Source organism: Diaphorina citri, unplaced genomic scaffold (assembly GCF_000475195.1).
Source record: "Diaphorina citri unplaced genomic scaffold, Diaci psyllid genome assembly version 1.1 scaffold716, whole genome shotgun sequence".
NCBI classification, from domain to species: domain Eukaryota; kingdom Metazoa; phylum Arthropoda; class Insecta; order Hemiptera; family Psyllidae; genus Diaphorina; species Diaphorina citri.
This window is the reverse complement of record NW_007378149.1, coordinates 55,595-114,699: the sequence shown is the minus strand read 5'-3', so window position 1 is coordinate 114,699 and position 59,105 is coordinate 55,595. Positions and strand designations below refer to the sequence as shown.

General features: G+C 40.3%; 2 protein-coding genes and 2 long non-coding RNA genes across 5 annotated transcripts; 2 read left to right on the top strand and 2 right to left on the bottom strand.

Moving 5' to 3' along the window:
* Window positions 1-9,301: 9,301 nt before the first annotated feature.
* LOC103511455 (cold shock domain-containing protein E1-like) lies at window positions 9,302-24,197 on the bottom strand. The gene is made up of 13 exons (XM_026825205.1): window positions 23,838-24,197; window positions 23,260-23,354; window positions 22,886-23,135; window positions 21,881-22,151; window positions 21,542-21,645; window positions 21,206-21,215; window positions 20,892-21,029; window positions 20,196-20,333; window positions 19,604-19,785; window positions 18,577-18,801; window positions 12,250-12,500; window positions 9,916-10,084; window positions 9,302-9,565 (listed from the first exon to the last, which is right to left on the bottom strand). The coding sequence occupies exons 1-13, from the start codon at window positions 24,152-24,154 to the stop codon at window positions 9,403-9,405; spliced, it is 2,313 nt and encodes a 770-aa protein (XP_026681006.1). The 5' UTR covers window positions 24,155-24,197; the 3' UTR covers window positions 9,302-9,402.
* On the bottom strand, window positions 10,120-11,190 carry LOC113468371. The gene is made up of 2 exons (XR_003392142.1): window positions 10,445-11,190; window positions 10,120-10,279 (listed from the first exon to the last, which is right to left on the bottom strand). It is a non-coding gene; the product is annotated as an uncharacterized LOC113468371 (long non-coding RNA).
* Window positions 24,198-30,170: 5,973 nt separating the features above from the next.
* Window positions 30,171-31,264, top strand: LOC103511453 (ataxin-3-like). 2 transcript variants are annotated; one of them, XM_026825209.1, is made up of 3 exons: window positions 30,171-30,286; window positions 30,536-30,637; window positions 30,944-31,264. In XM_026825209.1, the coding sequence occupies exons 2-3, from the start codon at window positions 30,614-30,616 to the stop codon at window positions 31,247-31,249; spliced, it is 330 nt and encodes a 109-aa protein (XP_026681010.1). In that variant the 5' UTR covers window positions 30,171-30,286; window positions 30,536-30,613; the 3' UTR covers window positions 31,250-31,264. The 2 variants fall into 2 exon arrangements, with proteins under 2 accessions (XP_026681010.1, XP_008474397.1); XM_008476175.3 differs by lacking the exon at window positions 30,536-30,637 and having other exon boundaries at window positions 30,171-30,388.
* An 861-nt stretch (window positions 31,265-32,125) lies between these two features.
* On the top strand, window positions 32,126-33,240 carry LOC113468369. Its single transcript, XR_003392141.1, has 2 exons — window positions 32,126-32,183; window positions 32,492-33,240. It is a non-coding gene; the product is annotated as an uncharacterized LOC113468369 (long non-coding RNA).
* Window positions 33,241-59,105: the final 25,865 nt, after the last annotated feature.

Below are 59,105 nucleotides of genomic sequence, written 5' to 3'. Positions count from 1 at the left end.
AATATCTAATATAAATGAAAAGTATAATATAAACGTGCAAACTAAAGATAAAAAGTAAAAAATGAATTCAGATTGTACCTACAAGTTGCGGAAAAAAATCAAAATTTCGAATTTCCCGCCAACTTTACACGCTTAAAGGCCGACAATGGCCTAGCTCAGCCCAGTACATAAACACACCCTTAAGATATTTTACCAGGATCTTGCCTATTTCTAGACCTTGCTCCCCAATGTCCCTATGAAAAGAATTTATTTCAATCTATCTGCAGCAGAGATAGCAGAATACCTAACTTTAGTAGGTACCACCCCGTATTAGAAAGATAAGTGAGAGTACTTTTCGGAGACCACGCGATGAAATGGGTTTTAATAACAGGCGTAAATAGATAGGTAACTAACTGGTTCTTACTTTTTCTTCTTATTATTACATACCTAGATAATTACCTGTGTATTAGAAAATTCTAATGGAGCAGTTGTAAATGGGTAAAAATAATAAATAAATGGTCGATTCCTATGTAAAAAGTTGGGAAAAATCCAAATCTGAGGTCAAAAACTCCGAAAAAATAACTGTAAAAGGTCAAAAATTCAATTTTTATTTTCCGTTCTAATGAAAGAGTTCAAATATGTGTGACGTCAGACTTTACGCAGTTGTTTTTTCGTCCGTTAGGTAGCGCCACTATGCAAGCGCGCTGGCGGAGGAGCAGAAAGAATTGCGCAGAAATATATGCGCACAAACACATTGTTACGCAGTTGTTTTTTCGTCCGTTAGGTAGCGCCACTATGCAAGCGCGCTGGCGGAGGAGCAGAAAGAATTGCGCAGAAATATATGCTCACAAACACATTAAATATGTGTGACGTCAGACTTTACGCAGTTGTTTTTTCGTCCGTTAGGTAGCGCCACTATGCAAGCGCGCTAGCGGAGGAGCAGAAAGAATTGCGCAGAAATATATGCGCACAAACACATTAATGCGTTGCCTGCGAGGGAGCTTTGCTCGGGACATTTGATAAGACGTTATCGCCTACGGGAGCGTATGCCGTGACGTCAAAGTTCACGATTTACCGGCATTTTCTTAATCGATTTATCTTGGGATCTAGAAGTCGTAGAAGAAAAAGAAAAATTCCAATGGTCCTCAATTTTCCTGCTCTATGACTTTGAAACATCACCCAAGTAAGTGCAACTGATCTATTGGACCATGGTGTTGTCCTGAGTTCATAACGTGCTTGTCAAATAATAATAAAAAGTGGCCATGGCCAGCCTAGTTAGCTTGGTTCTTAGAGCGTCTGCCTGGGTGCCTTGTAAGCACTAGGCTGCGGGTTTGATTCCCGCCCATTGTTTATTTCAAGTTTGTTTCGGTGGGTCTACAAAGAACAAAATTCTGATTCGAAGCCACAGAAACTCTGTTTAAATAAACGGTACAGTATCCTTTTTCTAAGGAGGATTTTAAAAATGCTTTCGCTTTTTAGCTGGTTAACACTCTTCTTGTTATGCTCATTTTAAAAAGGGTTTATTCTTTTAACGGTGTTTTAGCAAAATAAGATCGATTTCTGAAAGTTCGATAAAATGGCGCAGTCGAAAATTTACCTTAATTAATTATCGCATCACCCTTGATATAGGCTTAAAATATCTACATTATAAAGTATCCACATAATTTTAATTCCATTTTCTACTCTACATTATTTTTTATTTTAATTCATTAAATATGTACCGAAAAAACTTAATACTAGGATTTTTTCCTTATTTTTCAATTAAAATGTAAAGTTTCTTAAATTGTTAAAAATATCGTTTTGAGGAGAAAAAAAATCATATTTGAATAATATTGTATATTCTAAATAAGATATAATTATAAATCGTCTAAAATCTACTTAGTTTCTATCAATTTACAATTGTGTTTCTTGTAATAAGGCTACTTTAGTACTCAGCGTAATGGTCCTTCGAGAAGCAAAGAGGCCCAACTCCTTTGTCGTCGTTTTAAAGAGTAAAACCACCTATCCAATTTCAAAAAACCTTCCAAATTTTAACTTTCCCCCTAAAAGGAGCGGCGTTTATCAAAACTTTCATAAAGTGGAGTAGACTTGAAGAAAAAAAAAAAAATAATAATAAATAATACAATTGTGTCACGGTTTTGAAATTATGGTTGATAGGCGATTTGCTTTTTAAAGCGGCGATATGCTCATAGGATTTGGGACTTTTTGCTTTGCAAAGGACGCGTTTAACCCCTTTTTTGCTTGGCCATATCATTTTTTTTTTTTTTTTTTTCTGAGCTATTGAGTTACGTTATCCCAAGAATATGCTGGGATGCAATTGAAAATTTTGTCATATTTTCACAAGTCTATTATGAAAATAAATTGTGTATCTGTAATGGTGCAGATTTTTCACAAGGTGATAACTAAAACATTATAGTAAAACGATAACAATTGAAACATTACAAAAGAGAGGCCATTTAGCATCTTAAATGTTGGCAAGCTAAGCACAAAAGGATTAACAGAAGGAGAAGAGAAGAAGAGATGATTGGATAGTTGAAAGACAGAATTAAATGTTGGCAAGCTAAGCACAAAAGGATTAACAGAAGGAGAAGAGAAGAAGAGATGATTGGATAGTTGAAAGACAGAATTAAATGTTGGCAAGCTAAGCACAAAAGGATTAACAGAAGGAGAAGAGAAGAAGAGATGATTGGATAGTTGAAAGACAGAATTAAAAAAAAGGTTTCTTTATAAGCGTTCAAAATTTATACAAAAAAGCTAAATAATTATCATTAATATTTATTTTACGAAAATTTTTACATGAGCTTCATTTCATGTAGGTATTTAGAGGAATATACAAAAAAGCTAAATAATTATCATTAATATTTATTTTACGAAAATTTTTACATGAGCTTCATTTCATGTAGGTATTTAGAGGAAATCGAAATTGGTATTGTAGGATTCAACTGTTTGAATAGCTTGATTCCAAATTACACAGTCATTTTTTAATCATTTTAAGAATTTGTGTCAGAATTTGTTGGATATTAATGTAACAAATAAGATATTACTCTTCTCTTTTTAGGAAAAGTTATCAATTCTGAATTACAGAATTTGTGTCAGAATTTGTTGGATATTAATGTAACAAATAAGATATTACTCTTCTCTTTTTAGGAAAAGTTATCAATTCTGAATTAGAGTAATTTTGGAATCAAGCTCTTCATTTTGACTTCAAAGATTTCGAAAGAGAGAAAACGGTATATAAATTCAGACGAAATTTTGGTGCAGTTATTTCAGAAGTCTAAACGGGTAAAGAATATCATTTGACATATATTACGAAAGCTTAGTTTAATTTACAACTTTTTATAAATACAAAACTACAAGCTGGCCAAAATTTGGTCCAAAGACGACTTTCGTTAAAATTCCATTTCATTGGCTTCTAACTTTTTCTGGCCAGTGTTTGGGTCCAAAATAACGCCACACCGTCTAAAAAATGTACTTAAAAACAACTTACAACATATTTTTCATGCATATAGCTTATCATTTGTGCGTTAATAGAAATGAAATTAATTTATTGGAGTCTTGTATAAAATTTTAGTTTTTCCGATGTTCAAAGTACACATGTTACGTTCAAATTATTTACTTTGGAAAGCAAGCTCGAAGAAAAGTACAACTCAAACCCTAGAAGTTTGACAAAAAATGGCAAGTTTATCAAAGATCTGGTATTCTTAGAGGAGTCAAAATTCTGAAGAGAAACTTCAAGGTGGCTTTTACTGGAGATACTAAAAATTCATCCGAGCTTCAAACCATTGGAAATTTCCATACAAAAGATATTTGCATAATATTAAAACAATTGATTTTTTCAGTTAACAACATCTTCACTCTTTTTCTATAGTAGGAACTGAACAAACTGAACACAATCCTTGTTTTTCCAACTCTATCAAAAAAGGGCAGAGTTTTTGGCAGTAGGCAAACTAGGACCGAATGAACCTTTTCAGAATCACCAATAAAAAAATCCAAACCATACAAAAGATATTTGCATAATATTAAAACAATTGATTTTTTCAGTTAACAACATCTTCACTCTTTTTCTATAGTAGGAACTGAACTAACCTGAACACAATCCTTGTTTTTCCAACTCTATCAAAAAAGGGCAGAGTTTTTGGCAGTAGGCAAACTAGGGCCGAATGAATCTTTTCAGAATCACCAATAAAAAATCCAAATTGAAAGTTTGTAGAAATGAAATGTCTTTAAAAATGTCAATCGATATCTATGCCTTAGACATCGATATTTGCATCGATATGCTTTTCACTATCGACTATCAAACGAAGCAAAAAATGTAAAAGAAAGCTAAATATTTTGTTTTGTAACACAAGAGTTTTTCCCATGACTAGATATCTTTTTCCATCAAACACAACCTTAAATTTCCAAAAACAGCAAAATAAAAAAAAAAAAATCTCCTTTATCAAATGTTCACAGGTGTCAAAACGACTTGATTTTCGTCAAATGAAAGCGCCAAGATGAAGAGAAAATAACCTTTTAGCTAAATCCCCTTTTTTGTGCATTTTCCAATTTTATTTTTACTAGAAAATTCTTGGTCAAAGGTGGCCAGTCGGAAAGGTTTTGTCAAAAAAGAAAAGGCGTGAAGGGAAAATTACCTCCGTTTCGGGAAATTCCCTACAATTTTTGTCCCGTCAAATTGGAAGACATTTGTCCCAATGTCATCAAAAGTGGAGTGAAAAAATTCGGTTATAAGGTGAGTTTAAATACGCTCAAGCCATTCGCACAAACTGGCTTGCGCATGCCGGTTTGCACAAAACTGTGGGAGAAACCTACTAAGGTTTTTTTTTTTTTGGGTTTGTGCAAACTTCCCTGCGTTTACACGTTACGATTCTACACGTTACGATTCACTTGTGCAAAACCGGACATCGATGAAAATTTGCACTCGTATTTCGATTGCAAATATTTTCAACGAGTTACTTACTGGTGTTCTCGTGCTGACCAAACACCTAAATGGAAAGTATTGTGCCTCTTCTCACCCATCTAATGTGGGACATAGTACGGGATGGATATGCTACGACACAGACCACACTAGTCTGCAGACCACACTAGTCTGAAGTAGCAGTCTCTTATTGCCCATGAGAAACACTACGGGATAATCTTTTTTTTAGGGGGGGGGGGACACAAAAAAAATCAAGGTAAACATTAAGGGTGGATTTCACCAACCTTCTTTCTGCAGGCCTTCTAGAGGCTGTGTTTATGTACTGGGCTGAGCTAGGCCATTGTTGGCCTTTTTGCGTGTAAAGTTGGCGGGAAATTCGAAATTTTGATTTCTTTTCCGCAACTTGTACAATCTGAATTCATTTTTTACTTTTTATCTTTAGTTTGCACGTTTATATTATACTTTTCATTTATATTGGCTAATTAAAAACAAGCAAATTACAAAGCAAACAAAAATAAATATAAAATGAATTTTAAAAATTGCCGCCGGGACAGCTATCTCACGTCGTCCGAGCTCATCCTAGCCCGGTACATAAACACACCGAGAAGGTCGAAAAACATTGGTGAAATGCACAGTAAAGGGGATACAAAAAAAATCGAGGGGAAAAATGTAGGGAAGTAAACCAAAAACAATCGCCAAATCGAATGGTGAAACTTTTAGAACTGTCTGACTTACAGTTGAGAAGTTGCGGGTTCGATACTCCCCTGTGTCAACAAATTTCTCTTTTATTACATTTTTTTTTTTTTTTCTATTTCTTTTCAAATATCTACGTATACTGCAAATGTAATAGAAAGTCGTGTGATGTTCACACCAGATTTTTTTTTCAAGGCTTCATGGCAGGATTCACACGCAGAGCTCTTCCACCAAAAAAAGTTCCGTAATTCTGTATTCTTATGCTATGCTAAAAACAGAGTGGAACGTAGAGCATAGCACATAGAGCATCGAGCAGGTGGTGGGAAGCGACGAATTCAAAGTCAAACCGCATCCGCATAGACAGAGTAAAAAGCTCTATGCTCTTTTCCCTCCGCTCCACTCTGTTATTACAACGATAACAACACCAGCCTAACAACATTTAGTTACTGATTTCTCCATCAAGATGTTAACAACATTTACCTTTGATAGCGTTGACTGTAGACTTGAACTTCTGTCGTACGGCCACTAGGTTGGCAGCCCTATTGTTAGAGTCCACTTGGAATTGTACAGGGTCACCTATTTGGAGCAGATCTCGCTTGTGAACCAAACTCAGGATACCGAACTCGTATTCTTTGCCTTCATCATCTGAGGAGAGGATGAGGAAATAGGTTAGTTTGGGGGCTTCAATCTTCACTCTGTCTTAAGGTGAGTTTAAATACGCTCAAGCCATTCGCACAAACTGGCTTGCGCATGCCGGTTTGCACAAAACTGTGGGAGAAACCTACTAAGATTTTTTTGGTTTGTGCAAACTTCCCTGCGTTTACACGTTACGATTCACTTGTGCAAACCGGACATCGACGAAAATTTGCACTCGTAGGTATTTCGATTGCAAATATTTTCAACGAGTTACTTACTGGTGTTCTCGTGCTGACCAAACACCTAAATGGGAAGTATTGTGCCTCTTCTCGCCCATCTAATGTGGGACATAGTACGGGATGGGTATGCTACGACACAGACCACACTAGTCTGAAGTAGCAGTCTTTTATTGCTCATGAGAAACACTACGGGATAATCTTTTTTAGGGGGGGGGGGCACAAAAAAAAATCAAGGCAAACACTAAGGGTGGATTTCACCAACCTTCTTTCTGCAGGCCTTCTAGAAGGTCGAAAAACATTGGTGAAATGCACAGTAAAAGGGGACACAAAAAAATCGAGGGAAAAATGTAGGGAAGAAAACCGAAAACAAACCATACCTGGTGTGCCCTCCTTAACGAGTCCTGAATACTGGGCCTGATCCGGGTTCACGGAGCGCAGGGGCCTCATCACAATGCCCTCGAAATGTTGTTCTCGCTTGTTCTTTTGAAAAAAGGCCTTTGCTTTTGAGGCCCTTTTTTTAGACCCTCGGCTTATTTTTTCAAAGAGACACTTCTTGGATATTATTTCTGAATTTTAACCTCAAGATACCATTCTTTACTAGTATCTAATAGGCTAAAATTGAGAAATCTGTTAATATCAGGTACCATATGCACTGTACCCTACATACAGACCTTTCTTCTTGTAAATGTTCGATGAGTTTGCGTCAATACTACGGGATGGGCATGCTACGACACAGGCCACAAGCGTCTAATGTAGCAGTTGTTCCATTGCTACGAAATAAAAACGGCGGTGGATCACTCATTTACCTTTGATAGCGTTGACTGTAGACTTGAACTTTTGTCGTACGGCCACTAGGTTGGCAGCCCTATTGTTAGAGTCCACTTGGAATTGTACAGGGTCGCCTATTTGGAGCAGATCTCGCTTGTGAACCAAACTCAGGATACCGAACTCGTATTCTTTGCCTTCATCATCTGAGGAGAGGATGAGGAATCGGAAAGGTTTTGTCAAAAAAGAAAAGGCGTGAAGGGAAAATTACCTCCGTTTCGGGAAATTCCCTACAATTTTTGTCCCGTCAAATCGGAAGACATTTGTCCCAATGTCATCAAAAGTGGAGTGAAAAAATTCGGTTAAATTTTGCGATGAGATTCGGAAAAAAAATCAGGTAAAATAAATGGGTTTGGTAGGTAAAAACGTGAGTGCTCCTCGAGTAAATATAAAAAGAGCTGTATCTTTTTAGTAGGCAGGAGAAATTTTCCATTCCAGAGGTATATTTTCAATAAAATGGATGGTCTTCTAAAGTTGAGTGGAAGAGCTCTTCTAGGGGACCCCTGTCACTCCAAAGAAAGTGAATTATTGTTTTACTTTATAAATTATTTTATTTTTACTATATTTGTTTATTATTATTATCCCCCTAAACTTTCCTTTCAGGTTGTTTCACCAAAAGTCACGTATAAAAAAAAGTTCAAGTTTCGGGAAATTCCCTACAATTTTTGTCCCGTCAAATCGGAAGACATTTGTCCCAATGTCATCAAAAGTGGAGTGAAAAAATTCGGTTCAATTTTGCGATGAGATTCGGAAATAAAAATCAGGTAAAATAAATGGGTTTGGTAGGTAAAAACGTGAGTGCTCCTCGAGTAAATATAAAAAGAGCTGTATCTTTTTAGTAGGCAGGAGAAGTTTTCCATTCCAGAGGTATATTTTAAATAAAATGGCCTTCTAAAGTTGAGTGGAAGAGCTCTTCTAGGGGACCCCTGTCACTCCAAAGAAAGTGAATTATTGTTTTACTTTATTTTATTTTTACTATATTTGTTTATTATTATCATTATTATCCCCCTAAACTTTCAGGTTGTTTCACCAAAAGTCACGTATAAAAAAAAGTTCAACTCCCAGGATAGGAAAATTTACTTGAAATTTGTTTGTCAGTCTATAAGATTTCAGTGAGTATCGGTCGTACAACTTGGGATGGGCTGGTCCCAAATTTAAGCACAGGGTAAAAATCCCTGCTCCATATTCTGGAGGTGCTAGTCCCCAATAAGGGAAAGATCCTTGTTCAGGATTCACAAAATTAGTTCAAATTAAGGACTAAGTTGTCCAAACTTCCAAAGTAGGTTTATAGCAGGAAAGGTCATATTGGCGTAAGTGGCACATATTGGTCAGTAAGGGTTTGTGCTCTAGTTGACGTAGCATAAACGGGATGGAAAAAAATAATAAAAAAATTTCAGTGAGTATCGGTCGTACAACTTGGGATGGGATGGTCCCAAATTTAAGCACAGGGTAAAAATCCCTGCTCCATATTCTGGAGGGGCTAGTCCCCAATAAGGGAAAGATCCTTGTTCAGGATTCACAAAATTAGTTCAAATTAAGGACTAAGTTGTCCAAAGTAGGTTTATAGCAGGAAAGGTCATATTGGCGTAACTGGCACATATTGGTCAGTAAGGGTTTGTGCTCTAGTTGACGTAGCATAAACGGGATTAAAAAAAAAATAATAAAAAAAAGCTCATAAATAGGTAGAAAACGGACGTTCAGTTGAGAACAAAAAAAAGTTTTTTACTTCATGATTTTTCAGTTTGTACTCCTTTATAGCAGGAAAGGTCATATTGGCGTAACTGGCACATATTGGTCAGTAAGGGTTTGTGCTCTAGTTGACGTAGCATAAACGGGATTGAAAAAAATAATAATAAAAAAAAGCTCATAAATATGTAGAAAACGGACGTTCAGTTGAGGAAAAAAAAAAGTTTTTACTTCATGATTTTTCAGTTTGTACTCTATCCCGTATCCCGTTACCTTATTGATCTTGAGTTAGGTTCAGAAGGAAGAGTCGGTCCAAAGTAGGGAAGATGTGGTTGTAGGGTCCGTTTACAAAGCTTCTGGCGAGGCTCTAACACGAGCTGTGAATACATTGTCCGTTTACAGATCTTCTGATGTGATTGCAGGGTCCGTTTAAACTACGCCCGGGGTGTGCTTAGCGCGGAGGGCCATGCCAAAGCCCCGACTGCCATCAGGGCCGCGGGGCTGTCGGGTGACCGTCATCTTGGGGCCGTTGTCTTCGAGTGACGTGGTGCGCAGGCGCGAAATCAGGCGCTCTGGTCGCACCTGATTCTCACTGGGGGGAAAGAGAGGAAGAATAGAATTAGTCTTTGTGTAGATTCGTAGAAGCTTAAACCCTCCTTTAGGCATTTTGTGTATAACAATAGTCTTTGTATAACTTTTAAGGTCTTTAATGACGGGGGTTTTACCCTCCATCTGGCGTTAATGTGAGTACTATGAGTAGACTACCCACCTACTCACATTAACCTCCACCCAGCCTGAGTGGGGCCTTGAATAGCCAATCAAACTGATAGGCTAATTTCATGGCTGATAGGGCCGACCCTAAATAAGATTAGGAAAAGGTGCAGTACTGAAAAGAAGAAGATTTAATTTCATACTTCAGTAGTGGCAATAATTTAAACTTACTTGATTTTGACGACATTGCAGGCAGAACTCTTTCCAGTCCTGTGATTGGTTACCAGTACAAACTCGACCTGATCTCCGGGACCCAATGAGGCACCATCTTTCACTTCCGATGTGTGGAAGAACAACTTCTTCCCCTCTTCCAGTTCGTAGTTGAGGAATCCGAATAATCCTGAGGGACACGGGAGAGAGTTGAAATTTCGCCCCTTTTTTTTTTTTTTTTTTTTTTTTTTTTTTTTTTTTTAGTTCAAGCATTATAATAAACACTTTTTTTCTCAAACGAACGATTGTTAAATGGTATCACCATTTTAAACCATACCAATTCTTCTTTTATAAGTGTTTTCTTCCCTTCATTTGAAAATCAAACCTTAAAAGCAATCGTTCCGTACATGTCTTTTCTATTACGAATTGCTTTGCAACATATTGTCTATGATATGCCTCCAATTTGTTTTTAAAATGCACACGGTTGAACTGTTTAATTAATTACTAAAATTAATTCTCTTTTCATAACATAGGAGAAAACAAATCAAACCTTAAAAGCAATCGTTCCCTACATGTCTTTTCTATTACGAATTGCTTTTGCAACATATTGTCTATGATATGCCTCCAATTTGTTTTTAAAATGCACACGGTTGAACTGATTAATTAATTACTAAAATTAATTCTCGTTTCATAACATAGGAGAAAAACAAAGGAAACTTAAAGAATAAAATGTACTTTTTAAAAGCAAAACGGATTTTAACGATTTCAGAAGAGGGATTTTAACCCCTCGTTTTGTCTTTAGAGAAAGAAAAATTAATGAGCCTTATGTTATAGCATTAAATACTAATTCAGGGCTGTTGGACTATGCTGGGTTAAAAAGGTACAGGTACCTTTAATAGAGGGAAATTTATTAGAGGGAAAATTATCTTTAGTGGCAACCTCATTGGTGGCTATTACCATTAATATCTTTTTTTATATTTATAATTTTCTCCATCCTTTTCAATGTTAAACCTATGTATGTACTTATGTAAATAAATGAGGCCTGTTTAAACTGTTGGCATAATGGGACTTTTTAGTCTTAGCCGACAGTATAAATAAGGTATATTAAATTAAATGGCAATATTTCTAGCAAACTGCCTCCGTTTCAAGCTTCGAAGGATGATAAAAATGTCGGCAAAAGTTGGAGAGGGATTTTTTTAATATATATATATTTTCAAAGTTAATCTTCTAACATGGCATAGTTCAACAGGCTATTGACGTAACTGTGTTTTACCCTAAACCTAAATGTAGAAAAAAAGAGAATTTTTTAATCATTTTAAGAATTTGTGTCAGAATTTGTTGGATATTAATGTAACAAATAAGATATTACTCTTCTCTTTTTAGGAAAAGTCATCAATTCTGAATTAGAGTAATTTTGGAATCAAGCTCTTCATTTTGACTTCAAAGATGACGAAAGAGAGAAAACGGTATATAAATTCAGACGAAATTTTGGTGCAGTTATTTCAGAAGTCTAAACGGGTAAAGAATATCATTTGACATATGTTACGAAAGCTTAGTTTAATTTACAACTTTTTATAAATACAAAAATACAAGCTGGCCAAAATCTGGGCCAAAGACGACTTTCGTTAAAATTCCATTTTATTGGCTTCTAACTTTTTTTGGCCAGTGTTTGGGTCGAAAATAACGCCACACCGTCTAAAAAATGTACTTAAAAACAACTTACAACATATCTTTCATGCATATAGCTTGTCATTTGTGCGTTGTCTAAAATCATTAATAGAAATGAAATTATTGGATTATTGGAGTCTTGTATAAAATTTTAGTTTTTCCGATGTTCAAAGTAATTATTTACTTTAGAAAGCAAGCTCGAAGAAAAGTACAACTCAAACCCTAGAAGTTTGTGATTTTTTTGGTTTGTGCAAACTTCCCTGCGTTTACACGTTACGATTCACTTGTGCAAACCGGACATCGACGAAAATTTGCACTCGTATTTCGATTGCAAATATTTTCAACGAGTTACTTACTGGTGTTCTCGTGCTGACCAAACACCTAAATGGGAAGTATTGTGCCTCTTCTCGCCCATCTATTGTGGGACATAGTACGGGATGGGTATGCTACGACACAGACCACACTAGTCTGAAGTAGCGGTCTCTTATTGCCCATGAGAAACACAACGGGATAATCTTTTTTTTTAGGGGGGGGACACAATCAAGGCAAAAACTAAGGGTGGATTTCACCAACCTTCTTTCTGCAGGCCTTCTAGAAGGTCGAAAAACATTGGTGAAATGCACAGTAAGGGGGACACAAAAAAATCGAGGGAAAAATGTAGGGAAGTAAACCGAAAACAAACCATACCTGGTGTGCCCTCCTTAACGAGGCCCGAATACTGGGCCTGATCCGGGTTCACGGAGCGCAGGGGCCTCATCACAATGCCCTCATACACAGGGGCGTCACTAGACACCGAGGCCTGGTGGGGAATCGTGCCCTTCGGGAGAGGTCGGACGTTTTCGGCGGACAGGCACGAGCCCCCGGTCGAATTACGAGAGCCCAGTGTGTACTCGACCTCGAGACCAAGCTCCAGCGAGTTGACGTCGCCGTCAAAATTGCTGTCAAAAGAAATTCAAAATTAGCTGATGTTGTTTTTTATTTTATTTTATTTTATAAGTTTCCATTTATTGGTTTTTCAGAACAACTCCCTCATCAAACAAATTGTTAACAAATGGTATACCCATCCGTAAAAGCCGGAGCTTGTGCCACGTTACCTACTGTATAACTTCTAACGCCAGCCACTCACTAACAGGAGCCCAGTGTGTACTCGACCTCGAGACCAAGCTCCAGCGAGTTGACGTCGCCGTCAAAATTGCTGTCAAAAGAAAGAAATTCAAAATTGGCTGATGTTACCTACTGTATAACTTCTAACGCCAGCCACTCACTAACAGGTACACCTAATCAGGTCTGCCTGTCAGGTCTACCTGATAGTGTCACTGAGGAAAAAAATTGTGACAGGGTGCCACACGTTTAGGGTGGAAGAACTCTATTATTGGGTTACTTCCCCGATTTAGGCTGTTGGAATGCTATATTATAGTGTCGAGCTTCCCGATATAGAGTTCAATATTAGAGTGCCGGAACCCTGTCACCCAATTAGGCTGCCGGAACCCTAGTTTTTTTCTCCGCGTGTGTGCCCATCACTTATCAGGTAGACCTGACAGGCGGACCTGATCAGGTGTACCTTTCAGGTCTACCTGATGGTGAGTGGCTGGCCCAAGGTTTTTAGTGATAGGTATTTTAGTCTCCATTCAACCTCAAGTTACCGGCCTCTTTTCCCCCACCTTGAGTGGGGTCGGTAAAAGCCAGTAACACGTAATTGCCCAGATACTACCCATTCGTATAGGTACCGACCACAGCTAAACACAGGTGACGCTAAAACCGGTCTTAAAATAACGATTGAAGTGTTATCTAAAACTTTCTCGCTCTACTTACTTGAATATAAAAAAAAATCTCAAAGTTTCAAATTCTCGTTTTGTTATTCCATAAAACCCATAGGTAAAAATAATATACCGAAAGGTTGGGTAAGGTAGGGGGGGGGCGTGAAAAAATGAGAATATGCCCAATGGGGGCGCCATGCAAAAAAAGTTTGAGAACCACTGGGCTAGGAAGAAGAAGAAGAATAAATATCATGTGAACCAAAATCGAGAAGAGGCCTCAACTTCAGCCGAACTAATTCATTATGTGATTTAGATACAATTTTCCTTTTATTATTAGGTTTGATAGAGAGAACCGTAACAGGGGAGGTCTCATCATCGCGAAATCAAAGAGAGAAGGAAGACAGGATCGGTATTGGTATAAGTAGGGCCATCGGCTATAATAAACGCCCTATGTCATTGCAAAGACAGGACAGGAGGCTGCCAGACATTCCGAGAACAAACCTTATCTGTTTAGATTGTTTAGAATAACCGCCCTGGGCTGGAATCGAAAATGCGACCTAGCGCCTACAAAGGAGACACACTACCCTTCAAGCTAACTAGGCTAGACTATCAAGCAAACAAAAAAATATATCGATATATATCGATATATCGACGAAAAATATATCGATATATATCGGTTTTCGATATATCGCAACATCCCTAGGTGGGAGGGAATAAAAGGGTGTCTTAATAAATAAATAAATATCATGACGCCGACCCTAGGAAGAAGAAGAACAAATTTCATGTGAACCAAAATCGAGAAGAGGCCTCAACTTCAGCCCAACTAATTCATTGTGTGATTTAGATACAATTTTCCTTTTATTATTAGGTTTGATAGAGAGAACCGTAAGAGGGGAGGTCTTATCATCGCGAAATCAAAGAGAGAAGGAAGACAGGATCGGTATAAGTAGGGCCATTGGCTATAATAAACGCCCTAGGTCACTGCAAAGACAGGACAGGAGGCTGCCAGACATTCCGAGAACAAACCTTATCTGTTTAGATTGTTTAGATTTAGAATAACCGCCCTGGGCTGGAATCGAAAATGCGACCTAGCGCCTACAAAGCAGACACACTACCCTTCAAGCTAACTAGACCAGACTATCAAGCAAATCAACTTACGTTTCTCGTCTGAATGTTGAACTCAACTTACGTTTCTCGTCTGAATGTTAAACTCAACTTACGTTTCTCGTCTGAATGTCAAACTCAACTTACGTTTCTCGTCTGAATGTCGAACTCAACTTACGTTTCTCGTCTGAATGTTGAACTCAACTTAGGTTTCTCGTCTGAATGTCAAACTCAACTTACGTTTCTCGTCTGAATGTCAAACTCAACTTACGTTTCTCGTCTGAATGTTGAACTCAACTTGGGTTTCTCATCTCAATGTTGAACTCAACTTACGTTTCTCGTCTGAATGTAAAACTCAACTTACGTTTCTCGTCTGAATGTATAACCGCCCTGGGCTGGAATCGAAAATGCGACCTAGCGCCTACAAAGGAGACACACTACCCTCCAAGCTAACTAGACCAGACTATCAATATCAAGCAAAACCGACTTTCGTTTCTCGTCTGAATATTAAACTCAACTTACGTTCCTCGTCTGAATGTTAAACTCAACTTACGTTTCTCGTCTGAATGTTGAACTAACCGCCCTGGGCTGGAATCGAAAATGCGACCTAGCGCCTACAAAGGAGACACACTACCCTCCAAGCTAACTAGACCAGACTATCAAGCAAATCAACTTACGTTTCTCGTCTGAATGTTGAACTCAACATCGTCGCCCAGTTGCAGCTGCTCCTCGGTACTCGGCTTCGATTCCGAGAAGTGGAAGAAAATTTCCTTCACCACATCGGCACTCAACTTACGTTTCTCGTCTGAATGTTAAACTCAACTTACGTTTCTCGTCTGAATGTCAAACTCAACTTACGTTTCTCGTCTGAATATTGAACTCAACTTACGTTTCTCGTCTGAATGTTAAACTCAACTTACGTTCCTCGGCTGAATGTTAAACTCAACTTACGTTTCTCGTCTGAATGTTGAACTCAACTTGCGTTTCTCGTCTGAATGTTTTCATGTTACCACCCCCGCCGCCAAGACCTCCAGCCGAGGGATTGCTTGCCGAGAAAGTCCCGATGGGAGGGAACCTGGATAGAGAGACAGAGAGGTGTTGAAACATTGCTGGTTTTATTGTTGAGGGGAAAAAAGTGTGAATTGGATCCCTCATTCCTTAGATTTTTCTAAAGCTAAAGGCTAAACCAATGTAAACCACAGCCAGAGTGGTTTGATAAAACTTAAACAGAGCTCAGGGGCAAGTAAGTGCTTAATGGTCTTCATGATAACAAGTGAACAATTGGCACCACCTTCCAAAGGCCAGCACTTGAAGAAAAAAAAATCTCGACTTATAGTACTCCTTCCCACTGATATGTCTTTTATCCAGGGACAGAAAAATGTAAATTTATGTCTGACTAAACGTGCACCATTGCCGGGCTTTGAACCCACGCCCTCCCGTACGTTCAGGAGAACTCAGTGCAAATGAGAGAGAGGTACAAGCCGCACGCTTCTGGGATCGACAGATATAAATGGTGACATTGTACCGGACCCAGAAAGTAGGTAAGGGGATTCTTACCTTGCATTGGACGAGTTATTGTTGTTATGGTTACTCCCAAACATATTATAGTTCATCGGAGGAGGAACCGAAGCCGAGGATGAATTATAACCAGACGAGGAGAACAACGAGTTTCCTCCGGCTCCATGGAGATCATTTTTCGCCGCAAACAGAGACACGTTGAGATGATTATACCCCGCGTGGGACGAATTCCCGAATGGGCCACTGCCCCCTGATGAGCCTAGGAGACCGCCACTCGAACCCCCGCCTCCCACGTTATTCGCCCCTGCTCCCGTGATGCTCCGGAAGTTGTTAAGCCCCGCCCCTTGCAGTGACATGGACTTGAAGTCGAAGATAGAAGACGCCTCGGAGTTGAGAAGAGCAGAGGGAGACTGGAAGGACTTCCACTGGTTGTTTGCCATGGCTGCTTCCTGGTCCAACTGCTTCTTAATTTGGAAAGGGTTAATTTGGATTGTTTAAATTTCCGACTGCTTCCGAACGGGTTAAATTGATTTGTTTAACGTTTCGACCACTTTTGAATGGATTACTTTGAATTGTTTGTTTTAACTTTCCGACTGCTTCCGAATGGGTTATTTTGAATTGTTTATTTTAACTTTCCAATTGCTCTCCCAAATGGGATGATTTATATTGTTTGTTTTGAATATGACTACTCTCTCTCACTCTCTGTTTCTCTCCCTTGAAGGGATCTCTCCTTGGGTTTTACACCCAAACAGAAGACACACAATGTTTATGTGCCTTTCTCCTCAATCAGTAAAGTTCACTAATGAATTAACTTATACACAATTTTATTTTAGAAAAAGAAAAGTTGACTTGTCTTTGAAAATAATTTATACACATAAAAAAAAGGAAAAGAAATTTAAACACACTTAAAAAATATTTATACTTGCTTGGTTATATATAATATAAAAAAATAATAACATCGATTATCACAGAAATGATCTTTGTATACAAATTTTTAAATAAGAAGAAGAGAAAAAACTTAATCTTTTTTAAATGAATCAAGTTCTATTTTAACTAAGTCCTTAATAATTACGTTCAAATAAATAGGAAAAAGGTAAGGGCGGGGCAAAGTAAAAAAAAAACGTGATGTTTCTTCACAGTTTCGTAAATTTAAATTGAAATAGTAAAATTAATATAACAATAATAGGAGTTTTAATTTTAAATAAGTTTTTCTATTAGTAGGTAGGTATTTATTATTAAATGTTCGTTTGAATTTTTTTTCTAATGAAATTGTTCTTCTTTAATTTTAAAAATGTCTTCAATGCTTTGAACTACAAACTTAATTCAGTTTAATTTTTTACACACTTGCAAATGTTTATTTTTTCAACAAAAAAGGAGAGCAAACTTATCACCTTATGATTAAAAAGTCAATTTCTTTTATAATTAATTTAAATTGAGAGAGAGAAAAGGGAAAAAATTGAAACAACAAATTTCACATAAACAAATTTTGATTCCAATGGGTATTGTCATTGAAGTATTTGAAGTTGAGAAACGTCCAGCGTGGATAAAACTGGGACGGGTGACCGATATATCGCCGGATAATTGTCGATATATCGACGATATATCGCCAAAAAAATATATCGATATATATCGATATATCGACGAAAAATATATCGATATATATCGGTTTTCGATATATCGCAACATCCCTAGGTGGGAGGGAATAAAAGGGTGTCTTAATAAATAAATAAATATCATGACGCCGACCCTAGGAAGAAGAAGAACAAATTTCATGTGAACCAAAATCGAGAAGAGGCCTCAACTTCAGCCCAACTAATTCATTGTGTGATTTAGATACAATTTTCCTTTTATTATTAGGTTTGATAGAAAGTCTGGCTGAGGGACTATAAACAGAGTGTAGATCAGCGTCTAGCTAGGGGACTACAGGGAGAAGACTAGCCCAAATTTCCTCACGCTATATCAATAGCGAAGGTTGAGTGCGAAGGGCATCCCACTCGAAAAATTTTGTTTTGCCAAAACCAGTTGGCCTCAAAGCGATCACTCTAAAGCTGATTGAGAGGCCGACGACAAACGCCGAACCCATCTGAACATGGGAAAAGGCGAAGAAGAAAGAAGAAGATTAGGTTTGATAGAGAGAACCGTAACAAGGGAGGTCTTATCATCGCGAAATCAAAGAGAGAAGGAAGACAGGATTGGTATAAGTAGGGCCATTGGCTATAATAAACACCCTATGGGTTTGCACCACCACTTTCGTGTTCCTGGTAAAAAGACCTTTACTTAATTTGATATATAGGTCGACTAGGTTTGGATAAGTCCTTCTATGGATCTATGGGGTCAGACAGACCGACAGAAGGACGACACCGAAGCGAATACAATAGCCCGTCCCTTATACCTTTTTTTAGGGCTAAAAATTGATAAAAAGAAATGAGAATAAAAAATAAAAAAAACTCACCTAAAATGAAAGAACACCTCGCGGTCATGTTTGTCAGTCTCAATAAAGCCGAAGACGACACCGAAGCGAATACAATAGCCCGTCCCTTATACCTTTTTTTATTACTATCGTAATAATAAAGGAAGGACGGGCTAAAAATGGATAAAAAGAAATGAGAAAAAAAAAACTAAAAAACAAACTCACCTAAAATGAAAGAACACCTCGCGGTCATGTTTGTCAGTCTCAATAAAGCCAAACCCATCTTTCAGGGCCGCAATGAATCCCTGGGCCAGCGTCCCAAACCCTTGACCCGTACCGTTTGAGCCGCTAGTAGCCACATTGCCGCCATTGGCAGTCAGGTAGGCGCTGTTGCCGTTACTGGGCGATAACCCATTGCCCATGTTGTCAGATGCGAGTTTTAGTTTGTCTCTGTGAAGAAATGGAGATGAAAAGATTAGTATGGTATAAAATGTCAATACCTACTGCTAGAATGATGCTTGAAAAAAATGTTTGACAGAGGAAACTGTAACATCGGAGGTGTCATCATCCCGAAGCCGAAGAAAGATAGATGAGGAGAAAGCCACCCGTTCTTAGAACGAATCTGTTTCTCGCATTCAAAGGCTTTAGAAAATGATAGAGGGCGATAACCCATTGCCCATGTTGTCAGATGCGAGTTTTAGTTTGTCTCTGTGAAGAAATGGAGATGAAAAGATTAGTATGGTATAAGTGATGAGAGGCATACTACGGGATGGGCATGCTACGACACAGGCCAGATGCGTCTAATGTAGCAGTTGTTTCATTGCTACGAAATAAAAACGGCGGTGGAACACTCATCCTAAAAAAAAAAAAGCAGACGCACTACTCTTCCAAGCTAACTAGACTGGCTAATGGCTGCGTATTATGGTAATTTCTAAATCTAAAGTAAAGATTGAAATAAGTAATCACTAATTTGTAATTTGTATTTTATTCCATTATTTGTATTTTATTCCATTATACCTAAGTAAGTAGTTGTAATTTAAAGTTTAATTTTGAAAAGTTGAATTGACTTTGTAAGATACCTTTTGGTTTTATTTACAATAAAAACTATTCTATTCTATACTAATCAATATTGATTTAAAATAATGCCACGTAAGTATTACGGTAATTTCTAAATCTAAACTAAAGATTAAAATAAAATAAGTAATCACTAATCAATATTGATTTAAAATAATGAAAGAAAATTTCAACTCACGTGTTGCCATAGAATTTATAGGAAGGCGCTGAAGCGGAACTGACTTGCGGCATCATGTTGTTGGTGTTGTACTGTTGTTGTTGGTTTTGTTGTTGACTTGCGGCAGGGACCAGGTCTAGCTTGCGAATCTCGACGGCTACCAGCTGCTTGTTGCTCTTCACTTGACACACGTTGAATTCAACCTACACCAAACAGAAATAATTGTATTTTTTATACCAGGTACCCTTAGAGCCCATTTCTGTCTGGCTGGAGAGCGCTTAACAGGGAGTAGACCAGCTCAGTCTGGCTGCGGGACTCTTAATCAGGGAGGATACCAGCCTGAAATTTCCCTTGTTAAAGAAATAGCAAAGGTTGAGTATGAAGGGCATCTACTCGTAAATTTTTTGTAGCCAAAACCAACTGTCAGCCCAAAGCGATCACCCTAGGGTAGGGCTGATTGAGAGGCTGACGAAAAACACGGACCCCGTCTGAACGGCTTACTTTCTGGGGGTTCCGTGTTGACCCAGCACCTACAGAAATGGGCTTATCCCCGAGGGAAAATTTTCAAGTGGGGATTTAAATTTGAAGGGAAAATTAAAGGAAAGTTAATTACCTTGTCTCCTAGGCTAGGTATGGACTTGGGATCACAGCAATCCTTGGTGAAGTATATGATGGATTTGGTAAACGCTCCATCCACATTGTTGTACGCTATAACTCCGCTCTCCTGAGATTTATCCTGGCCCGATGGTGACTGGAATAGGGGATAGAGCAACAAAATTACAATTAGACATGTTTTATCTCACACACGCATTAGTAATTTATTTATCCATGTTAAACAGCATAAATATAAGCAAGGCCCTTTTTTACTTTCCTTATCCTATAGGAAGGAAAGTAATGTAATCGGGTCAAATTTTCGATGGTCTTTTTGAAAATATTGTATTTTGTCAAAATGTTGCATACCTATTTGATGAGTTATATTGCATATTTGGTGAGTATTTGTCAGCGGGACTTTAAACAGGGAGGCTACCAGCCTGGAATTTCCCTTGTTAAAGAAATAGCAAAGGTTGAGTGTGAAGGGCATCTACTCGTAAATTTTTTGTAGCCAAAACCAAATGTCAGCCCAAAGCGATCACCCTAGGGTAGGGCTGATTGAGAGGCTGACGAAAAACACGGACCCCGTCTGAACGGCTTACTTTCTGGGGGTTCCGTGTTGACCCAGCACCTACAGAAATGGGCTTATCCCCGAGGGAAAATTTTCAAGTAGGGATTTAAAGAAATTCGAAGGGAAAATTAAAGAAAAGTTAATTACCTTGTCTCCTAGGCTAGGTATGGACTTGGGATCACAGCAATCCTTGGTGAAGTATATGATGGATTTGGTAAACGCTCCATCCACATTGTTGTACGCTATAACTCCGCTCTCCTGAGATTTATCCTGGCCCGATGGTGACTGGAATAGGGGATAGAGCAACAAAATTACAATTAGACATGTTTTATCTCACACACGCATTAGTAATTTATTTATCCATGTTAAACAGCATAAATATAATATAAGCAAGGCTCTTTTTTATGATTGTAATTTTATTAAAAAAAAAAAAAAAAAAATGCACCAAATACATGTAAAACCTTGTTTAGACTGCGGGAGTAAAGGGACTTTTCAGTCTCATTTTGGCAGTATAAGCAGGATGTATTCTATTCTAAAATAAGGCAATTCACACAAGGTAAAACAAAAGGAAGGTACGGAGAATTGCAACCTTAGCCCACGGTTAAAAAAAAGGGGCAATCTTCAAATGAATGGTCTCAAATGATAGGGGGAACTGTAACTGCTAAGATCTTATCGTCCGAAATCCAAGAGAGAAGAAAGAAAGGATAGGAGAAAGCCAGCCGTTCCGAGAACAAACCTCGTCTGTTTAAAATAAACTTTGCCCCGGGCAGGAATCGAAAGCACGACCTAACACTTACAAGTTACAAAGCTCAAACTGGACCGTGCCTGGACTAAGTCGAATCATACGTATAGCTGAGTATTGGGTCTGACCACGGGCACCGCCCGCTGACAATGTAGTGTCCTGGAACAGATGATAATAGATTCTTTATTTAGTAATACTGTATGAGGATGATGTAAATAACCGAGACAGGTAGAAGCTATCACTTTCAGCTCCCTCTCGCTTCGATCCAGCACCTCGCCCAGTTTGAACGGAGAAAGCCAGCCGTTCCAAGAACGAACCTTATTATCCGTTCATAATAAAATCTACCCCGGGCGGGAATCGAACCCGCGGCCTAGCGCTTACAAGGCTTACTCACCTGTACCGTGGTAAACTCCACCTCGTCATTGACCTTCAGCTCCCTCTCGCTTCGATCCAGCACCTCGCCCAGTTTGAAGGCCAGGCGCGGCTCTCGCTCCGCACTACGAACCCAGCCATACCCCTCACTGGGGGATAGCGACGTGACCACGCCTTGTTCACGTCTCTCCCCGGAGACGAGAAAGGACTCGTGGAGGAGGGAGATGCGTGTGGCGCGACGTAGAGAATCACGTCGGTCCGTCGCCACCTGGAATTGAACCCAGTCTCCGTGTCTGTGGAACAGAATAGAATAGAAATAGAAAATAGAGTAGAATAGACGTGACCACGCCTTGTTCACGTCTCTCCCCGGAGACGAGAAAGGACTCGTGGAGGAGGGAGATGCGTGTGGCGCGACGTAGAGAATCCCGCCGGTCCGTCGCCACCTGGAATTGCACCCAGTCTCCGTGTCTGTGGAATAGAATAGAATATAATGGAAATAGAGTAGAATACGAAAGTATCTCTCTCTCCCTCTCTCTCCCTTCCTCTTTCTCTCTCCCTTCCTCTTTCTCTTAGAATAGAAATAGAGTAGAATAGTCTCTCTCTCTCTCTGTCTCTCTCCCTCTCTCTCTCTCCCCCTCTCTCTTTTTTTTTTCTTTACAAATTTGTTTGAACTTTATGCCGTGTGAATTTCAGGCTAGTCAATGGAGCAGTTGCAATTGGGAAAACATTATTTAATAAATGGTCAATTCCTACGTAAAAAGTTGTGAAAAATCCAAATCTGAGGTTAAAACTCCGAAAAAGTAACTGTAAAAGTTCAAAAATTCAATTTTTAATTGCCGTTCTAATGAAAAAGTTCAAAGAGTTGTAACGTCAGATTTCACATCAAAATGTGCAGAAACGCTTGCGCACAAACAAACGAAGCGGGAGTCATTATTTAATCACCCAAGTAAGCGCAACTGATCTATTATAAGAGGAAAACTTTTTTTATTGCTAACAAAAGTGCGCTAACACAACAGAGAAAACTTACTTGAGTGTGAAATCCCCGCGCTGGTCCTTCTCGCCGAACGGGATCTCCACTTCGGAATGGTCGGGGGCCCGGTACCGAATGCGGCCGGGCAGAGGGTCAGTGTTCGGGTGCCGGGGTAGACCACGCTCCAGGGGCTTGAGCACTTGGCCCTTGACTATGTCTTCCGTGATGTCCTCGAATACCACGGACCCGCGCGGGAGGAGAGACAGGTTGACGGCCACTTCTTTGCCCTGGGAGGGTGGGAGGGAATAAAAGGGTGTCTTAAGAAATAAACATCATGACGCCGACCCTATATAAGAAAAGGCTAGGACAGAGGTTCTCAAACTGGGGGGCGCGGAGACAAATCAGAGGGGGCGCGAGCTTTTCCTATAAACCTCCAGTTCTGAAATTCCTATTCATGTTACCACCCCCGCCGCCAAGACCTCCAGCCGAGGGATTGCTTGCCGAGAAAGTCCCGATGGGAGGGAACCTGGATAGAGAGAGAGAGAGGTGTTGAGACATTGCTAGTTTTATTGGTGATGGAAAAAAGTGTTAATTGGATCCCTCATTCCTTAGATTTTTCTAAAGCTAAAGGCTAAACCAATGTAAACCACAGTCAGAGTGGTTTGATAAAACTTAAACAGAGCTCAGGGGCAAGTAAGTGCTTAATGGTCTTCATGATAACAAGTGAACAATTGGCACCACCTTCCAAAGGCCAGCACTTGAAGAAAAAAAAAAATCTCGACTTATAGTACTCCTTCCCACCGATATGTCTTTTATCCAGGGACAGAAAAATGTAAATTTATGTCTGACTAAATGTGCACCCTTGCCGGGCTTTGAACCCACGCCCTCCCGTACGTTCAGGAGAACTCAGTGCAAATGAGAGAGAAGTACAAGCCGCACGCTTCTGGGATCGACAGATATAAATGGTGACATTGTACCGGACCCAGAAAGTAGGTAAGGGGATTCTTACCTTGCATTGGACGAGTTATTGTTGTTATGGTTACTCCCAAACATATTATAGTTCATCGGAGGAGGAACCGAAGCCGAGGATGAATTATAACCAGACGAGGAGAACAACGAGTTTCCTCCGGCTCCATGGAGATCATTTTTCGCCGCAAACAGAGACACGTTGAGATGATTATACCCCGCGTGGGACGAATTCCCGAATGGGCCACTGCCCCCTGATGAGCCTAGGAGACCGCCACTCGAACCCCCGCCTCCCACGTTATTCGCCCCTGCTCCCGTGATGCTCCGGAAGTTGTTAAGCCCCGCCCCTTGCAGTGACATGGACTTGAAGTCGAAGATAGAAGACGCCTCGGAGTTGAGAAGAGCAGAGGGATCCGGAAGTTGTTAAGCCCCGCCCCTTGCAGTGACATGGACTTGAAGTCGAAGATAGAAGACGCCTCGGAGTTGAGAAGAGCAGAGGGTTAAGCCCCGCCCCTTGCAGTGACATGGACTTGAAGTCGAAGATAGAAGACGCCTCGGAGTTGAGAAGAGCAGAGGGAGACTGGAAGGACTTCCACTGGTTGTTTGCCATGGCTGCTTCCTGGTCCAACTGCTTCTTAATTTGGAAAGGGTTGCCCTGGTATAATTTGTGATATCAAAACAAGCCATTGGTGTATTTCCTGTAAACAGGAATGTAGGTACCTAATTATCTGCTCATCTAGGGTCTTACTGTATGTCTTTAACCAAGCCCCTAGATACTAAACATGTAGAATGATACCTCTCTTTCTTTTCCTTCCAGCAAGAAGGATGCCTGTGTGCCCAACATTGCTTGAATGCACTTCTGCAAGGTTCCTACTTCACTCCTGTTGACTTAGCATCTCTCGGTCAGAGAATGGATGATGAAGAACGGATGAGGATGGCAGAGTGTGGCGAGGAATCGGACGAGTATCAGAAATTCATCAACAGAGGGAGACTGGAAGGATTTCCACTGGTTGTTTGCCATGGCTGCTTCCTGGTCCAACTGCTTCTTAATTTGGAAAGGGTTAATTTGAATTGTTTAAATTTCCGACTGCTTCCGAACGGGTTAAATTGATTTGTTTAACGTTTCGACCACTTTTGAATGGATTACTCTGAATTGTTTGTTTTAACTTTCCGACTGCTTCCTGGAAAGGGTTAATTTGGATTGTTTAAATTTCCGACTGCTTCCGAACGGGTTAAATTGATTTGTTTAACGTTTCGACCACTTTTGAATTGATTACTCACAATAACGTGAATTGTTTATTTTAACTTTTCAATTGCTCTCCCAAATGGGATGATTTATATTGTTTGTTTTGAATATGACTACTCTCTCTCACTCTCTGTTTCTCTCCCTTGAAGGGATCTCTCCTTGGGTTTTACACCCAAACAGAAGACACACAATGTTTATGTGCCTTTCTCCTCAATCAGTAAAGTTCACTAATGAATTAACTTATACACAATTTTATTTTAGAAAAAGAAAAGTTGACTTGTCTTTGAAAATAATTTATACACATAATGCTCTCCCAAATGGGATGATTTATATTGTTTGTTTTGAATATGACTACTCTCTCTCACTCTCTGTTTCTCTCCCTTGAAGGGATCTCCCCTTGGGTTTTACACCCAAACAGAAGACACACAATGTTTATGTGCCTTTCTCCTCAATCAGTAAAGTTCACTTATGAATTAACATATACACAATTTTATTTTAGAAAAAGAAAAGTTGACTTGTCTTTGAAAATAATTTATACACATAAAAAAAAGGAAAAGAAATTTAAACACACTTAAAAAATATTTATACTTGCTTGGTTATATATAATATAAAAAAATAAAAGTCCTGAGTGAGTATAACCTAGGCATCAACACTACTTGGGATTTTATAATATTTACTTACATTATAATGGTTTTGTTGGCCTTCTTTCAATTCAACTAAGAGAGTTGTGAAATCCTGAAGTAAAGAAAATCACAACGCCTGGATTCGTGCAGAAAGTCAAGGGAATTCATCAAGCAACCCTCGGGAAACATGGATGACAGTGGCTTCTTCTCCGTTCAAGTCATCAGCAGTGCTTTGGAAGTTTGGGGATTAGAATTGGTGCCATATTCTAGCAGTGACCCCAAGGCTATTCAAGCAAGGGAAAGTCCTGAGTGAGTATAACCTAGGCATCAACACTACTTGGGATTTTATAATATTTACTTACATTATAATGGTTTTGGCGGCCTTCTTTCAATTCAACTAAGAGACTTGTGAAATCCTGAAGTAAAGAAAATCACAACGCCTGGATTCGTGCAGAAAGTCAAGGGAAGAAATGGCAGGTGCTTGTTGAAAACCCAGACATCATTCCTAATTTACCTAGGAAGGCATCTGTCGCTCATTTCCAACTTCTAACGGGGCACAACTATCTATACCAACATCTCCATAGAATAGGTATCAAAAACTCTCCTAACTGTCCTTTATGTTCCCTTAACCCTCCCATGAACCAAGCACACCTAAATTCCTGTCCAGCCTTGGAAGCCAGCAGTTCCATTGTAGAAAAATATTGGGACATGCATAGGAAAATGGCCTAATGGTCAATGTACCAACATTTGTAAACAACAACAACATAATAGTTTTGTTTCCTCTAGGAAAATGCAAGCGTACATCTGCAACTTCAAACAACACTGGCTCACGGTCAGAAAGTTGGGCAACCAATGGTTCAATCTGCTTTATGTTCCCTTAACCCTCCCATGAACCAAGCACACCTAAATTCCTGTCCAGCCTTGGAAGCCAGCAGTTCCATTGTAGAAAAATACTGGGACATGCGTAGGAAAATGGCCTAATGGTCAATGTACCGACATTTGTAAACAACAACATAATGGTTTTGTTTCCTCTAGGAAAATGCAAGCGTACATCTGTAACCTTACCAAAATTAGACAACCTAGTTTTAGGTTTTAGATATGTAAGTAGGTACTTAAATATTTTATGTAAATAAAAAAATCACTTCTTTTTCTTTAGATAGGTACACTATTGTACACAAAGAAAGGTAGGTAAGTCCAAAGAAAAAAAAATATTGCAAGCTTAAATAAGTCTCCTCCCTGGAACCTTTTTAACCTCTGAGGGTACTCAGAAACTGTTCAGGCATAGTGTTCAAGCATGCTCCTAGGTCAAAGAACATTTTAAAACTTATGAACCTGTTAGCAAACTTAGGGGTGGGTAAGTTTTTTAGTGAGTTGTAAGTAGGAATTTTCATCAATTTGGAAGATAAACAGACTACATAATTTAAAAAATCAAGTTAATTCTTACCTACTTACTCAATCAAGCATGCTCCTAGGTCAAAGAACATTTTAAAACTTATGAACCTGTTAGCAAACTTAGGGGTGGGTAAGTTTTTTAGTGAGTTGTAGGAATTTTCATCAACTTGGAAGATAAACAGACTACATAATTTAAAAAATCAAGTTAAATCTTACCTACTCAAATTGGGGGAAAAAATTATAGTCCAGTTAAATTAATGATTGTTTATTTTACACAAACTCTCAATAAAACACATTGAAGGAAACTTCATAGTTGACCTAGATTGAGAGGGAGGCTTGCAATCTAGAATTCTTTGTTCTACTTTAACTACCTAACTGCTAGTCTGTTTTTGATGATGTTTGTCTAACATATCGCCAAAGGATCATTTTCACATTAGATTGTGGACTCAATCAATGAGGGATTCAGTGATGTCTACGGTTCACTGAACAGTGGAGTGAACCAATTGTGATGCAACTGGCTTGAGACTGTGCTCATAACCTTTTGCTCGCTGAAACCCCCCAAGACTTTTCTGTAACGGAGATTTATACCTTACCATCACAGTAATTATGCAAAAGTCACGTCCGTGGAAAAGAAAGCTCTTTTTTGTATTTAACCTAACCCTATAATAATACTAATCACTGCTTGTTTATGCCAGTTCCTTTGGTAGTAATATTCCATGGACGTGACTTCTGCACAAGTACCAAACTTGGTATAGACCTGAAGGTACCTAAACTTTGTAGTAAAACAAAATGCATTGGATTTTAAAAAGTTCTGATCTTATAAGAAAAACAAAAGTTGTGTGAGATCAATCATGAATGTGTTTTGAAATACATACTTGTGCACAAGTCACGTCCGTGGAATATTGCTAGATTGCTACCACAGGAACTGGCACAAACAAGCAGTGACCAGTTTTATTATAGGGTTAGGTTAAATGCAAGAAGGAGTTTTCACAATTAAAGCAGTGATTAGTGTTATTATAGGGTTAGGTTAAATACAAAAAGGAGCTTTTCTCTTCCACGGACATGACTTCTGCATAGTTACCTTTGAAGTATTTGAAAAGAGTAATAAGAACTTCCTGGTCTGAAGTTTTCTTTTACTATCTGTAAGTACCTACATATCCTTTTTGGCTGAGTGATGATTTATTATTTCCAATAATTATGGATATAACCAGCTCTCTTCAAGCACAAAGTACCTGGCATGCAAATGAATATCTTACTACAGGACCTACAAAAGAAGAGGCACACATAAAAATAAGAAGTCATGCAAGTGATTTGAAAAATAATTCATAAAAAAACTGCAGACATCCTGCATACAAATGCTAATCAAAAAGGTATTAATATTATTCATAAGTACATAGAATAAACTGAAAAATGAAGGCAGATATAAAAAAAAGATTGACATCCTTTTTTTTGCCCTTTTTCCTGTGTAGGTATTGTGATGAAGGTAGAGAGAGGTATTGATTAAATTTTACCAGACAACCCATAAATTGGAAAGAAGAGCACTCACCTCTTTGAATTCAATTTGATCTTATTAGATAGAGGATTCACTTCCCAGGAATAAAAAACTGAGTAATTACTTAAATGCAATTCAAATGTACGTTTGATTTTTAATTAAAATAAAAAATTTGGATGTAGGTACTCCATCATAGAGCAGTTTTGTATGACATTGTAAAAGGTTTGCTTGTATGACTAGAACTTAACGAGGTCTTCCTTTTACTAAAAACTCTTAAATAAAAACTAAAAAAGTAAGTTGATTGCAGTCAAAATGTAAACGATTATTGAAATTTAAGGCATTAAATGATTAAATTTTAATAACTAAAACTTTAAATTAACATAAAAAGAGTGTGAAAACGTATGATATTTACAGACTCACCGCGATTCTGCACAGCACTGATGATCTGCCGCCATGTTGTTTTCATGGATTTCTCCCCTCCGTTGTTGTTTTTCTTTCATTTCTGAGCGACCAATCAAAACGCTCGATACGAAGACGTATTCTGAATGGTACTGTTATTAGGGTTGCCATGGAATTTAATGGTTCCTCCATTGACGTCTTTATCCACGTGGGCTGGATTGTGGGTATGGGTTGGATTGTGGGTGTCGCTAACGTAGTTTTGACTGTAGACGAACTTTGCCTCGTTGTGATTCTTGGTTTGAATCGGGGCTGTATTCCCAGTGTCACTTGCATTCCTCAATCCAGCCTCCACCGTATTACCCACACCGGTGTAACTAGCGTTATCAACAGACCTTCCGTTGATGTTGTAATCTCGCTCCCAACCTCTGTATTCCTTATCCCAGCCGTGATGTTTGTGTAGGGTTGGAATCTCATAAGCCTGAACGCCTTTCACAATGTACGTTCTGCCTTGGAAGGGAGGTTTGTGTTGTTTTCATGGATTTCTCCCCTCCGTTGTTGTTTTTCTTTCATTTCTGAGCGACCAATCAAAACGCTCGATACGAAGACGGATTTTTTCGACACTGTTGCCAAGTTTTTCTTGAAAAATGAAAGAGTCCGATTTTTACACTAGGTCTGTTTTTCATTCCTACGCCGCATCGATGCGGCGTTCACTCTGCGTCAGGAGTGGGGGTAAAAATTGGAAATTCAACAAACATGACGACATCTAGTGGAGAAATTACGAAACATTTTTTTCATTTCATAGTGTGAAAACGTATGATATTTACAGACTCACCGCGATTCTGCACAGCACTGATGATCTGCCGCCATGTTGTTTTCATGGATTTCTCCATTTTCTCCCCTCCGTTGTTGTTTTTCTTTCATTTCTGAGCGACCAATCAAAACGCTCGATACGAAGACGGATTTTTTTTACACTGTTGCCAAGTTTTTCTTGAAAAATGAAAGAGTCCGATTTTTTACACTGGCTGCACTTTTTTTAGGTCTTCTGTTTTCCGACAATCCGACCTCCTTGAACTATTTTTTTCAACATTCCAAAAAAGGAAAAGGGAAAAGGCAGACTTGTGACTTGTGTCAAAAATTCGAATTTCCCGCCAACTTTACACGCAAAAAGTCCGACGATGTCCTACGATGGCCCTGTTCATAACCACGGCCTGAGACTAAAGACTAGTCAAGTGTAAGTTATTTTCTGGTTTTTGTATTTTTTGCCTGAAATTGAAACTTTAGCCTTATGATAGTTGGGTTTTCTACTTTCTGTTTAGTTCTGAATTCCTAGAAGCGAGAACATCAAGAAAATAAGTACTAAAGTGATAAATGAACTCTTGATTTTGAGACGAGCTTTCTGCTTTCCCCCTGTGGCAATCATGGATCTGATATTACATGAAAGGGTATGTACCTATGAAAATTTCTTTCACCTCTTTTTCAGGATCAACAGGTAGTCACTCTGTTTGGAGTCCCCCATCCAGATGCTCATCTACTGTTGTTTAATATCCCTTGATTTAGGCCTTATTTTAAAATGTCTTGGAAGCGAGAACATCAAGAAAATAAGTACTAAAGTGATAAATGAACTCTTGATTTTGAGACGAGCTTTCTGCTTTCCCCCTGTGGCAATAATGGATCTGATATTACATGAAAGGGTATGTACCTATGAACATTTCTTTCACCTCTTTTTCAAGATCAACAGGTAGTCACTCTGTTTGGAGTCCCCCATCCAGACGCTCATCTACCGTAGTTTAATATCCCTTGATTTAGGCCTTATTTTGAAATGACTTGATTCTGCCCTGGTGTAATTTGTGATATCAAAACAAGCCATTGGTGTATTTCCTGTAAACAGGAATGTAGGTACCTAATTATCTGCTCATCTAGGGTCTTACTGTATGTCTTTAACCAAGCCCCTAGATACTAAACATGTAGAATGATACCTCTCTTTCTTTTCCTTCCAGCAAGAAGGATGCCTGTGTGCCCAACATTGCTTGAATGCACTTCTGCAAGGTTCCTACTTCACTCCTGTTGACTTAGCATCTCTCGGTCAGAGAATGGATGATGAAGAACGGATGAGGATGGCAGAGTGTGGCGAGGAATCAGACGAGTATCAGAAATTCATCAAGCAACCCTCGGGAAACATGGATGACAGTGGCTTCTTCTCCGTTCAAGTCATCAGCAGTGCTTTGGAAGTTTGGGGATTGGAATTGGTGCCATATTCTAGCAGTGACCCAAAGGCTATTCAAGCAAGGGAAGGTCCTGAGTGAGTATAACCTAGGCATCAACACTACTTGGGATTTTATAATATTTACTTACATTATAATGCTTTTGTTGGCCTTCTTTCAATTCAACTAAGAGACTTGTGAAATCCTGAAGTAAAGAAAATCACAACGCCTGGATTCATGCAGAAAGTCAAGGGAAGAAATGGCAGGCGCTTGTTGAAAACCCAGACATCATTCTAATTACCTAGGAAGGCATCTGTCACTCATTTTCAACTTCTCACGGGGCACAACTATCTATACCAACATCTCCAGAGAATAGGTATCAAAAGCTCTCCTAAGAATGTCTTATGAGGAATCCTTGAAGGGTCAAGCTGTTCAAAGTAGTTTTAGTTTAGACAAGAGTTAGACTGCGTTAATGCTCGAACGTATGTCAAAATTATGTCCCTTCTCAAGATGGACTCTAGTTTTCCCCCATAATAGGCCCCTTTTCATCCCTGTTTATCAAGCTTGCAGGGAGGCGCGGGAACTTCAAGAGTTCGAAGCAATCAACGCCCGTTTTTTTTTTTCGGAGACGGAGTTTTTCGCTAACGTGTCAGAGACTCTTAAAACTAAACGGAGTTTTTCGCTTTTTCTTTACCTGACTTCCACCCCCACGGGTCTCCCCCTCCTGTCCACACATACTGCGGTCTTTGTCGGGCCGATATCATGAGTTTCACCCCCAACTCCTGACTAGACGGACCAGTTAGAGACAGAAGGCGGCCATTTTGTCTTGTGCACACGATGTCACCCTGACTCATATCGGAGTCGGTCTCCATCAGCTTAACACAAGTGTCCCTGTCCTTGTCGAACACATAGCCGTGATCCAGGACTGAAAAATGAAGTTTAAAAAATGAAAAATTAGGGAATGAAATAGGATTAAAAAACAGTATGGACGAGCTTCAGAACGCCATTAGACTGAGCATGGAACCTTTTCTGACAGGTATGTAAGTCTGGTGAATAAATCAGGTGTTGTCTGAGTTTGAACTCGCTGATTTCATTTACCTAGTTTGTCTGTTCTGCACTGACTCGAATTTTGATGGCATTTGACTCAAAAGGAAATTTCTTCTTAGATTTTGGGCCTTTGGGATCCTCCTGAATGATTTGTTCAATTTTGGTTAACTTTGCCAAGGATATAGAGGACATTCGCCAATTGCATTTTGAGTCTAATCTACATTCTACTATTTAGTACCAATAGTTACTATCTTACTATAACTACTAAACCACCACTTGTATTGTTTGATTTTTCAGAGCAAGCATCCAAACCTTTGGACCAACAAACAACCGCTAGTTCTCGATGATGTAGGCTGAGTTGCTTCCCCGAGAAGGTAAAACCTGTACATGTTATTGAATCTTGACAGTTTTGGACTGGAGAGCAAAACACTCATTTCATATGGGGAAGTCTATCAATAGTTGGCTTCAGCCCATTTAGCTCTGACAGTTTTAATCCCTTGAAAGGTATCCAGAATCCAATCAACTCTAAGAGTTTCACCTCAAGGTAGTATGTATTGAAATTCCTAACTCAAAATACGTATGACGACCATGATCTGAGTTTAAACTTGGTATATTTCAACTGACTGGATTTTCAGCTATCTGAGCAGTTTTTAAATTTTCGCTGATGAGAAGAGGGTGTAACTTGAACCAATTTTAAACTCAGCTTGTAGGCAATTTGATTGGTTATATTTAACCAATAAAATTGCTTAGGTGCACTCAACCATGATGAGATTTCCTGGCATTAATATAAGATATGTACATATTACTTTTATAAAGCACTTATCACGTCCTACTTATAAGTTTCCTAAGCTTACTGAATGTGATTTTGATTCTTAAGTACGACTACGTTTATATAACAATAGGTTTATCTTATTTAGTCCTAAAAAAAGAAAACTAACAAAGTTATTTTTTAATACACATTGTATCGTTCTTTATTGTTTAGTTTAACACATTCAATTGTTAATTACACAGTTTTAAGAGTTTATTTTTTTCTACATTACTGTTGATGGAACTGATTTTTCCTTTCGTATATCTCAAATTTTTACAATCTTTAGTTAAAAATTATTGATATCAATATGTAACCACACGCTTCAGAAGCACGTTACATAGGTGTGATGGTGTAATGGTCAGATATCAATATGTAACCACACGCTTCAGAAGCACGTTACATAGGTGTGATGGTGTAATGGTCAAGACACTCGACTAGTAAACAGGAGACACACACAAAAAGCCCAAACTGAGGCTTAGGTGTAGGGGCCGACCAGCCCCAAAGGACGGGTTGAGTAAACAGGAGAGCCCGGATTCAATCCCGGTCCCAGGCATGGAATTTAATCCCCATGTCACCCGATGTGTTTGAAAATTGAGCATAATAGTGTTTGAAAATTGGGCATTAAAACTCGCCTAGCCCGGATTCAAACCCGGTCCCAGGCATGGAATTTAATCCCCATGTCACCCGATGTGTTTGAAAATTGAGCATAATAGTGTTTGAAAATTGGGCATTAAAACTCGCCTAGTGGTTTGAGTCTTAGGTGTAATAGTACTCGCCTAGTGGTTACCTTCTTGTCGTACAAAAAGAGCTTACTTTGAGTCTTGGGTGTAATAGCAAACAGTCCTAAAATTAGTTAAGTTCCACTCAAGAGTCGCACTTTTATACAACAACTCGCCTAGTGGTTACCTTCTTGTCGTACAAAAAGAGCTTACTTTGAGTCTTGGGTGTAATAGCAAACAGTCCTAAAATTAGTTAAGCTCCACTCAAGAGTCGCACTTTTATACAACGAAGTTTCGTGTCGCATCCTTGTCACATTTGACATCTACATACCAAATTTCAAGTCTCTAGCTTTTACCGTTCTCGAGATATTTTGTTTCCAGACAGACAAGGACAGACAGACAGACAGACACACGGACCAATGGCTGAAACTTTGGATTTAGGCTCTAGGGACCTTAAAACGTGTTCTGGCACTAAAAACTGACCATCGAAAATTTGACCCGATTACATTACTTTCCTTCCTATAGGATAAGGAAAGTAAAAACCTTAGCAGTTATACAGTGGTGAGTATTGTCTCTCTCTCTTCGCCTAAGATCTGATGAGGAGCACACTACGACACAGACCACACGAGTCTTATGTCGCCTCCGGACTAATGTTGAGAAACATGAATATTCCAACATGATTGCTTACCAGTTTCCTGGGACATGGAAGTCATATGTATTTCCGTACAGTGTGTAACAGTCAAGCGAGAAAGATCACCTACTTGCCTATGGTCTTCTACAGTTACAAGCCACAAAGTTTTTTCCATTACCCATAATAATTAATATTATGAGTTATGGGTATGGCCTTTTAATTTCGTGGCGATGAACTGTTTAGTAGAGTTTAGAGTCTTCGTTGTAGCACGCCTATCCCGTGGTGTGTCCCTCATTAGATGTGCGACCTATGAGCAGTACCACAAGCTGAGTTTAAAATTGGTTACACCCTCTTCTCATCAGCGAAAATTTAAAAACTGCTCAGATAGCTGAAAGTCCAGTCGGTTGAAATATACCAAGTTTAAACTCAGATCATGGTCGTCATACGTATTTTTAGTTAGGAATTTTAAGTATACATACTACCTTGAGGTGAAACTCTTACGAGTTGCCTATGAGCAGTACCACAAGCTGAGTTTAAAATTGGTTACACCCTCTTCTCATCAGCGAAAATTTAAAAACTGCTCAGATAGCTGAAAATCCAGTCGGTTGAAATATACCAAGTTTAAACTCAGATCATGGTCGTCATAGGTATTTTGAGTTAGGAATTTCAATACATACTACCTTGAGGTGAAACTCTTAGAGTTGATATTGGATTCTGGATACCTTTCAAGGGATTAAAACTGTCAGAGCTAAATGGGCTGAAGACAACTTTTGATGGACTTCCCCATATGAAATGAGTGTTTTGCTCTCCAGTCCAAAACTGTCAAGATTCAATAACATGTACAGGTTTTACCTTCTCGGGGAAGCAACTCAGCCTACATCATCGAGAACTAGCGGTCGTTTGTTGGTCCAAAGGTTTGGATGCTTGCTCTGAAAAATCAAACAATACAAGTGGTTTAGTATAGTAAGATAGTAACTATTGGTACTAAAGAGTAGAATGTAGATTAGACTCAAAATGCAATTGGTAATGTTGGTCCAAAGGTTTGGATGCTTGCTCTGAAAAATCAAACAATACAAGTGGTTTAGTATAGTAAGATAGTAACTATTGGTACTAAATAGTAGAATGTAGATTAGACTCAAAATGCAATTGGTAAATCCTTGGCAAAGTTAACCAAAACTGAACAAATCATTCAGGAGGATCCCAAAGGCCCAAAATCTAAGAAGAAATTTCCTTTTGGATCGTGTTGTTATTTTTTATTTAGTTGACCAAATATAACATGATTAATTTTTTAGAAAGTTATCTTACGTTTGTTTTTCTGTGAACATCCGTGAGCATTAATACATATTATGAAAAGTCCATTATTATTAACGAGGTCTGTTCTTTGATAGATACAAAAAGTAAAAAAAGCGTAAAACAAAAGCAGGGGTAGAACTTTTACCAAACTAAACCCCTCTTGAATTAAAAACATTAGTGGATGTCACATATTCACATCTCGAGGACAGGAACGATGACACAATGGAAGATCCTTTTCCTACAAGGCAAATATTGTACGAGTGACGAGTACAACCCATAGTAGAGTTGGGTACGGGATGTTCGTGGGATGGGCAGCAGGAGGGACATAGCCTTTGTAGGGAGGCGTTGGGAGACTTCCCGGAGGCTGTGGTTGACCATAACTTCCCGGAGGCTGTGGTTGACCGTAACTTCCCGGAGGCTGTGGTTGACCGTAACTTCCCGGAGGCTGTGGTTGACCATAACTTCCCGGAGGCTGTGGTTGACCATAACTTCCCGGAGGCTGTGGTTGACCGTAACTTCCCGGAGGCTGTGGTTGACCGTAACTTCCCGGAGGCTGTGGTTGACCGTAACTTCCCGGAGGCTGTGGTTGCCCATAACTTCCCGGAGGCTGCGGTTGACCATAACTTCCCGGAGGCTGTGGTTGATAGCCTGGATGATAGATGAGAAGAGGAGGGAAGTAAGGGTCGATAGCGGGTGGGAATGTGGAGACCACCAGTGGAGGACTGGTCACATGACAGTTACAGTCATCCGGAGGCCTCTGAGGCACTGGAGGAGGTTGGTGGCGCGGGTCGCTCGGTCTATTCTGCGGGTACTGCGGTTGAAGGGGGTGGTAATAAATGGGCGGTTGAGGTGTCCGGTGGTCAGGAAGCGGGAAGGGTTTGCTGTACGAAGGTCGGAAGGGAGGTTGTCCTTGAGGCGGTGAAGGATAAAAGGATCCTCGAGGAGCCTCTTTAGGTGGCACTGGTGGTAGTGTGTAGTAAATGTGAGGACGAGATGTGGGGTAGGACGGGAAAGTTGGAGGTGAGGTTTGAGGATAGGGAGCCTGGGTTGGTGGAGGGAATGGCGGAAGCGGTGAAGGATAAAAGGATCCTCGAGGAGCCTCTTTAGGTGGCACTGGTGGTAGTGTGTAGTAAATGTGAGGACGAGATGTGGGGTAAGACGGGAAAGTTGGAAGTGAGGTTGGAGGATAGGGAGCCTGGGTTGGTGGAGGGAATTGCGGAGAATGTGAGGACGAGATGTGGGGTAGGACGGGAAAGTTGGAGGTGAGGTTTGAGGATAGGGAGCCTGGGTTGGTGGAGGGAATGGCGGAGGTGTTTGAGGCGGATAGGGAGGTGTCGGGTATGGAACGGATGGAGAAGGGAACGTTCCAGGACCTGGCTGACCATAAGATGGATAAGTGGCTGGAGAAGTTGGAGGCGGGGTTAAAGGAGAAGGATATGAAGGAGGTGAAATGGATGGTGGATAAGGAGGGACAGTTGAAGGAACTGTGCTGGGAGGTGGAGTAGCGTAGGTGGGATAAGGCGTTAGAGGCGTTGTTGGAGGTATTGGACTCCCATAGGTTGGATAACTGGGTGGGGGAAAAGGAGGTGTTGGGGCGGTACTAAATGGTGGAGAGGTTGAAGGTGGTTGAGGAGGAGGGTATTGAGGCGATGGGCTCGGAACACCTGGGTATCCTGAAGGAAATCGTGGACCATACGGCGAGTAGCTTCCAGGCGGAAAGGTCGGGAAAGGCGGCGAAGGAAAGGGAGGATAATTTGGTGGAGGAAATGAAGGAGGCGTGAATCCCCCGTATGGATAATTGGACGGTGGAAACTGTGCAGGAGGCTGGGACGGAGTGTCACCTGGGAAATAGGACGGAGGGGATGGAATAAAGGTGGGAGGGTAATGTCCAGGGAACGTTGGAGGGGTGATCGCGTCGTAAGAGGGAAAGCTGACGGTGGGGAATGATATAGACGGAGGCAGGGGGTCATTGAAGGGGAAGTGGGTGGGCAGGCTGCCATGTTTGAAGAGGGTGTAGAAGGCGGGGACTTCGCAGAGGCTCATGTAGTGACCGTGGTTACAGGGGACGCGGTGCCAGTGGCCTGTTATCTCCAGAACCGAACAGAAGGGGTTGGGGTCGAGGCCCGGCTGCTGATTGGACGGGATGTAATCTGACCTTGTGAAGTCTGGAAAGAGAGGAGGAAGAATGTCTTATGAGGAATCCTTGAAGGGTCAAGCTGTTCAAAGTAGTTTTAGTTTAGACAAGAGTTAGACTGCGTTAATGCTCGAACGTCGGAGTTTTTCGGTTTTTCATTGACTGATTTGAATTCTATCAAAGTGGTAACTTCTTAACTTTAACCCCTTATTAGCACATGAGGTCTGGAAACAAACTGTTAAACTATTCCTAGGATGAAAAAAAAAACTTTTTGTTACAGAACAGTTTGGTTCTATTTTACTGTCCTTAGGTACCTCAACCTCACCTCTATCCAACCCTAGTACGAGTCACAGCCAGAGCTCCCGAGCCACACCATCCAATAGAAACTCAGTTGATTCCGAAGAAGAGGCCGAAATTCAACGAGCCCTCAATCTAAGCCTTGGGTTGGACGAGTTTGGACAGCCCCTTCCTCCAACCCCAACTTCTCCGGGAAGCGAGAGGACTCTCAATAGGAATGCGGCAAGTGGAGGGAGTTTGTCCGGTGCTTACCAAACCCAGTCTGTCAGTGACCATAGAACCTTGAGGGACAGTCACACCCAAACTCAATTTTCAAGTCATCCAACTCTAGTTTTGCGGGATAGTCAAACCCAGACTCAGGACTTGAGGAATAACCAATCTCAAGCCCTGAGGGACAGTCAAACTCAAACACAACCTTCAAGTAATTATGACGCTTCCAATGAAACTCGAATTAATACCCAATCCCAGTCTTCACCTTTTGGTCATCAAAACTCCATGTCAAGTGCCAAACAAGCCTCACACACACCAGTGACAAGAATCATACCTATTACTTTAGAAGATGCGGCAAGTGGAGGGAGTTTGTCCGGTGCTTACCAAACCCAGTCTGTCAGTGACCATAGAACCTTGAGGGACAGTCACACCCAAACTCAAATTTCAAGTCATCCAACTCTAGTTTTGCGGGATAGTCAAACCCAGACTCAAGACTCGAGGAATAACCAATCTCAAGCCCTGAGGGACAGTCAAACTCAAACACAACCTTCAAGTAATTATGACACTTCCAATGAAACTCGAATTAATACCCAATCCCAGTCTTCACCTTTTGGTCATCAGAACTCCATGTCAAGTGCCAAACAAGCCTCACAAACACCAGTGACAAGAATAATACCTATTACTTTAGAAGATGGCTCATATCGGAGTCGGTCTCCATCAGCTTAACACAAGTGTCCCTGTCCTTGTCGAACACATAGCCGTGATCCAGGACTGAAAAATGAAAAATTAGGGAATGAAATAGGATTAAAGAGCCCCTTAGCCAGCCTAGTTAGCTTGGTTGGTAGCGTGTCTGCCTTGTAAGCGCTAAGTCGTGATTACGATTCCCACCCGGGGCGGATTTTATCCTGAACGGATACTGTTGGTTTTCGGAATGGCTGACTTTCTCCTCTCCTGTCTTCCTTCTCTATTTCGGGACGAGAAGACCTTAGCAGTTACAGTTCCCTCTCTCTATCAAACCTCTTTAAAAAAATATATAATAATTTTATTTTTACTACGATCTATTGGAAATTAAATTTTCGTCACACTTACTCTGCGGTCTTTTCGAGTAGAAATAATAATCGAGCGATGCGTACGTCGTGTACACATGGGTGCAAGGGGTGAACAGTCGACACTTGTGCGTGGGCGAATGATAGTTGACCGCATCACACTCATCTGACGCGTCGCAATAAGTGACACATGCTTCCAGACTGACTGTCCAGATGGATTGCCCTGGCCCGACCACTTTGATTTGCCCCATGGGTCGCGCTTTCAGTAGAGTCGTGTGGATGGAGCTTACGAGAGAGGAAATGAAAAGGCCCGTATGTAGTAGGGAAGGCATTGGAGGCACTCGCAGGAGCACGGGCCTTTGATTTTCTTTATTTCAGTAGAGTCGTATGGATGAAGCTTACGAGAGAGGAAATGAAAAGGCCCGTATGTAGTAGGGAAGGCATTGGAGGCACTCGCAGGGGCACGGGCCTTTGATTTTCTTTAATTTTTATTTTTATTCACAGACCACACGCGTCTAATGTAGCAGTTGTTTAGCTTGCTGCGAAATAAAAACGGCAGTAAAACACTTGTTTTTAATTCAAGAGGGGTTTAGTTTGGTAAAAGTTCTACCCCTGCTTTTGTTTTACGCTTTTTTACTTTTTGTATCTATCAAAGAACAGACCTCGTTAATAATAATGGACTTTTCATAATATGTATTAGGGTTTAGTTTGGTAAAAGTTCTACCCCTGCTTTTGTTTTACGCTTTTTTACTTTTTGTATCTATCAAAGAACAGACCTCGTTAATAACTTTTCATAACATGTATTCATGCTCACTGATGTTCACAGAAAAACAAACGTAAGATAACTTTCTAAAAAATTAATCATGTTATATTTGGTCAACTAAATAAAAAATAACAACACGAAATACATCCTTAGTCAATCTTGTTCAAAAATAATAGTTGGGTACAAAAAGTACGTAAAAAGAACTATTATCAGTAATTTCTAAATAGTTAACTAGGAAACATCATTGAAGAAGCACATGAAAACATTAACATAATAATAATAATAATCAGAAGACATTAAGTAAGTAGAAGAAAGACCCAGTGATTTTTCCAAGTACTTTGTAATCAGTAAAGACCTAATAAGTTCAATAAGAGATCATAATTTGTCAACTGTTAAATAACCTGTCTGAAATATCAATAAACTTTATGTGTATAAATATTCCAAGTTCAAATAAGAAGTTTCAAGTGTTAGTCTTTTTTCCCCATTCAAATTTAACAGGTTGTGGGTTGGGGGAACGGCGGGTTAGGAAGAAGAAGAAGGCGCAAAAAACCCCACAGCTTGTCCGAGATCTACACTCTTTCCGTACACGACGCTCTTCCGATCCCCACAGCTTGTTTGGTAGCAGAGCGTGGTTAGCTTGTTTGGTAGCAGAGCGTGTGGTTACCCACTTTGGGTAAGAGAAAGTTCCAGTAGTTCATGTTGGAATATTCATGTTTCTCAACATTAGTCCGGAGGCGACATAAGACTCGTGTGGTCTGTGTCGTAGTGTGCTCCTCATCAGATCGGCGAAATAGGACGGAGGGGATGGAATAAAGGTGGGAGGGTAATGTCCAGGGAACGTTGGAGGGGTGATCGCGTCGTAAGAGGGAAAGCTGACAGTTGGGAATGATATGGACGGAGGGAGTGGATCGTGAAGGAGGTGAAATGGATGGTGGATAAGGAGGGACAGTTGAAGGAACTGTGCTGGGAGGTGGAGTAGCGTAGGTGGGATAAGGCGTTGGAGGCGTTGTTGGAGGTATTGGACTCCCATAGGTTGGATAACTGGGTGGGTCTGTAACTGTTTGAATTTGTTACCTACTTTCTGGATTTCTGGTGCTCTTAGTTTGATTCAGCACTTTATTGGGAAGTATTGTCTCTTCCCGTACATCTAATGAGGGACACACTACGGGATAGGTGTGCTACAACGAAGACTCTAAACTCTACTAAACAGTTCATCGCCACGAAATCAAAAGGCCATACCCATAACTCATAATATTAATAATTATGGGTATAGGAAAAAAACTTTGTGGCTTGTAACTGTAGAAGACCATAGGCAAGTAGGTTGACCTTTCTCGCTTGACTGTTACACACTGTACGGAAATACATATGACTTCCATGTCCCAGGAAACTGGTAAGCAATCATGTTGGAATATTCATGTTTCTCAACATTAGTCCGGAGGCGACATAAGACTCGTGTGGTCTGTGTCGTAGTGTGCTCCTCATCAGATCGGCGAAGAGAGAGACAATACTCACCACTGTATAACTGCTAAGGTTTTTACTTTCCTTATCCTATAGGAAGGAAAGTAATGTAATCGGGTCAAATTTTCGATGGTCAGTTTTTAGTGCCAAAACACGTTTTGAGGTCCCTAGAGCCTAAATCCAAAGTTTCAGCAATTGGTCCGTGTGTCTGTCTGTCCTTATCTGTCTGGAAATAAAATATCTCGAGAACGGTAAAAGCTAGAGACTTGAAATTTGGTATGTAAATGTCAAATGTGACAAGGATCTGAACTTATATTGGGAACAGTTCCATGAAAGGAACTGAACGGTTGGAACTTATTCCCTAAAGTGAACCGATCTTTGCCACCTCTACTTATGGGTTGGATTGTGGGTGTCGCTAACGTAGTTTTGACTGTAGACGAACTTTGCCTCGTTGTGATTCTTGGTTTGAATCGGGGCTGTGTTCCCAGTGTCACTTGCATTCCTCAATCCAGCCTCCACCGTATTACCCACACCGGTGTGATTAGCGTTATCAACAGACCTTCCGTTGATGTTGTAATCTCGCTCCCAACCTCTGTATTCCTTATCCCAGCCGTGATGTTTGTGTAGGGTTGGAATCTCATAGGCCTGAACGCCTTTCACAATGTACGTTCTGCCTTGGAAGGGAGGTTTGTCGTGAAAGTCGATTCACAAATGTGACAAGGATGCAACACAAAACGGTTTGGTTGAGATGGGTGCTGCGGTTGGCGGTATTTTTACCGCTCTTGGACAGATTTCGACCGTTTTTTTTTTTTGCGGTTTTCAGCTATAGCGACAAAACGGTTAGAGATATTGTAAAAGTCAGGGTAAAAGAACACTCAAACAAGTATCATTCAATAGGATAAGGAAAGTCGTGTGATGTTCACACCAGATTTTAAAAAAAAGGCCTTCATCATTAAAAGGCGGCTGTGTTATCGGGTGCGGTGTTTAGTTGACGGCAATGTTATCTCCAAGGGAATCAGATCGAAGGATGCAACACAAAACGGTTTGGTTGAGATGGGTGCTGCGGTTGGCGGTATTTTTACCGCTTTTGGACAGATTTCGACCGTTTTTTGGCGGTTTTCAGCTATAGCGAGAAAACGGTTAGAGATATTGTAAAAGTCAGGGTAAAAGAACACTCGAACAAGTATTATTCAATAGGATAAGGAAAGTCGTGTGATGTTCACACCAGATTTAAAAAAAGGCCTTCGTCATCATTGAAAGGCGGCTGTGTTATCGGGTGCGGTGTTTAGTTGACGGCAATGTTATCTCCAAGGGAATCAGATCTCTCCAAAGCCGCCGCGTTACATTTCTTATGCAGACGATACTCGGTGGGTGTAAGCATTCCCCTGAAAGACAAACAAGTCATAAGTTCACTGACACACGAAGCTCAAGATTATTTAACAAAAAAGACAAAGACAGACACACGGACCAATGACTGAAACTTGGGATTAGGCTTTATGAGGGACCTCAAAACGTATTTGGCACTTAAAACTGACCATCGAAAATTTTGTCTAACAAGGGGGTATGTACCCTAAATGCTACTTCTTTTTTTTTACGGGGTTATAGGTAATACCCTGGATTCGGCGACAAGATACCCGCCTCCTCACATTAACCTTGCCCAGCCTGAATGCCCTGAATGGAGCCGAGAAAAGCTAACATGCTTAGTGGTCAGTGTGGTCACCCATGAAAGTTGTTTTAATAAACTCATTTTGTATGAACGCCGTGCAACTATTTGTATATGCAATGTGCAAAGCTTAAATTCCACACTATAACAGTGTGGAATTTTGGAGTGGACTACTATGGTGGACGTATTTCAGTCATGTCACAATCAACAAGTGGACTTTGCTCCGCAGGCTACTCAAAACGTATTTGGCACTTAAAACTGACCATCGAAAATTTTGTCTAACAAGGGGGTATGTACCCTAAATGCTACTTCTTTTTTTTTTTACGGGGTTATAGGTAATACCCTGGATTCGGCGACAAGCTACCCGCCTCCTCACATTAACCTTGCCCAGCCTGAGTGCCCTGAATGGAGCCGAGAAAAGCTAACATGCTTAGTGGTCAGTGTGGTCACCCATGAAAGTTGTTTTAATAAACTCATTTTGTATGAACGCCGTGCAACTATTTGTATATGCAATGTGCAAAGCTTAAAGGAATTAAACCTGGTTATATAACATTACTTTCCTTCCTATAGGATAGGATAAGGAAAGTAAAAAACAACTCTACTATGGGTTTTACTCGTAACTCGTACAATATTTCCTGCCTCGGTGGTGTAGTGGTCAAGGCGCTCGCCTGGTAAACAGGAGGGCGTGGGTTCAATCCCAGCCGAGGTATGAAATTTTATCCTCAATATAATTTGAGAATTTGACCATAATAATAGTTGTAGCCTACTGCTGGAGTAAAGGGACTTTTCAGTCCTATGCGAGCAGTATAAATAAGCACTATTGTTAATATTTGCCTTGTAGGAAAAGGATCTTCCATTGTGTCATCGTTCCTGTCCTCGAGATGTGAATATGTGACATCCACTAATACGAAGAAACTGCCACATCCACCAATGGAACCTTGTAAAACTGTTTGTTTGTTTGTTTGTTTGTTTGATTGATTGTGTTTGTTTGTTTGTTTGTTTGTTTCCACCATAACTCTCGAACGGTTGTCCTTTTTTGATGAAATTTGACGGAAATATACCTACATGAAGAACATTTTCTGATAATATTTTGGGCCAGAACGGACTCTTTTTCTGAGTGAGTTGTCCACTGTACTGACTACTGAACCACTGGGGTTGCTTGGTATGTATTTAAGAAAATGTTTCCTCTACTATTTATTTGTCTGAAATTTATTTTTTCTGAGTGAGTTGTCCACTGTACTGACTACTGAACCACTGGTTGCTTGGTATGTATTTAAGAAAATGTTTCCTCTACTATTTATTTGTCTGAAATTTAATGAAATCATATTTTTCTTCAGGATTTTATATCTTCTTCAGGTTTTGAATAGGACATTCTGTATAAACAGTTAATAGCTACTGCCTAGGAATTAGGAAACCTAGATATACCCAAGTATTAAAAGAAATTATTAAATTTAATATTCAAATTAGAATATTAGAATTAGTTTGTTATTTCGGATTGACATGAAAAACTGTCGGGACAAAATGGAAAATTTGTTCTCATAATTTCCTTTTTTTTATAATGAGATTGGGTTTATAATGAGGAATACCTATAAATAGCTATAGCCTATTTATAGGTATTCCTATTTTATCAGATTACGAAGTTCAAGCCATGAGACATCTACATACCAAATTTCAAGTCTCTAGCTCTTACCGTTCTCGAGATATTTTGTTTACAGACAGACAGAAAGACAGACACACGGACCAATGGCTGAAACTTTGTTCTCCTAACAGAGGACTGTTTGTTGGGGTTTCAACACGATGATGTTCAGGGAAGTTATCATCTTCCGTTATGCTGATCGTAGGGATCACCATGTCTTTCAACACTCTCGGATCATCTCGTTTCACATCGTTCCTCGCTTTACCACCGCCTGTGTCCTGGGAACTCACTGTCGTTTGTCGGCGCAGGGCAGCTTTGGTCACGTGTTTTACATAAAGCTAAATCAAAATTTTGAAGGTGTACCTTCAAAATCAAGCCCCCCCAAAAATTTAGGCAAGAACCGCCTATGGTTATGTACCTACTGTAGGTAGATAGGTATAGCTACTTACCTACATACATAAGTATCTATGGTCACGTGAGTACTTGGCGCACTGGACATTCTAGTAAGACGCGATCGTCTGGTAGCCAACCCGTCAACTCCTTTGATAGTCTGATTAATGAAGTTGGCCTTCTGTCGTCCGCTGCTGTTCCTGAACATACTTCGCCGCACGCTCGCTGGTAATTTGTCTGGCTTGGTTGGAGTGTTCCGAACATCTTTCGTTTCTACAGAGTCCTTCACACTCTCCATGGCGATTTGACTTGGCACTTCCGTTTTCCCTACACGACGCTCTTCCGATCTAAAGTAGGTACCACCTACCACTACCTTATATAGGAAGATACCGATGACATTTAAGAGCGGTAAATTTTTCGACCCCGCCAGAAATCGGACCCGGACAACGCCCGTGCTAGGGTTCAGTCTTCAGTCAAATGCCCGCTTCGTTTTGGAGATTACCATTTTTCCATTTTTTTCAGCAGGTCCAATATTTTTTTTTTTTTTTTTTAATTTTCCACTTTTGCCCAATTTTGCAAATAATTATGTATCTACCTAAAAGTTTTTTTTGCCAAATTTAGCAAATACCAGCTGAAATTCTATTTAATTTTATATTTTTATTGTTTTCAATAGCATGTTGACTGGTAATAACTCATGCTCAGAGGTTATGCCCTAATGATACGAAAAAATAAATAAAAAATGAATAAAAAAATAAATAAAAAATGAGTTTGGTTACCCTTTATATGTATACGAACTATACCTACATGTATTTTTTGTAGTAAAGGGAAAAAAAAACTACCTACGTCTTTTTATTATTGAAAAACAATAAAAACATTTTTACTTGTTTTGTAACTTACCTACCTACAATGTAGGTAAAGGTAGGTATTGTGTAAGTTTGTCGTAACTCTTCCCTTGAACTCAGAAATTATGGTTGGTAGGTATAGGTACCATTTTTCCCTATTCCTTTTCTTCTTCTTTCTTCCCTTCCTCCTCTTTATTCTCCTTCTTTTTTTCTTCTTCTTCTTCTTCTTCTTCTTCTTCTTCCTCTTCTTCTCCTCTTCCTCCTTATCCTCCTCCTCCTTCCCCTTTCAGATTATAGTGTCCTAACTCCTTTTCATCCATTATGCAATAAAATCAGTGTCGATGTTTTGGCACTTCGCTTATTTATTATTTAGGATTACCACTCAAAAGAAGGGAAAACCAACTTAACTGGAACTGAGCACTTTTGACCCGGGTGTAGGAAGAGAAGTGGTTGGATGGAAGAGCTCCTTCAGGAAAACCCTGCCACTCAAAAATAAAGTCGAAAAATCTTACCTAGAGCATAAGGAAGCACTTTTGACCCTCGTCTGTTTCCGCTTGAAGGCGGCCGAAACCTGGGGTGACCTAGAGTTCTGAACTGGGAACGCCGAATTGTTTGACGCAGACGGGGCATCGAACCCGGGACCTCGGCGTGACGGGTACAGAGTGGAATAGCTGCGACCGGAAGCACTGGTCTGTACGGGCAACGTCACTGAAAGCAGACGGAAGGGTCACAATTGGGGCAGTGATGGGCCTTTTTTCATGTGATGCCAGCCACTCACTATCAGGTAGACCTAAGAGATACACCTGATTCAGGTCTACCTGATAGTGAGTGGCTGACCAAAGGTCATAGTAACCTTACTTATGTTTGTCTGAAATTTTATCTGAAATTTTTACCTAGCTTCTGGTTTGGGTTTGTCTTCATGAAACTGAGTGCACTTCGAACCTTTTTCTTCCTTCTCCTCTTCTTCCTATCTTCTTTTTAGTTTCTTCTCTCTTCTTCCTCGTTTTTCTCCTTTCCGTATCCTTCTTTCTCTTCTTTTTTCTTCCCCCCTTTCTCTCTTTCTTACACGGCTTTTCTCTTCTTCATCATCAGTTCTTCTACTTTCCTCCTTATGTTTCTCCTTCCTTGTCCTCTTCTCACTACCCTTTCCATCCTTTTTCCTTACTTCCCTCTTCCTCCCCCGACCCATGAAAGTTGTTTTAATAAACTCATTTTGTATGAACGCCGTGCAACTATTTGTATATGCAATGTGCAAAGCTTAAAGGAATTGAAACTAGTTATAGTGTGGAATTTTGGAGTGGACTACTATGGTGGACGTATTTCAGTCATGTCACAATCAACAAGTGGACTTTACTCCGCAGGCTCCTCACCTCAAAATCGTGTCATAGCTCACGTTAATCCCCTTCTTGGTCATCTTCTGGAACATGGTCCAACAGTCTTGCTCCTTACTCGTCCTAAATATCGGTGGTCTATCCAGATCCATTTCACTTCCCGAATTATCCCTCATACGGGGTTCATTCGTGTCCAAATCCTCTCTTGTTCCTTCTGTTTCCTTGCAACTTTCAACTTTTCCCTCACTTCCCGTCAAAGAAAACTTTCGCTCTTAGAACAAAAATACCTTCTCGCACTTTCTGTTTTTAATATCTCCAACTTTCAACTTTTCCCTCACTTCCCGTCAAAGAAAACTTTCGCTCTTAGAACAAAAATACCTTCTCGCACTTTCTGTTTTTAAAAATAAACACTTTGCCACTTATCACCCTCTATCCCTCAAAGGGGGGAAAAAGCGGCGTTGCATGACGAGCGTTAATTAATATAGTTTTCCCATTTATTAAAAACAGCTTTTGTGTTTATAGGGGTATTTTTACCCGTAACGTAGCTGCTATTACTTTGGATTAGTTACCTTCCTGATAGTCTAAGGTAAGGGAGGGTAAGTTATGATTGTAATTTTGTAATAAATTGTGCTAAAATTGGCATTGCATAAATTCGTTCAAAAAGCATGCAACTACCTACTCATATGATGTACCTTTACAAAATTACCTCTTGACTCTTATGCATTTTTATAAATTTAAAGCACATCCCTATATCAAAACAAACCTCTTAAAAAAAAAAATGAAACGATAAATTTATTATTTAATACCAATGCATCCATACCTATTTATGGATAACCTTTATTTTATTTTTTTTAGAAAATTTTCAATGACAAACAAAATATTATTGGACGATTTCTTTCTTTCTCAGTTCAACTCAAAGTACTTACATGGATGACGGTATACCTTTTGTGGAAAATGGAAATGAATATTTTGAGATATCAAAACGACGAGTGCATGTAAACTTTCAATAGGAGAATAATGAAGAAAAATATTTTGCCTCGAAATGAGTCCGTTTGCCTTTGAAGGGAGAAAAGTAAAAAACCTCATCAAAATGTTGTATACTGTGTGAATCAGAGCATGTGTCAATCAAAATGCAGTCGCAGTTCAGTGAGCTGTAGACTTTATTTCCTATGCATCCATATTTATGGATAACCTTTATTTTATTTTTTCTTATTTTTTTAGAAAATTTTCAATGACAAACAAAATTATTGGACGATTTCTTTCTTTCTCAGTTGAACTCAAAGTACTTACATGGATGACGGTATACCTTTTGTGGAAAATGGAAATGAATGTTTTGAGATATCAAAACGACGAGTGCATGTAAACTTCCAATAGGAGAATAATGAAGAAAAATATTTTGCCTCGAAATGAGTCCGTTTGCCTTTGAAGGGAGAAAAGTAAAAAACCTCATCAAAATGTTGTATACTGTGTGAATCAGAGCATGTGTCAATCAAAATCCAGTCGTAGTTCAGTGAGCTGTAGACTTTAATTGGGAAAAAGGGCTTTACGGGGCTTCCAAAGGCCCAGTACGATTCAAAAATCGATGCGTAAATGGGTCAAACTGGACAAACTAAATGTAAAATCGTTGAGGTAGATACCTAAGATTCACTTCGTTCCTATCTAGATACTTAATACTTGAATAGAACTGATAATGGAGAAAAACAGATGAAGCACAGAAGAAATGATGTTTATAGGGGTATTTTTACCCGTAACGTAGCTGCTATTACTTTGGATTAGTTACCTTCCTGATAGTCTAAGGTAAGGGAGGGTAAGTAAGTATTAATGAGCTAACACTTGTTTCCCTAAGGGCTGAGGGGTGATTTAGAACTTTCGGATTTTTCACTTCCTTATCCATCATTTTCATTAGCAGGAAAGCAGGAATCATGTGCGAGTACCTATCATGACGTGAAATAATGTTTTAAAATGAAAAGTTTGGTATCCCTTCCCTTTAGAACGTTGAGACCTTCAGGGTTCGATGGAACACTGCAGTTGACCCATGAAAGTTGTTTTAATAAACTCATTTTGTATGAACGCCGTGCAACTATTTGTATATGCAATGTGCAAAGCTTAAAGGAATTGAGCCTGGTTATAGTGTGGAATTTTGGAGTGGACTACTATAGTGGACGTATTTCAGTCATGTCACAATCAACAAGTGGACTTTGCTCCGCAGGCTCCTCACCTCAAAATCGTGTCATAGCTCACGTTAATCCCCTTCTTGGTCATCTTCTGGAACATGGTCCAACAGTCTTGCTCCTTACTCGTCCTAAATATCGGTGGTCTATCCAGATCCATTTCACTTCCCGAATTATCCCTCATACGGGATCCATTCGTGTCCAAATCCTCTCTTGTTCCTTCTATTTCCTTTGCACTGGTCTGTACGGGCAACGTCACTGAAAGCAGACGGAAGGGTCACAATTGGGGCAGTTAGAGGTCTTTTTTCCTGTGAGAGTTGGGCAATGGGCATCTATCTGCTAAGGTGTCTTCTCTACCCTTAGACAAGAATTTGAAGAGAAGAACAACATCTGCTAAGGACATAGTAAGCTTTTATGTCTAGAATTATTGTATTTCCTAACTAGAATTTTTATGTAGGTAGAATAAAATCGAATATACCTTGATTAGCCTGCTCGAATGAGGCTCTAAAGTCCCTTCACCCCAGCAGTCTAAACAAGAGCTCGTGTATTTTAAGGGTTTAAAAACATATTGTTTAAACAAAAGACCTTGCCTTATACTCCTGGTTTGTCTTCAAGAAGCTGAGTGCACTTCGAAATAGCCTCCTTTGCCATTCTATTCCTGGTTCTTTTCGTTTTTCTTCCTCGCTTCCTTCTCCTCTTCTTTCTACCTCCTTTCCTTTCTATCCTTCCCCATTTTTCTCCATTCCGTCTTATTATTTCTCTCCTTCTTCGTCTTTTCTCTTCTTTTTCCTCTGTTCTTCTACTTTCCTTCTAAATTCTCTCCTTCCTTGTCCTCTTCTCACTACCCTTTCCATCTTTTTCCTTACTTCCCTCTTCCTCCCCCTAGAAGAACAACATCTGCTAAGGACATAGTAAGCTTTTATGTCTAGAATTATTGTATTTCCTAACTAGAATTTTTATGTAGAATAAAATCGAATATACCTTGTTTAGCCTGCTCGAATGAGGCTCTAAAGTCCCTTCACCCCAACAGTCTAAACAAGAGCTCGCGTATTTTAAGGGTTTAAAAAACATATTATTTACATATTGTTTAAACAAAAGACCTTGCCTTATGCTCCTGGTTTGTCTTCAAGAAGCTGAGTGCACTTCGAAATAGCCTCCTTTGCCATTCTATTCCTTGTTCTTTTCGTTTTTCTTCCTCGCTTCCTTCTCCTTTTCTTTCTACCTCCTTTCCTTTCTATCCTTCCCCATTTTCCTCCATTCCGTCTTATTATTTCTCTCCTTCTTCGTCTTTTCTCTTCTTTTTCCTCTGTTCTTCTACTTTGCTTCTAAATTCTCTCCTTCCTTGTCCTCTTCTCACTACCCTTTCCATCCTTTTCCTTACTTGCCTCTTCCTCCCCCTTCATCCTCCTTCTGCTCCCTCTCCAACTTTAAACTTTTCCCTCACTTCCCGTCAAAGAAAACTTTCGCTCTTAGAACAAAAATACCTTCTCGCACTTTCTGTTTTTAATATCCGCGTTTAAAAATAAACACTTTGCCACTTATCACTCTTCATCCCTCGAAGGGGGGAAAAAGCGGCGTTGCATGACGAGCGTTAATTAATATAGTTTTCCCATTTATTAAAAACAGCTTTGTGCTTAGGTACAGGGGTATTAAGCTTTTACCCATAGCGTAGCTGCTATTACTTTGGATTACTTACCTACCCGGGAGTCTAAGGTAGGGGAGGGTAAGTATTAATGAGCTAACACTTGTTTCCCTGAGGGGTGATTTAGAACTTTCGGATTTTTCACTTCCTTATCCATCATTTTCATTAGCAGGAATCATGTGCGAGTATCATGACGTGAAATAATGTTTTAAAATGAAAACTTTGGTATCCCTTCCCTTTAGAACGTTGAGACCTTTAGGGTTCGATGGAACACTGCAGTTAAGCAACGTTCAATTAGACTGGTGACTGCGTTTGGGCATGCCTGTTAAATACCACCATTTGGGCATATCATGCAGCTCCTTCACAAATACCTATTCAACCACTCACAAGGGGCTACTTTCTCACGAAGCTGATGGATTGCAATACCAAGGACAGAGCGGAACAAACCCACCGGAATGTGCAACCATGTAGAATTCCTACGTGTCAGTAGGAATTCAATGTAATGATCGGGCATTTGTTTTCAATAAATATGGGTATCCCTTTTGACAATTTCGCTCGGAACTTACCTGGCTTATCAGCAGGTTTCCTGAGGCACACTTGGAACGTCGACACAGGCGGTGCCAAGCTATGTTTCCCATGTCCCTCCTCAGGTTGTGCCTGTGCCATAATGGCCAGCGTGGGAGGATGATGCACCACCATGGGACAAGGCTCCGGCGTGTCGCACTCTACATCACTCTCGTCACTCAGAAGTGACACCATGGTCACCACATCACGACCATTGGGAATCTTGTTCTGCTTCTTCGAGTCGGTGCTCCCAGGGTCGAAACTCAAATCGTCCAAACTCTTGTGGAATTTCTTCTTGGAGAATTTCAGTTTCTTCTTGTTTGCCAACGTCAGTGCTGATTTGACCCGGTCTGGTCGATCCATGTCGTAGTTGCTGTTGGTGAGGATGGGTTTGATCATGGTTTCGTTCTTCATGTAGTTGGACAGGGTGCTTTGGAATGAGATCTTGTTGGATTTAGAGTTCTGCCGCTGAATGGTGAACTTGCTGCCGAGATGTGGGAATGTGTTGCCTTCAGAAATGTTCTGATCGTTGGTGGGCATCTTGTTTGCCAACGTCAGTGCTGATTTGACCCGGTCTGGTCGATCCATGTCGTAGTTGCTGTTGGTGAGGATGGGTTTGATCATGGTCTCGTTCTTCATGTAGTTGGACAGGGTGCTTTGGAATGAGATCTTGTTGGGTTTGGAGTTCTGCCGCTGAATGGTGAACTTGCTGCCGAGATGTGGGAATGTGTTGCCTTCAGAAATGTTCTCATCGTTGGTGGGCATGTCCGTTTCGTTTCCTTTCTGAATGACACTCGATGGAGATCTCTCCATGGTCAAACTCTTTTCGGGTTTGGAGTTCTGCCGCTGAATGGTGAACTTGCTGCCGAGATGTGGGAATGTGTTGCCTTCAGAAATGTTCTCATCGTTGGTGGGCTTGTCCGTTTCGTTTCCTTTCTGAATGACACTCGATGGAGATCTCTCCATGGTCAAACTCTTTTGGAACGAAGTGAATCTTAGGTATCTACCTCAACGATTTTACATTTAGTTTGTCCAGTTTGACCCATTTACGCATCGATTTTTGAATCGTACTGGGCCTTTGGAAGCCCCGTAAAGCCCTTTTTCCCAATTAAAGTCTACAGCTCACTGAACTACGACTGGATTTTGATTGACACATGCTCTGATTCACACAGTATACAACATTTTGATGAGGTTTTTTACTTTTCTCCCTTCAAAGGCAAACGGACTCATTTCGAGGCAAAATATTTTTCTTCATTATTCTCCTATTGGAAGTTTACATGCACTCGTCGTTTTGATATCTCAAAACATTCATTTCCATTTTCCACAAAAGGTATACCGTCATCCATGTAAGTACTTTGAGTTGAACTGAGAAAGAAAGAAATCGTCCAATAATTTTGTTTGTCATTGAAAATTTTCTAAAAAAATAAGAAAAAATAAAATAAAGGTTATCCATAAATATGGATGCATTGGTATTAAATAATAAATTTATCGTTCCATTTTGATATAGGGATGTGCTTTAAATTTATAAAAATGCATAAGAGCCAAGAGGTAATTTTGGAAAGGTACATCATATGAGTAGTTGCATGCTTTTATGCAACGAATTTATGCAATGTCAATTTTAGCACAATTCATTACAAAATTACAATCATTTTCCTTTTTCCACAGCTCAAAATCAATCCCAGACTCCGAAAACTCCTCAAACCCAACCCAACCTTCTAATGAAATGCCTTCGGAAACCACCCTGCCTTCCAAACCTGTAAGCCAAGACGCCAAACCAGACCTTGACGACATGCCAAACAATCTTGTAATTACTCTACCGATCACGAGTGAAACATCCGACAGTGAAGCCCCGGAGCAACTCGATAAAAATGAAACAGATAGCAAGGAAACAGAAGGAACAAGAGAGGATTCGGACACGAATGGACCCCGTATGAGTGATAATTCGGGAAGTGAGTGGTCACGTGAGTACTTGGCGCACTGGACATTCTAGTAAGACGCGATCGTCTGGTAGCCAACCCGTCAACTCCTTTGATAGTCTGATTGATGAAGTTGGCCTTCTGTCGTCCGCTACTGTTCCTGAACATACTTCGCCGCACACTCGCTGGTAATTTGTCTGGCTTGGTTGGAGTGTCCCGAACATCTTTCGTTTCTACAGAGTCCTTCACACTCTCCATGGCGATCTGACTTGGCACTTCCGTCGGCTCATCGTTATCAACGGATGACGTCAGAGACTCTCCATCCTCGTTGTCATCACTGTCAATCAGGAGTAACGAATCGTTGTCTTCGTCATCATTGAAGATGTCGATCTTGTCATCGATGACTCGAACGGAGAACGGACGTTGCTTTTCGATATTGAAGATTTCCTTGAACTTGAGGACGTCACTGGGCTGATGGTTGGTGGTGCGATGGAGGCAGGGGGCAGAGGACATGAGGAAGGAACTGGGTTCTTCGGATACGCTGGAGGGGGCAGCTTGCTGAGGAGGGGCACAGTTTTGAACGCAGCTATCACAGATGTTTGTGGCGCTTGATGAGGTGGAACCTGTAAGAAGCATAAGATCACAAGTCGGTGATTTTTCAGTAAATTGTGTCTTTAAGGGAGAAAAAGGTAGGTACCTTGTATCTATAATACCTACGTATTTCGTTTTTCATATAATCCACTACCTAAATAAAAATGAACCGTCGAGTAAAAACTTAGAACTCACTTCGTAGAGTGGTTTTGACTCACCTCCTTGATCCACATTCTCATTCGGTCCACCCGGATCCATTCCATTTGGTCTCGAACTACTCGCCAAGCCCGAACCATGGCCCCGACCTCGCCCTATGTCCTCATACGGAACAAAATTGGTAGGTCGAAGGTCAAAGTCCAGCACACTGGAAGGATGCCTTTCAACTCTGCTGTCCTGGGCAGTATTTCCATGGACAGTGACTGTCCGACCATCGCGCTGGAGTAAAGGGACTTATCAGTCCTATGCGAGCAGTATAAATAAGCACTATTATTATTATATAGGTAGGTACCTACCCTCTTCCTGAGACGAAGAATGAATTTTAGTTGCAGCAACTACTTAGAACTTAGCTGTATTTGATAGATGGGCTGATGGGCAGTTACAGTCCCCAAAGTGAAGGGAGAAGGAAGGCAGGATATAAGAAAGCCAGCCGTTCCGAGAACAGTGACTCCTTGACCATCGCTTCGACCATTCTCTTCTCGGTCACCATGGAAACAGTCCTCTGGGTTGGAGTCAACTCTTGGGTCGTCTAGGCCGGGCCGAATCATGGATTTGGGCCGTCCTGAGCTGGAATTGTTAACGTTGTGCGCCAGGAATATGTCCAAGTTTTGCTTCCGACTTTGCCGTTCCTTGATGGCCGTCTTTAGTCGATCGGCCAGCTCTTCCTGAGACGAAGAATGAATTTTAGTTGCAGCAACTACTTAGAACTTAGCTGTATTTGATAGATGGGCTGATGGGCAGTTACAGGCTAAGGTCTTATCGTCCCCAAAGTGAAGGGAGAACGAAGGCAGGATATAAGAAAGCCAGCCGTTCCGAGAAAGAATCTCATCTGTTAAGGATAAAATCCACCCAGGCGGGAATCGAACCCGCGACCTAGCGCCTAAAAGGTAGACGCGTTACCCTCCAAGCTATTATAAGTAGGCATTTCTATTTATTTACCTTGCTATACAAGAGGGTGCTCTTCGTTTCCACCTCCACCTTCGGTTTGGCGGTGAAGGGTCGCGGGATTTCCTTGCACTTCTTCGCGATCACCTGCACCTTGCCATCTCCCTCGTCCTCCTCCACTCCACTGGAAGTGGACAGTGACTTTTTATCCGTCCAGGCAAGCTTGATGGGTTTCGGCTTCGGTTGATGGATAACGTTCCGCGGGCGCGGTCTTGCATCCGGCGTTTGAGAGCGGGAGAACTTGGTGTTGTTGATCTGCAGGGCGAGATGGTTGCTGGTAGCATCGTGGGACTTTTGCTTCTGGAGAGGTCGTTTGGGCTTGCCATGGGCGCTGTGGGAGTCTTGCTGTAGGGAGAGTTGACGGATGGGGCAGGAGCGTTTGGAATAGGAGGTCATGGTGTTGTGCGTCTGAGAACAGACAAATGGGGTGAAGATGGGCTCTGTGGTGCAAAGGGTGTTGAGCTCTGGAGTAGCAAATGCTTCTGGAGAGGTCGTTTGGGCTTGCCATGGGCGCTGTGGGAGTCTTGCTGTAGGGAGAGTTGACGGATGGGGCAGGAGCGTTTGGAGTAGGAGGTCATGGTGTTATGCGTCTGGGAACAGACAAATGGGGTGAAAGATGAGCTCTGGAGTAGCAAAGGATTTTGAGATGTGGAGTAGCAAGGGTCTTCAGATCTTCCAAGAGTCGACTCTGGAGTACCAAAGGTCTTCAGATCTGGAGTGCCAAGGGTCTTTCAAGATCTGGAGTAGCAAGAGTTTTTAGATCTTCCAAGAGACGACTCAAGATTTCCCTCTTTTCTGAACAGTAGAAAAAAGTGTATATTTTATTTAAATGCATAATATATTTATTCACACCCTAAAAAGCTTAGCTATACGCAATAAATAAATAAATAAAAAGTATCTAATAAATAAAATGAAGTAGACAAAAAACACGAAAAAAAATCAAATGAAAATTTTACCTGTACACTTCACAATACTACAAGACGAGGTACAACAAACTCATAGTTACCTACTGACTTTCGAAAGCTAGAAAAAACTTTGGCAGTCATGTGAGAGGAAGGAGGGAAATATTCTACTGAGGAGAGAGGGAAAAACAGTAAAGGGGAGGGGAGAATTCTAAATGGGAGAGGGGAGAAAGTTGTAAAGGGGTGACTTTCGAAAGCTAGAAAAAACTTTGGCAGTCATGTGAGAGGAAGGAGGGAAATATTCTACTGAGGAGAGAGGGAAAAAACAGTAAAGGGGAGGGGAGAACTCTAAATGGGAGAGGGGAGAAAGTTGTAAAGGGAAAAGAGGACAAAACGGTAAAGAGAAAAGGGAGGAATACTGTAAGGAAAGATGGCAGAGGGGAGAGCTGTAAAGGGGACAGGGAGTAAAGTTTTAAATACGAGCAGGAAAGTTGTAAAGGAGAAAGGGAGAAGACTCTAAAGGGAAAAGGGAGAAAAGCTGTAAAGAGAGCAGAAGGGATCTGTAAAGGGGAGAAGAGAGAAGACTTTACAGCTGAGTGTAGAGTGCACAGGGAGGACGTTAGAGAACAGAGGGAAAGAACTCTAAAGGATAAAGGGGCACCTTTGAAGCCCCTCTCAGAAGTGAGAGAGGCTGAGAGGGGGTAAACTTCACAACTTTCACTAATAAACCATCGGCACCGGAACTGAAACTTTCAAAGTTCAACAAACTATTAGGGGGTGAGCTTTTTCTTATCTATGAATGTAGGTACTCGTAATTATTCTAACCTAGAGTGAAATCCTACATATACTTTTCATCAGTTAAGTAATTTGAATGTTCCAATGTTTCTTTGATATGTATGAATTTGTGACCTAGTTTTATGAAATTGTTTCTGGGATTCCAAAGGGGCTTCAATCCTTCAAAGAAAAGGGAGGAATACTGTAAGGAAAGATGGCAGAGGGGAGAGCTGTAAAGGGGACAGGGAGTAAAGTTTTAAATACGAGCAGGAAAGGAGAAAGGGAGAAGACTCTAAAGGGAAAAGGGAGAAAAGCTGTAAAGAGAGCAGAAGGGATCTGTAAAGGGGAGAAGAGGGAAGACTTTACAGCTGAGTCTACAATGCACAGGGAGGAAGTTAGAGAACAGAGGGAAAGAACTCTAAAGGACAAAGGGGGCACCTCTGAAGCCCCTCTCAGAAGTGAGAGAGGGGGTAAACTTCACAACTTTCACTAATAAACCAACGGCACCGGAACTGAAACTTTCAAAGTTCAACAAACTATTAGGGGGTGAGCTTTTTCTTATCTATGAATGTACGTACTCGTAATTATTCTAACCTAGAGTGAAATCCTACCTATACTTTTTATCAGTTAAGTAATTTGAATGTTCCAATGTTTCTTTGATAGGTATGAATTTGTGACCTGGTTTTATGAAATTGTTTCTGGGATTCCAAAGGGGCTTCAATCCTTCAAATAGGTACTATGGGACAGGTAGGTATCATGCCTATCTTATTATTTTTTCTTTTGAAAAATATAAAAATGTAAACATATTTCAGTCAATGTGTGACAGTCTGACCTGCTGTTTAATGATATTTTTTTGTCGATTCTGGGAATGGAACCACCGGTCTTTTTTCTTTTGAAAAATATAAAAATGTAAACATATTTCAGTCGATGTGTGACAGTCTGACCTGCTGTTTAATGATATTTTTTGTCGATTCTGGGAATGGAACCACCGGTCTTCTACCAACCAATCAACCTCCATGACCTACCCAACATTATATTTTGACCTCAATACAATAAAATTTAAAAAAAAAAAAATCATTGGGATACCTACCGTACGGGGTAGGTACGTAAGGAGTCATGAGAGAGGAAAAAAAAGTTGAACAAAATCTAGATAGGTACCTACCTACCTACCTACATTACTGTTATTTATTTTCTTATTGAACATGACATAATGTAACCAACCAATCAACCCCCATGACCTACCCAGCATTATATTTTGACCTCAATACAATAAAATTAAAAAAAAAAAAATCATTGGGATACCTACCGTAAGGGGTAGGTACGTAAGGACTAAGGAGTCATGAGAGAGGAAAAAAAGTTGAACAAAATCTAGATATAGGTACCTACCTATTCCATTTTCGAACAAATATTTCCCGTACCTACCTACCTACCTACCTACATTACTGTTATTTATTTTCTTATTGAACATGAAATAATGTGTTCCAATATATTTGAACAGTGGGAGGTGAAAGAAGGGGGGTAGGGGTTGAATGGATAGGGGGTGATAAGATCGAGGGGTGGTATTGGATGGGAAGGAGGGGGTGGGATTGGATGAGAGGGAGGGGTAACATCCGTCGTACCTAGCACCAAAAAAAAAACTTGAAAATAAGGGAGAGAGAAAAAAACGGAGCACGCCAACATATCTTCAATTTTCTGTCACTCGAACTTGTTAAGATATTTCAGTAGAAACCTCCAATGTATGTTTTGTATGGATACCTATACCTACCTAGGTACTTACCTTGTCTATCTACTAGATCAGGGATTTCCAACTTCCATGTGTATGCGGGCCACATTGGCAGGTACTTCGCGGGCTACAAACACAGGGGAGCAGACCCGTATCCAGGATTTTTTTTTTCTTTTGAAAGAATGGAGGGTGGATGCTCCATTTTTTAGCCCGAGGGACTCACCCTAAAAGCTAAAAGCTTCGCAG

Bases quoted from the DNA above. Each gene is read 5' to 3' on its own strand.
- LOC103511455 (XM_026825205.1), bottom strand. From the start codon at position 24,154: ATGTCACTGCAAGGGGCGGGGCTTAACAACTTCCGGAGCATCACGGGA. The intron at 23,136-23,259 runs GTTTATAGGAAA...AGACACCCTTTT, and splicing joins TAGGAATTTCAGAACTGGAG to ATTCCCTCCCACCCTCCCAG. The intron at 22,152-22,885 runs GTAAGTTTTCTC...TCTGTTCCACAG, and splicing joins CGCGGGGATTTCACACTCAA to ACACGGAGACTGGGTTCAAT.
- LOC103511453 (XM_026825209.1), top strand. From the start codon at position 30,614: ATGGATCTGATATTACATGAAAGG. The intron at 30,638-30,943 runs GTATGTACCTAT...TTTTCCTTCCAG, and splicing joins ATCTGATATTACATGAAAGG to CAAGAAGGATGCCTGTGTGC.